Source organism: Vigna angularis, chromosome 5 (assembly GCF_016808095.1).
Source record: "Vigna angularis cultivar LongXiaoDou No.4 chromosome 5, ASM1680809v1, whole genome shotgun sequence".
Classification (NCBI taxonomy): domain Eukaryota; kingdom Viridiplantae; phylum Streptophyta; class Magnoliopsida; order Fabales; family Fabaceae; genus Vigna; species Vigna angularis.
In genome coordinates this window covers 6,514,102-6,586,190 of record NC_068974.1, presented here as the reverse complement: position 1 = coordinate 6,586,190, position 72,089 = coordinate 6,514,102, and the positions used below count along the sequence as shown (strand labels likewise).

Sequence of the window (72,089 nt, the reverse complement as noted above, 5' to 3'; positions counted from 1 at the left end):
TTGCAAATTTTATTTCTCAAACTTACTTCCTCATCTAATGCCTTCTCATATTTAATTCGCAATTCTTTAAATTCCTTTTTCAAATATTTATGAGCAACATTCAATTTTTCAGATTCATCAAGCAATTCAAGAAAAGCTTTTTGCAAATCAAATTCACTAGATTCAGAATTAGAACAACTTACTTGGCTTGCAGTATCATCAGTATTTACCATCAAACACAAGTTTGCTTCTTCATCAGAATCACTTGAACTACTTGAGTCATTATCAACCCAAGCAATGTGGACCTTCTTTTTCTTGTGAATTTTCTTTTCTTTTCTTTCTTTACTTCCTTTGTTGCTTGAACAATAAGCTTTCACATGGCCTCTTTCACCACATCCATAACATTTGAAGCTTGAAGATGAACCTTGATAGCCCTTCTTTTCCTTCAAGATTTTGCTTTCAGATGATTTATCGTTGGCCATCAAGCATAGATTTTTTTTCTCATTAGAATCACTTGAGCTTGAGGAGTTTGATGTAGAGCATGAGTTCGAACAAGTCAACTTAGCCACATTCAATACTTCATCATGAGTGACTCTTAAAAATTTCCACATTTCCTGAGCACTTTTATAAACAGATACTTTGAAAAAATCATCAATGGTTAGTGCAGATAAAATTATATTCCGAGCCTTAATATCAAATTGGGCTCTTCTATTTTCCTCAACAGTCTAGTCAAAATATGATTTTTCTACATCCACACCATCAACTGTATTTTTAGGAATATATGGACAATTTTGTATGGCTTCTCATATGCCTCTGTCAATTGACTCTAAAAATATTTGCATTCTTATTTTCCAAAACGCATAATTTTCCCCCGTAAACAAAGGAGGTCTATAAATAGAAGCACCCTCAGCATAAACTTGGTTATGACCGCCCATTTTCGAAAAATTTGAAAAACTATCAAAGCAAGCTCTGATACCAATTGTCGGAACAATTGGTACCGTTATAGAGTCGCGCAGCGGAATAAAATAAGATAGCGAAAAGCGTGTAACGATCACAACACAAGTTAAAATAGTCGGTTTTAAAATTTGATTTTCTTAGCGAACTTTTATCGAACAGTTGATGTGCTAAGAGTTTAGGGATCAAGAAAATCAACACAGAATTTTTATCCTGGTTCGAATCAAAAGATTCTACGTTCAGTCGTTAATCACTATAAATATTGATTAACCTTTTTCACTAAAAATATAGTTGTACTGATTACAAGATAAATGAAATGAGCAAAGAATAGAAAACACCTTCCTTCGACAAACGAACCAGAAGAGCTTCCTTCGACGCACGAACCGGAAGCAACAACTTTGTCAACTTGAAGAGGACTGCTCCGACCTTTGACACACAAAGCGCGAGTTTCTCCTATTCATAAGACCAGACAAGAGCACTCTATCACTTGGAGAACTTCCTCAGACAAACTGTATTCTCAAAATGGCATAGATCCTTTTCACTCACAGAGAGCTTCCCTTAGGCACAAAGCTCTAATACTCTTAATTGAAAAGTTTTTTCTAAGAGCTGTAAAGACCTCTATTTATAAGCCTAGTTTCGTGCAGGGTCAAAAACTGAAAAGACATCTCCTAACTGCCACGGATAATCGATTATCAAAAGTGATAATCGATTATTTGTGTCCGTTATGGGGTTTTCAAAAAAGTGATAATCGATTATCCTGAGCAATAATCGATTATTCTAGAGACTTGGACATAATTAAATGAAACAGTGATAATCGATTATTCTGTGTAATAATCGATTATTTGCGCAAGCAACTCTCTTCTAAACTGGCTCGTGATAATCGATTATTCCTCTTGATAATCGATTATTTGTGCAATGACTCACTAAATACGAAAACTTCTAAGAGTTTTTACATCATTACATTTTATCCTATACATTTGTTTCTACAAAATGCATTTAACAAAGATGCATTTAGAGTCTTCAATTCTTCAGCTTTTATCATCATCAAAATTTCACAGTAGCTTCAAGATACCAATGCTCCTCATTGGTAACAATTTAGACGTCAGATCCCGCCAATTCGACTTCTAAAGCCATATAGATGTCTGATGTGGGGGGAACAAACTTCTATATACTCATTTTTGAAATCTAAAACGTCAAGACTCCATTTAGACGTCAGATCCCGCCAATCCGACTTTTAAAGCCATATAAATGTCTGATGTGAGGGGAACATACTTCTATGTACTCATTTTTGAAATCTAAAAAGTTACTTTTTGACTCCACTTAGACGTTAGATCCCGCTAATCCGACTTCTAAAGCCATATAGACGTCTGATGTGGGGGGAACAAACTTCTATATACTCATTTTTGAAATCTAAAAAGTCACGTTTTGACTGCATTTAGACGTTAGATCTTGTCAATCCGACTTCTAAAGCCATATAGACGTCTGATGTGGGGGGAACGAACTTCTATATATTCTTTTTTGAAACCTAAAAAGTCACTTTTTGACTCCATTTAGACGTCAGATCCCGCCAATCCGACTTCTAAGGCCATTAGACGTCTGATGTGGGGGGAACATACTTCTATATACTTATTTTTGAAATCTTAAAAGTCACTTTTTGACTCCATTTAGACGTCAGATCCTGCCAATCCGACTTCTAAAGCCATATAGACGTCTGATGTGGAGGGAACATACTACTATATACTCATTTTTGAAATCTAAAAAGTCACTTTTTGACTTCATTTAAAGGTTAGATCCCCCAATCCGACTTCTAAAGCCATATAGATGTTTGATGTGGGGGAACAGACTTCTATAAGGTTGCATTAAAACACCACGAACGCGAGGCAACAGTTACGCGCACTTAATGTTCATCATCTTCCTCGCGTTTTCTCTCCACAGGCTACATTTTTCAGGTTCATTTTCTCACTTTTGCACTGTTTAAAATTAGTTTTACTCTGATTACACTACTCTTTGATGAATTATCTTTCATTTGAACCGATTAAAATGCGTTTTTGTTTAGTTTTGGTGCAGTCTTGCTCGTGTCCTTGGGCGGCGTTCTTAGGCGGAGATTTCTTGCGTTTTGCACTCCTCTAAGTCCCTCCACTACGTTTTTAAAACCATCCAATACAAAAAAAACGTACAATCCATTCTCTTCAACTAAAATATAAAGTTCTAAACTCGAATCACCATGAGCCAAGAGCAACCAAGCGGAGAAAGATCCAATCAAATATGGCGACGCTTTAGACATTTGATCTGTAGTGCCAGACGTCTTTATAGACGTCTGATCTGTAGTGTCAGACATGTATATAGACGTCTGATCTACAGTGTCAGACGTCTATATAGACGTCTGACAGTGCAAACCGACGTCCCATCAATGTCACCCGTAAAGACGTTAGGTTGGGATCAGACGTAAAAGGCCAAAATAACAAATGGCTAAAGCCTTTTCTGCACTAATGTGCTCTGTTATAATCAATTATAAAGGGTAAATAACTGATATAAAGAGAGAAAAAACATAATCTTTTATATAAGTGAAATAATTTGTTAAGGATGACAAATGGATAACTAATATGATTAAGTATTGAAATAATCGATTACATAAGTTTCATAATCGATTAAAACAAATAAATAGCCTAAATTATTACATAAATAGCGTAATTTATTAAGATTGTTAAATGAATCAATAAAAGGCTTAAGTGTTTAAATAATCAATTATACACACAGGATAATCTTTTAAAATAGAGAAAAAGCATAATTGATTATGCAATTAACATAATTGATTATATTGCAACACGATTTGAAAATCCTAAAGATATGAAACTTGAAACCTGTTTCCATATCCTTACAATTTTAAAATACTAACCTTTTCATTGAGCTTTGATTACATGTGGTTTCAAGAAACACTCTTGTAGGATCTACACCTCATTGGTTTATTACATCAAGATTCATGCAAGACTTTGTGCTAAAGTGGTTCTAATTCAATATGCATATAAGGAGTATGTGTTAAAGATTAGGTTCTTCATAAACAATCTATGTATTGTGTACCTGTGCGGGTTTGCCAAAGGTTAAGGGTTGTGATAGCTCTTTGTTTGTAAGAGATTGTGGTTGTTCATCTCTTACGTTGCTATACTAATTTGGAGTGGTGAGAGGAGTGCATTGAGAGGGTTGTCTTTGTATTCTTGTATACTCAATCATATATAGTGGATTCCCTTCAACTAAGGTTGTTGAATGAGGACTGGATGTAGGCTTGTGATAGCCCTGTCGGAACAATCAGTACCATTATAGAGTCGCGCAACGGAATAAATTAAGATAGTGGAAAGCGTGTTCAGTCAAACTCGTATAAAGATGGTTTGTTTTAGAAAATCAATTTTCTTAGAGAAAATTTATCAAACAGTTTATGAGCATAAAATGTAGAGTGTAGGGAGTAGAAAAATTCAACACGAAATTTTTATCCTGGTTCGATTCAAAAGAATCTACGTCCAATTGTTAATCACTATAAAAAGTGATTAACGTTTTCACTAAAATAAGTTTCACAAATTTACAATAGAGTGAATGAAACAGTAATATAAAACCTTCCTTCCACGAACGAACCGAAAGGATGCTTCCTTCGACCAACGAATTGGAAGCGATCAATCTAAACTTTCCTTCGACCAACGAATCAGAACAGTGTAGAAACAGTCTTCCTTCGACCAACGAACTAGAAGAAAAGCAGCGTTGCCAACTCGAAGAGAACAGCTCCGACCTTTGACCCACAAAGCGCGAGCTTCTTTTATTCAAAAGACCAGGCAATGCAATGAACTAACTTTTGGGAACTTCCTCATATCACACTGTATTCTCAAAAAGCTCAGAGTGAACCCTCTAAGGGTTTTGGAACAACCTTATATAGGCAACTGGTCTGAGTTTGAAGAGATAGATTAACACTGTCACTAATAATCAATTATTATTAGTGATAATCGATTATCTGAGTTTGTTATAGGGTTTTTCAAAAAGTGATAATCGATTATCCTGAGGAACAATCGATTATTCCAGAGACTTTGCCAGTTCTCAAGAGGACTAGTTGATAATCGATTATTTGAAGGAATAATCGATTATTCCAAAGCGAAATGCTTTTTTCAAGAGTGCTCAGATTAATCGATTATAGCTTCTCATAATCGATTAAATGCGTAACTTAACTAAAGATACGAAATTTTCTAAGTTTAACATATTCAAAGACTTTCCTAATACATTTATATTCTACAAAGTGCTTTTACAACAATTATAACAGTTTCTTCAAGTCTATCTTCTTGCAGCATCATCAAAATCATTTATCTTCAATTTACCAATGCTTCCTCATTGGTAACAATCTCCCCCTTTTTGATGATGATAGAAAATACTTGTTTAAAAGCAACTTTGGTTAGTCTACAAAGAATATAAGCTAAAAGACAACAAGAAAATTTAGCAGTAACTGCACTACTTCTCCCCCTTTTTTATCATAAGCAAAAAGATCAATGAAAATGCTCCCCCTGAATATGATCTCCCCCTCAATTAAACAATGGATGCACTAAAACAAGAGATCATTTTATTCAAGAAAACAACAAACATTACAAGTGCACATAAAGCAAGACATGAACATGATAAAACATCCTAGGAATTCAAAACAAACAAACATTAAAGCAAACTAACATAAAATCCTAAATCTAAAATTCAAGACTGGGTGGTCTTTCTGGAGGTTGAAGATTAAAGTGATTTTCAATGTTTCCAAGACGAGTATCAAGGTCATTGAACTGGTCGATCACAAATTCTTCATGATTTTGTTGCCACTCATATATCTGTTCAAAGTGAGTTTGTTGAGCAATACACATATCCTTCAGTTGTTTAGACAGGTTTGCAAAATGCTCCTCCATAGTTAGTGATGAAGAGGAAGGCAATTGAGAAGGTCCAGCATCATCACGAGCAGCAGCTTGGACTGGGTCAGCCATATCGGCGTCCATATCGTCATTGTCATCTTCTTGGTGATCATCATCCTTGTGAATGATCACGCGACCATGAGCAACAAATCCCATTTGGCAAAATGTTGTCTCACCAATTTCAGTTCCAATTGCTTGAATGGCGTGAGTGAGTTCGCCTTCCACACTTACACCTTTGTATTCTAAAATTCGAGAGATGAGAAATGCATATGGAAAATGATAAGAATTATATTTCTTGGCCTTTACCATGGTGTTAGAGATGAGTGTTGGCCAATCAATGTGGATGTGATTTAAAATCCCATATAAGAGTAGAAGATCTTGCTCCGAACATTGAGCATGGTTAGTGGCACGAGGACATAGAAGCCACACAATTAAGTAGTGGATCATCCTTTCTTCAACCTTTAATCCACCAACTAGCAATTGTCGACGGTTAATTTGTTGTTCAGGATGGCGCAAGAAGGATTGAAAGGCGAGGAGACGATTGAAGTCCGGAACGCCAAGATGGACTTTGACAGCATCATCCCAGATGGTTAGTTGAGCAACAGTCGTCCATACGTCATCATCCAAAATGATTGGAACTCCTTTCACTTTTGTGGATATGATGTCGTCACGATAACGCAAATTAAAGTAGAAGACACGGATGAGATCGGGGTAGATGCACCCCTTTTGCTCCATGAGATGAGTAAGTCCTTGAGCACGAAACAGATCTTGAAATTGAAAGCCATAAAATCGATAAAAATCAAGGCGTATGTACTTTACCGCCATGATTCGTCGTTCTTGCCAAAAATGGACATATTCACCATGCTTCTCCTCGTCTGAAATCCAACCTTCGACGGGAGCAGCATGAACATTTTGGGAATGAGAGAAAGAAGCACCAGCAGTCTTCCTTCAGTTTCTTTTTGAGTCAGCCATGAAAGAAGTGGACAAAAGGAAACTTGGGAGAGAAATGAAGAAAATAGGTTCATAATAGAGTTGAGCAGAGTTCTGGGTGCAAAAGAGTGACCATTAATCGATTATAGGGGGCTATTTATAAGAAAAATCAAGAAACTAGCCGTTTTGAAACTAGTCGCATGATAATCGATTATTGTAAGTGATAATCGATTATTTTCTCAAAAGTCACTTTCCAGAAATTTAATGATAATCGATTACTGATAAAGATAATTGATTATTGTTTCTTGAATACCTAGTTTTGGGTTTGAGTAAGGATAATCGATTATGCCATGAGATAATCGATTGTCTGCGAATAGAGACTTTCTCAAAAGCCAAGAATAATCGATTATGAGCTTAGGATAATCGATTAAAAGCGTTAAGTTTTCGAAAAATGCTAAAATTTCAGAAATCTTAATTGTGAGACATATCTAATACTCCTAACTCTCTTTTAAGCTCGTAGAATCTATCTTTAGGCAGTGCTTTTGTAAAGATATCAGCTAATTGATGTAAAGTTTCAATGTATTCAATTTGGCAATCTTCTTGTTGAACATGATCTCTCAAGAAATGATGTCTAATCTCAATATGCTTTGTTCTTGAGTGCATTATGGGGTTCTTGGTTAGGTTTATAGCACTAGTGTTATCACATTTCAGAGGAATGTGATCAAGGAAGATATCAAAGTCCTCCAATTACTATTTCATCCATAAAATTTGGGCACAACAATTGCCAGCAGCAATGTATTCAACTTCAGTGGTAGACAAGGCTACACAAGCTTGTTTCTTTGAGTGCGAAGACACTAAAGAACAACCCAGAAAATGACAAGTTCCACTAGTACTTTTCCTATCAATTTTACAGCCACCATAATCTGCATCAGAGTAACCTACTAAACTAGGTGAAGCATCAGGGATACCAAAGTCCAAAAGATGTGGTTCCTTTAAGGTATTTCAAAATCCTTTTGACAGCAATTAAATGAGATTCCTTAGGATTAGCTTGGTACCTAGCACATACACATACACTTTGCATAATGTCTGGTCTATTAGCAGTTAGATATAGTAAAGATCCTATCATTCCTCTAAACATGGTTTCATTTACTCCTTCACCAGATTCATCCTTATCTAAATAGCAGGAGGTGGTCATTGGTGTGTTGGCTTCTTTACAAGTATCCATACCAAACTTCTTAAGCACTTTTCTACAATATTTAGTTTGGGAGACAAAAGTTCCCCCATCTATTTACTTTATTTGTAGTCCTAAGAAGAAGTTAAGTTCACCCATCATAGACATCTCAAATTCACCTTGCATTATTTGTGCAAATCCCTTACACAATGAATCATTTGTACACCCAAAAATAATATCATCTACGTATACTTGAACAATCAAAGCAGGCTCTGATACCAATTGTCGGAACAATCAGTACTGTTATAGAGTCGTGCAGCGGAATAAATTAAGATAGCGGAATGCGTGTTCGGTCAAACTCGTATTAAGTTGGTCCGTTTTAGAAAAACAATTTTCTTAGAGAAAATTTATCAAACAGTTTATGAGCATAAAATGTCAAGAGTGTAGGGAGTAGAAAAATTCAACACAGAATTTTTATCCTGGTTCGATTCAAAAGAATCTACGTCCAGTTGTTAATCACTATAAAAAGTGATTAACGTTTTCACTAAAATCAGTTTCGCAGATTTACAATAGAGTGAATGAAATAGTAATATAAAACCTTCATTCGACGAACGAATCGGAAGGATGCTTCCTTCGACCAACGAACCAAAAGCGATCAATCTACACTTTCCTTCGACCAACGAACCAGAATAGTGCAGAAATAGTCTTCCTACCAACGAACTGGAAGAACAGCAGCGTTGCCAACTCGAAGAGAACCGCTCCGACCTTTGACCCACATAGCGCGAGCTTCTCCTATTCACGAGACCAGGCAATGCAATGAACTAGCTTTTTGGAACTTCCTCATATCACACTGTATTCTCAAAAAGCTCAGAGTTAACCCTCTAAGGGTTTTTGAAACAACCTTATATAGGCAACTAGTCTGAATTTGAAGAGATAGATTACAACTGCCACTGATAATCGATTATTGTTAGTGATAATCGATTATTTGAGTCCGTTACAGGGTTTTTCAAAAAGTGATAATCGATTATTCTGAGGAACAACCGATTATTCCAGAGACTTTGGCAGTTCTCAAGAGGACCAGTTGATAATCGATTATTTGAAGGAATAATTGATTATTCTAGAGCAAAATGCTTTTTTCAAGAGTGCTCAGAATAATCGATTATAGCTTCTCATAATCGATTAAATGTGTAACTTAACTAAAGATACGAGATTTTCTAAGTTTTACATATTCAAAGACTTTCCTAATATATTTATATTCTACAAAGTGCTTTTACAACAATTATAACAGTTTCTTCAAGTCTATCTTCTTCCAGCATCATCAAAATCATTTATCTTCAATTTACCAATGCTTCCTCATTGGTAACAAGTCGAACCAGTATAGATTGTTTGTGTTGATCTTTCTCTACTCTTTTTTCTATTTATTGATTCATTACTATTTTTTTATTGATTTCAAGAAAGTCAAGAACTCATAAAGATTTCGAAAAGATCATTAAAAATAGATAATCCAATTCACCCTCCTCTTGGCTTGAGATATAAGACCTTTCTTTTCTTACAAATATTGATAGGGAGAGCTTAACCTCTTTATATCTTAGTTTTTTATGATGAACAATTAAATGATTATTAATGGTTTCTTGCACAACAAATGGCATAACAAATGTTTTATCTTTATCATGTTTGTGCTAGATATGTAATACCATTAATGTTGAATAAATCAAGCTGAAAACATATTAATAATCTCATTTTTGATAAATAATCGATTACATAATCTGTTAGATTTTTCAAAATCACTTAGAACGCTAACAAGGGCAAAATGCTTTGTTATAGTCGATTATACAGGGTAAATAACCGATTAAAACTTTGAAAAAACATAATTTGTTATATAAGTGAAATAATCTGTTAAGGATGACAAATGGATAGCTAATATGATTAAGTATTGAAATAATCGATTACATAAGTTTGATAATCGATTAAAACAAATAAATAGCCTAAATTATTACATAAATAGCCTAATTTATTAAGATTATTAAATAAATCAATAAAAGGCTTAAGTGTTTAAATAATCAATTACACACATAGGATAATCTATTAAAACAGAGAAAAAACATAATTGATTATGCAATTAACATAATCGATTATACTGCGATAGGATTTGAAAATCTTATATATATGTGACTTGAAACCTGTTTCCACAAGATTGCAATTTTGAAATAATAACATTCTCATTGGGCTTTGATTACAGGTGGTTTCAAGAAACGTTCTTATTGGATCTACACTTCATTGGTTGATTACATTAAGATTCATTAAAGACTTTGTGCTAAAGTGGTTCTGATTGAATCTACACTTAAGGAGTTTGTGTTAAAGATCAGGTTCTTTATAAACAATTTGTGTATTGTGTACCTGTGCGGGATTTTCCAGGGGTTAAGGGTTTTGATTGCTCTTGGTTTGTAAGAGATTGAGGTTGTTCATCTCTAGTGTTGCTATACTGATTTTGAGTGGTGAGAGGAGTGCATTGAGAAGGTTTTCTCTGTATTCTTGTATACTTAACCAATTATAGTGGATTCCCTTCAATTAGAGTTGTTGAAGGAGGATTGTGTTAGCATAAAGATGAAGAGAAGAAGTTTCGATGATTTCCCAAAGTCAAGTCTCAAGTGTTCTTATTGTAAGTAGATCCCCATGAAGACTTGTTTTTATATTAAACTTTTGTAATTTAGTAGATTGATGTACATGGTGTAGTTTATTTTTGATTCTCTGTATTGTTTACCTTAGGTAGCGTTTAAATTCGTTTTGAATCAGAAAACCTCATTTTATATTCAAGATAATTGATTGTTAGTTATGATAATCGATTATCAATAATCGATTATGACTTGGCATAATCGATTATCAATAATCAATTATGGCTTGCCATAATCGATTATCACGAACAATTATAAGTATTTTTCAAGCAAGTTTTTGACCATTGTGTATTCATTGATGCATAATCAATTACCATAATTGGATAATCGATTATTACAAACTAAATAGCTGACAACGAATTTTTAGAGGTATCCTTAAATGAGATCTCTATAAATTTGATTCAGAAACACCAAATCATTTTCATCACAACATATCAATTCATAGTTCATATTCAATCAATCAAATTCACATTCTCAACTAACTAAGTCATACTAGACATCAAATCCAATTTAACCCAAATCAAAATTTCACCACAGTTTCATACCAATACACCACCAATTTTTAATAACTAATTTCTCATGCCAGTCTAAGAGCACAACACAATATCCTTTGGTTCTAAGCACCTCTAACCATAAAGAAGGTGATATATGCATAAAGAAGGCTAAGATAAGTGATCCAATGATACCCCAACAATCCTAGTTGAATAAATATGCATCTAGAGTTTCAAGACCAAACATACAATCTCGTAGTCCCTACCTGCAACCTTAAGCCCAAACAATTCTAAGAAAGAAAAAAAAAACTTATTATGTTCAACAAACTAATTGGGTAGAAAGATAGACATTCCTATCAAGAGTTTTATGATGTACTCTAATCTTCCAACAAATTAAGAATGAAGTCAATGATACAAAGAGAAGGTAGAAGAAGGGTTTAGAAAGAATAGTAAAGAAATTCTGAATTTCATAAAATGAACTTCTCTTACTAAAAAAAACCTGCTTATAATTTCAACTTTTTTAATTAAAATATTTACTCTACTCACCACTTGACCATTTAATAATATCTCACTATTCAAACTAATGAATATTTAATAAGATGTCATTATTTTAATCATACATTTATAAATAATTTGAAAGAGATTATTTCGTGATGATTTATAATTATGCTAAATTTACTAATGATATTAATTTTAAATTAATAGAAAATCCACTTTAACTTCTTTTTAAACAAAATTACTTTAATCTCTTAAAAACGAGACAACAAATTTAATTAAGAAAAAACAAATTACTAACATTTTAATTTTGTTATTTTAAAATTAAAATAATATCGTAAAATTTATAACTATTTCCTCAAAAGAAATAGTCCCGTAAGGTTGAAGAATTATTTATTAGAATTCAAAATGTTAACAACTGCGTACTTTCCTTTTGTGGATATAACCAATAGATTACATTCTCTTAATACACCAAATAATACATATTATTAAATAATTAAGTGGAAGCAAATAAGTTGACATATAATGTACAATATTAAATATAGTTTCAGTTTTTTCCCCAAAATTAAGAAAATCAATTACCTTAAAATAATAATATTTATTATTAACTTAATTTATTAAAATAATCTTAGTCTCTATGCTAAATTCTATAAATAATTATTAATTATTCTAAAACAATTATCTACTAGGAGACTAATTAAATTAGAAAATATTTCAGTATATCTAGAAATGTCAATCAATATAAATGATTTTAATACTAAAAATTATTAAATTTAGAATGCAGGAATGCTTTTTATAACTATTGAATTATGGTATTGTACATAATAAACAATAATTTATACCTCCATAAACTTTGACTTCGTTCAAGCATTCATATTCTTTATCCCAAGCATTACTAAAAGTTGAAACCCATTTTAGCCGTTAAAAGAACATAAGTTGTTTACAGCTATATCAAAATTTTTGGTGAAATATTTTTTTATATTTATGAATTTAGATTCTTTATTAACTTTTTAATATTGTTACTATATTTAACGTTAAAATATGTGAGTTTATATTGATTTTGATGTTTTAAAATATATTAAAAAATTTGAATATACAAACATTCGTATAATTTTAAAGATAAGACGAACAATTAAAAAATTAATAAAAAAATATGAACTTATGCATTTCTATATTTATTTACTGTATGTCCTATTACGCACTTTACATTGTTATTAAAAGAAACATTAAATAAATTTTATAATATTTATTTCGTATTCAATATAATAACAAAATAAATTCAATTAAAAAAACTCGAATTAAAAGAAGGTTGCATACTACATTCAAGAAATAACACAATTTATTAATGATTTTTACTATTATACCAAACTAAATCATCCCATTAAATGGATAATTTAGAGGTAAATTATTTTAAATATTCCTTTTTAATTATTCTATACTTATTAAATAATTTTTTTTTTCAATATTCAAGGAATTAAATATTTTTTAAACATTTAATGTATTTATCATTTCAATTAATATTTTTTTGCTATCAGTATTTAAAGTATTTAATAAATTATAAAGTAATTAAGAATATTTAATGTTAAGAATTAATAGTTTTATAGTTTCTTGGCATTAATTGAATTTATCTTTTCATTTAATATTTTATTTATAATGTATTAAAAATATTTACAGAAAAAACAAAATTAATTTTAATTACATAATTAATTTCACTCGTGTTGGTTTCAAAATATTTGTTATTTCAAAATATAAAACAAACGCTGTTTATTTTTTTCAGCGATATAAGGATTTGACTCTTTTTTTAATTAAATGTAGTTTCATATAAAAAATCTTATTTGTGATAGTAACATATCCAATTAGTATTTTTTTAAGAGAAATATATTATCGTTAAACATTAATAAACTACATGAGAAACTAGACATGTATTAAAATCTTGAAATAGTTTTTAAAATATAGTATTAATTTAATGCATCTACAAGAATATATAGGATACACTTTATATTATTATTTTATCTTTATAATTATATTTTAAATTATAAAAAAGACAAAAGAAAAAAATTAAACTATCAAAATGATAAAAGTATGCATGAAAAATGACGTCACAATATTAGATATTAGATATTGTAAATTTGTTGTAAAAATGTAGTTTTAATTTATTCGTGTGTCCGATATAATATTATAAGATATTTTATTTTTTATTGTATATTAACTACTAAATGCAGATTAAAAGTAATTTTTTAATATATATATATATATATATATATATATATATATATATATATATATATATATATATATATATATATATATATATATAAATAATGTTAAATATAGTCCTAAATTTGAACATAAAATTAGAATTTGTTATTATCCATCTAAAATTTGATACATTTTAATCTTCAAACTTTTAAAATGAATAGATACAATTCTTTTAGCTCAATAATGTTAATTTTTATTTGTGTTAAATGTTATTCTAAATTATTATTTATGTTATTTACCTTATTTGATATTTTTTCAGTTCAAATGTCAATTTAGAAAATCATTTAATTCTTAAAATATATTAATGTCATCAAGTTATAAAAAATATATTTATTAATTTTTAAAATTTAAAATTTAAAATAAATTTTAATTTCATATTAAACCTTAAATTAAAAGTATATTTAACCCTTATTTATTAATATTTACTAGTTAAAAGAAAACTGTCAAGACAATGAATTCACAATGTTTTTTAACTGATTCTTATTTATAAGATATTATGTTAAAAGAATGATTAAAATATCTACACCATTATATAAAGATTCACCAATTTTGCTACATGTTTCGTTTTCTAATTTTACTATTTGTAAGTATGTTTTAAATTAAAATAATTATTTTATCAATTTTATTCTTTAAGTGATATGTTTTAAAATTTAATTGTTTTTTTAGTTGATATGTTTTTAACTTAACTATTTCTAAAAGTAAAATAACTAGTCCTAATAAAAAGATATTTTTATAATAATAATAATTTATTTTTATTATTATTTTTTATTATCATAGAAAATATGAATATATTTTTCCTATAATTTCAAATTTTTAAAAGACAGAGCCGGAGTTGAAGAAATACAAAAGAAAAAACAATGAAATTGTTTAATCATCATTTTAAATAAAATAATGTTAAGTATTATCTTAGGTATCATGCAGAAACAAAAACGAAAAAATAAATTTATTTTATAAGAAACGTAAAATAATATTTAATACATATCTTCAAATAATAAAAATAATTAATATATTAAGTATTTCTTATTTAGTAATGTGTTTAAAATATTCATTGACAATAAGCTTCAAATAATTAAAATATCTACTAAAATATACTGCATGCTCTTATGACCATAAAAAATACATATTAAATATTCTTTAATTAGTATTTTCCTAGACATTTTCTTAATAAGTTTTGTCACCTTTCAGAATAAGAACAAGTAAAATAAGGTGCTGTTAAAGAGTAGATTAAAAAATTAGAGCAGTGATGGTTTAATTTCTCCTATTAAATAATTCACATTTAATAGTTTCAATTAATAAAAAAAATAAAACAGTCATAAACAATTCTTAAATATTTTGCTCTAACAAATATTTTGTATTGACTTTTTTGCTTTTATTAATGACACTCATTACTACCATCCATAAATAAGCCTTACTCCGCGATTGTCCATTTCCTTCTCTTCTTGCATGAGTTATTATGAAGGCTATTTGGTGGGTAGGAAGAACCATAAGTGGGACCCACACACTTGAGACAAGAAAGTTATAAAAGACAACGAAGGAATTGTGGTCCTTCCATGATATATATGAAACAAACAACCTAAGAAAACATTGTCTTCCCAAAGAGTCTCCTAGATAGTTTTAGAGTTCAAAATGATTTAGAGAGAAAGAAAAAAGAAAATTACAGATACAGCTATTTGTATCTGAACCCTCTGATTCAGGTGTGTCAACCTATGATTTTTCTTTGAGTTTAATATAATTGGATTTACATAAGCACATTTAATAAATAGTGTGTGATTTTTCTGGTCAACGCAGATCAAAGTACAGATTACTGAAATCTTTTGAATCAGATTTTAAACCATTCATGATGTTTGGAAAAATAATATTTAGTTGTCATAGATTTGCTTGGTTTTTGTTTTGAACATGCATTCCATTTTTCTTGTTTAGGCTATATATAAGATATGATGATGATATATGTCTGTGTCAAAAACCTCTAGATTTTAGAAAATTCCGAAATCTTTCAGAAACTTTGTGTCTTTACACCTAGTGACCCTACTTTTTCTCGTTTTTTCTTCTACATTTCATTACAGGCTTTGCAGAATTCCCCCAAAGTTGAACAATTCAAGGTTTGCATGAAATAACTGGGTTGGTAGTGACACTCTGACACATTGTTTTATTCTCTCATCTTGGTTTTATTTGCCTTGGAGTTGTTTGGCGAATTGTTGCAGTGAGTGGTGCATGAAATATAGCAGCAATGGGTGAAGAAGATGAAAGCTCTAAGAATAAGAACGTTGGTGGTGGTAGTGGTGCTGGTGGAAGTAGAAAAGGTGCTGGTAGACCTTGCAAAAGGCCAAAGCCAAAGAAGGTGCCTCAGAGAGGACTTGGTGTGGCACAGCTTGAAAAAATTAGACTTGAAGAAGAAGAAAAGGAGAAAAAAGCAGCAGCAGCAGCAGCAGCAGGTGCAAATGCAAATGGATCATCAAACAATTCAGCCTGTGATCTGCGTCTGCAATTTGCAAACTTTCCCCACTGCAACTATCCATCTTCTTCAAATTCAATGCCTTCAAGCACTGTTTCATTAGCAAACAGTGGTGGTGGTGGCGGCTCTGAGGCTTGTTGGCATGGTGGTGTTCCACCACAGGGGCGTGTGAGTGGGGCCCACCTGTGGGCCCACCATAATTTTGAACTTCAGAGCAAGAACTTAGGGATGGACCCTAAATTGACTCTTGCATCAAGTTTGCCATGTCAGTCCAACCCTCTTAGCCCCTCCTTCAATTGGTTGCAGAGAACCCAACAACAACACCCTTCATCATCAATGGTAAGATGTTTTAATGTTTGATCTCTCTCTTGAATTCTCAAAATGGTTTCCATGTTTTACACATTCTGTTCCTGTGGAATAAGACAGATATGGTTTGGATTTTGCAGGTGAGTGCCTCCTCAGGGACTTCATCAACAACTGTGCCTAAATCCTTGATAGAGATCCCTTCAAACCAAAGCTACAGTGGATGCTATGTTTCCAAGAGGCAGGAGGAGAGGGTATTCACACTTTTAACTCTCAATTGATTAACTTTAACTGTTTCCACCGCTGAACACATTTTTTCATTTAGTGGTTCATAGATCCTCTCTTTCAATTTTTGTATAGATATTTTGATGCATTCAATATTTGTGATTAGATAATTTTCCATGGATTTTGTTTATAAAATTTTGGAATAGATGATACAACAGAACTTTAATGTTGTGAGCTTGATGCAGATGACAGGGATTAAAAGACCAGGCTCCTTCTCTCTTCAAACCCCACCTGCAAACTCTTCCAATTTTAAACCTTTAACTTTTCCTTCCCCTGTTAAAGCAAGTGAAACAATTCCATGCCGTCGTGGAAGAGAATTCAACTTGGATTTTAGCAATTCAACTATAAGGTTGTTGGTTCAACTTTGATCTTTTGAGTTGATAAGTTCTTTGTAGTTACAAATTTTGCTTACTCACTCTTCATTTGCAGGGAAGTTCCTTCCCTTGCAGCATCCAACTCAGAGCTAAACTCAAAGAAAAAGAAGAAAGATAATGAGAGTATTAATGGAGATTTTCTTAGACTAGCTCCTCCTATCCCTTGCTCAAATTTTAAGTTAAACTCTACTTCAGCTTTCCAACCATTTCACCACCTGGTATATCCTGATTTTTGTCCGATTTGGAAAAACTCATATTAGCCATTTTCTAATTTTATTATTCGTTCTTAACTTCCATTTTTCTTTTATTAAAGGCAAACATGAAGAATCAAGTTCCTCCCCCCTCAGGGTACAATCAACAGCAGCAACATTGTTACAATTTCATCCCTCCTTCAGCAAATGCAGCACTAATTGGACAACAATCAGATAGGTTTCAGAATCATAATGTGGTGGCAAGAAGTGCTAATCTTGATCTCACTTTGAAGCTTTGAACATCTTCAACCCATTTCTTGTGGTCTCACTCTTAGGGTCGTGAGACTTGTTTGGTCATCTTGAATTTAATTGTGAGTTGGTATGTAGTGCTTCAAAGGGCCTAGAAAATCACTAGCCTTAGAGAAGCAGGAATGAAAAAGAAAACATAGGCGCTGATTAATTTCTTTGCTTAATGACTATGCTGTTATTAGGCTTAATTTTGGTGGCAATGCTGCCTTTGGAGCTTTTGTTATTTATGTTCCTTTGTTAACATTTTTTATGTTTCGATTTATGTATGACCAAGTTACATCATAAACTTAGTTAATCATTCTTAAAAATATGTTGGTTGTTAAGACTCCGACAAGTGTACCGAATCGTACCAAGTAATATAAAATGGTAAGACCAAGTATCGTATCCCAAAGGACTCACGGCCTAAACATTTATGTGATTTCTTGATTAAATAGGACTTGAAAATAAACACTTTTGGGTTTAGAATGCAAATACTGAAAAGTAAATATGCATGTAATTTGATCAATTGGACAAAAGTGCAAAGATGAACGGGTTTGATATTATGAGATGATTATGTTGTTGGGTTAGATTTCACCTAGTTTACTCTCATGTATATACGAATTCTACTTCTTCATTAATGTCAATGTCACTCTCTAAAGCACTTAAAACCCGATTCCTCGGTGAATAAAGTATATCCTTAACTTGTATTCCAAATAGTTAATTTTGAAGAACAGGAGCTTAAGACAACCAGAATTCATATCCCCCATTCCTGAGCAATACTACTTCTGGGAATAATTCTCCGGATCATGAATTGTAAAATACCTTCCAGTACTAATGCAAATCATACATCATGCTAAAGAAAGAGTTAAACAAAGTAGGCATTACGTAAAGAAGAATTATCCTAACAATTAATGAAAGAAGCATATATAATAAAGAATCAATTCAATACATGAGAGTTTACAAAGGTTACATCATCCCCAACAACAAATAGAGTTTAGTTCACCATTGACATAGTGAAACTAGATGAACAATGGAAAAAGAATGAAAGATAAAACCCTAGAAATTGAAGATAGGAGCTTCCACATCCAATTCCGCCTTCAAGGGAGTAAGGAGTGTGTTTTTGAGCCTATTTCGTCCAAAGATATGAACCATAGGCCATCCAAGTCCTTAAATAGAACATCAAAATAATAGAAAACGGGTCCAAGCCCACAAGAGTGGCACTCAGCCCCCCACTTATGGCGCTCAACGGTGTGCGGGTCACAAGTTACGCTCAGGGTTAGCTCAGAAGGCAAGCAAGCATGGTGCGTCTCGTTAGAGTTGCGCTCAGCGCCCCTAAAAAGGGTGCCTGGGCGTGAGCCAGAAGCATTCTGCGCTGAGGGCTCCAGAAAAGAGCAGCCAAGCGTGAGACAATGTACTTTGGCGCTGAGGGCCCCCAAAGTGGCGCTCAGCGGTGTTGCGATCTCCCTTCTTTGATGTTTTTCCATCTTTTCCCGAGTTTCAACTCCTTACTACTTTCAAATCTTCTTCCAAATTATCTCAATTCTTGTTAAAAACACTGAAATCTAGCACAAAGCCATCAAATTCACCTTCAACTCTCTTATTCATCAAAACAATGATTTCAAGCTATATTCTAAGTCAAAAAGGGTGTTTTTAGTATCAAAATTAAGTATCAAATAACGGTAAATTCAACCGTTATCATTGGTACATTTATATTTTGTTTGAAGACTTAACGAGTAATTTGGTTTTATATTCATATATTTGATTTGTTTTTATTTTTATATTTGTTTTTTATTTAATTGAACTTCAATATTCATTAAATAGAGTTAATGTAGTCTTTTATGTTAAATAGATGTTAAAATGTGACAATGTATCAATCTAGTAAAGGGTTTAATTAGTAATTCGATCTTTATGTTTAGATCTATGTTTCATTTTTGTCTCTACAACTTTTTCGACTTAGTTGAGTTCCTATATTGTTTAAATAGAGACAATGTTGTCCCTTCGTAAAATCAACGTTAACAAACATTAGGGCTCAATTGATTTCAAAATAAATATAAAAACTAAAATAAATGAAAGACCTAAATACAAAGATAAAATTATTAATTAATCTTTTATTTGAAATAAGGTTTTCATGAAAATAAAACTTGAATTTCTTTTGCAAAGTGAATTTGTAAAATGAAAAATACTCTAGAATTATGTTGCTCTACTATAATGAGATTGTTGAGATTGTTAATAGGAGAAACATAAGATTAGCCAAACCCACAATCTCTATGATATCTGTTTTTGATTATGACAACACATTAATAAAGACACATGTATATGTATTGTCTTATATGTGTTATATGCTTATGTGATTATTGTGAGATTTATACAACCATAACTGTGAACATATTGTGTTGATTGTTGCATACTATTGTGTTTGAAATGTGATTATATCTGTGTATGCATAATATGAGTTTTGAAATGAAAAACCACATGCACCAACCATATCTGCATGACTTAATCGATTACAATGATGAGTTAATCAATTAAGGTCATCAGATAACTTAAGCTTTAAACTGTGGCAAAACAACAAGTTTTAAATCGATTACGTTAGTGGTTAAATCAATTAAAACTCGTGTGTTTGCACAAATCTTTTTCAAGTGTGTTATAATGGATTTTGAGAAGAAAAGTTTTCAAAAATATGCTAAGTGTTAAAACTTAATTGATTACATGGATCTTGTATTCAATTAAGTTTGTTAAAGATTTGAAAACTGTTTCATTGCTTGACATAACTGTCACAATGGTCATATTTTTGAATATGTTGACCAAGCATTAATTGCAAATCGATTACATTAATTGAGCATTCAATTAATGACTTTGACTAGTGTTGATCTGTTATAACTGTGAAATGAAACCGATTAGATTAATAGCATAATTGATTAAAATGCGTCTGATTTGACTTACTCTATATATTGACGCATGATTTGAAATTCTGTAAGAGAATTGTGATTAACACTTTCATATGAGTTTCAGATTAGAGCTTTGAAGTTTTACAGAAGAGAGAGACGCTCCAAGAAACAAGAATTGTCGTGGTGTACAAGTCTTGAAGATTTCTTGAGGAGCAAGATTGATTGATTTGTAAAGTCTGATCGTTCTGCACAACAGAGGTGCATACTGCTGGATCAGGAGCTCTTGCAAATGCTTAGTGTTGTTGTTTTCCTGTGGTGTATATAGGAAGAAGAACGTGGTTCTTGACTTTGAGGGGGATCTCAAAGGGTTGACTGCAAGAGAGGATTGTTCTTGCTACTAGTCCGTTTGTATTTGCCTATATTAGATTAATGAGTTAGAGAAGTGATTTACATTTTGACATTGTGGTTGTTGTAAAGTCGTTGTTGTAAAAACTCATATCTCTATAGTGCATTGGCTTCCAGTCTCGGGTTGAGTGGAAAGACACTGGATGTAGGCTGTGGCCGAACCAATATAAAAATTAGAGTTAGAATTTTCTTCTCCCTATCTCTCTACATTTAATTGATTGCATATTATCTGTATTTGAATATACATACTGTTACATTGCATTAATTTTTACATGCGATTTGTGAGAAACGAAGCACATCTTTTCTAACAATTGACACCAGAGCTGGTTTTCAAAAGATATTTGAAAAACAAATTGATTAAACTTTTTTTCTAATTAATTATTCGATCCTTTGATGGCTTTTGTTTCTCAGACATTTGGTGAAGGTGCATCAACAAATAGACCACCTCTATTTGTTGGTGAAAGCTATGCTTTCTTGAAAATCAGAATGCAAATTTTTCTTGAATCAATAGATAAGGTTGTATGGGATGCAACACTCAGTGGTCCATTTGAACCCACTCACGTTATAAATGGAAAAACTGTTTTGAAATTTTTTTTTTGAGTGGACTCAAGAGGAAAACTGGAGAGCACAATATGATGTAAAAACTTGTAATATAATTTCTTCTGCTCTCACAATGGATGAGTTTTTCAGGGTCTCTCAATGTAAGGCAACAAAGGAAATGTGAGAGGTTCTTGAAGTGACACACGAGGGAATTGATGAAGTAAAGCGTGCCAGAAAGAACTCTTTGGTACAAGAGTACGAAATGTTCAGGATGAAGGCCGGAGAAACCATCTATGATGTGCAGAAAAGGTTCACACACATTATCAACCATTTGATGGATCTCGGCAAGGCATTTGAGAAAGAAGAAATCAATATCAAAATCTTGAAAAGCCTAAACAGAAGCTGGCAGCCTAAGGTAATTGCTATATCTGAGTCTAAAGATTTGACTAACATGAATATGGCAACCTTGTTTGGCAAGCTTAGGGAACATGAGCTAGAGCTTGGTAAATTGAGAGAAGAGGAGGAGATTGAGCAAAAGCAATCGATTCTCTCAAGGCTACAAGTAAAAGATGCTCCAAGAAAGCTGAATCAGATGCTGAGTCTGATGCAAAAATACCAGAAAAAGAGATCATGAACATGATGGTAAAAAAGTTTACTAAATTCATGAGAAATAGAAATGCTGCAGTTGACAATGCTGGTTACTCAAGAGGAGGAAAGAAGAACTCCAAGGACAACACTGTGACATGCTATGAATGCGTCAAAGATGGTCATATAAAGCCGGAATGTCCAGAATTGAAAAACAGGCAAAAGGCTGACACCAAGTATCCACAGGACAAGAGGAGGAGTAAGTAGAGAAAAGCTTATATCGCTTGGGAGAACAGTGATGATGATTAATCAAGTGATGATGACCACAATGTTGAGGAGGACTCTAATCTGTGTTTCATGGCAGGATCTATACATTCTGAAGACAATGATAGTGACTTTGAAAGTGAGCCAATTGAAGTAAAGTATGACTTGTTGTTGGATGCCTTTCAAGAGATACACGCGGAAGCCATGAAACTTCAATACAAGGTAAATCAATTAGGTTCAGAAAGAAAAGATTATGAATATCGTATTGATAACCTTGTAGAAGAAAATGAAATGCTTAAAAAGGAATTAGAAGCCACTTTACAATCTGTCAAAACTATTAAAACTGAAGTTAAGATTGTAGAGAAGAAATGTTAAAATTGCCTTGTACATTTAGAGAAAATCGATTACTTGATAAGCACTCTATCAAAATTTACTCTAGGAAGAGATTATATGTATGTTGTGTTAAGATCTCAGGGTAGAGCAATAAACAAACAAGGTATAGGTTATAAAGCTAAGAGCAATTGAGTTAACCATAAGAAATTCATTGATCTGAGTAAACCTATTACAAATGCTTGTTTTTATTGCAATATTATGGGACATACTGTCAGGAACTGTTACTATAGAAAGGTTGGAGTTCTAAGAGGGAAATACAAGTGGATTCCAAAGGAACAACCTACTATAACTAATCACAAAGGACCCAAGTTTGTTTGGGTACCTGCTTCAAAACCATTCAACTGTTTTGCACGAAAGTAAGGTACTACTGAAGCAGAGTAGCGCTCAAGGATGGACTACAGTGGAATATTTCACAAATTCTTAAGTATTCTATGTGGTATTTAAATCAGTTATTTTCATGCACTCATGCATTACAAGTCTCTGTATGTGAATGATTGTTGTGTGCATATTTGATGAGTGTCTATCTGATTGTTTTGGTTAAATGAAAAATTGTTAGCACGATTTTAATCAATTAGGTTATGTGTGAAATCGATTAAGATTTTGTGTGTTTCTCTGTTTTAAGTAAAACTATTAAACATGAAATCGATTATGAAAGTAATAAAATCGATTAATTTCCTTGAACTGGACTTTCTTTGGTTTGAAAATTTAAATCTGAGGAAATCGATTAGGTCTACTTTGGCGCGAAAATAAAAGTTTTAGATTCCCTCTAAATATGTTTCTCTGACCTATTAACTCTAAACCAAGAAATTTGTCACCCACACTTTCTCTGCAAACACTGTGATCTTTCCTTCTTGGGTCTTCTAAGATTCATCTTCTACATACTATATCTATGGCATCCTCATCGTCACAAAGGAAGAGAGTTAAAACTCTCAGAAGCAAAAACATGCGGCGAATGGGAAACATTAATGGATGGATCAATGATGATAGTGCATAGTTATATTTTTTGGATAGCTGGAAAATGCGGAAACTCATCTCACACAAATATCTAAAGCCGAGTTTCTTCAGAAATGAAGGATTTGTCTTTCCTGGTTGGCTAAGTAGACAAGGTTTGAAAAAGTTTGTAGAAATGGGGGACCCATGGTATCCAGAACTAGTGAGAGTTTTCTACTCGAACCTGAAGATCAGTGATGGAACTCTTTGTTCCACAATGAAAGGAGTTGATATCAAACTTACAGATGAGGTCTGGACAAATATTGGTTGCTTTCGGTTGGGTGGAGAGAAATGCCATCTGAGTATGGAAGGTTTTCATAAGTTCTCTGTATATCAAGATTGTTTGAGAAATCCATAATCTGTGAGGGATTATTCTCACTATAAGATAGGTGGAATGAAAAAGGATGATAGGCTATGTGTTTTTGTCATCTCTTGGATTCTGATGCCAAGAGGAAGTAATCATGCACAAGCAACAACTGAGGACTTGTGCCTTCTGAAAGTAATTAAGGAAAATGTTCAAGTTGATTGGCCTGCTGCAATATCTGAGAATATGCTCAAGGTCACTAGACTTGAGTCTGCGATGTTGCCTTACTGCGTGTTTATTTCTAGAGTGCTTATTCACTTTGGAGTGGAATGTGTAAATGAGTCCAACGAGTCTTATGGCAGAAGTAACATGATTGAGAAATCTGCCTTACATCATATGGGACTTCATCATGGTCTGAATGCATGGTTATTTAAGGATGAGTACGCAGATGAGGAGGAAGAAGCAACTAGGTCATCATCCATTCCTTATCGTCCCCGTTCTGAATTTGAAAAATTCATAGTGAGAGAGATGCGACCTCTGAAGAATCTTTGCCAGGAAACCAGACAAGATGTTTTGAAAATCATGGGGCATCTGAACTTGAATGATTCTGATGAGGGGGCTGTAGCTGAAGAAGGAAGTAAGAGAGTGAAGAAGAAGACAATGAAGAAAAGGAGAATGAAGATGACAGTGTTGTTGAGGAAAGTTCTAGTGACATGCATATCTACAACTTTAAGAAAATGAAAAATAAGAAAAAGTTGTAGGAATAGTTACTTATGTATATAGTTGTCTTGTTCTTATCTTGTTGTTTTTCTTTTGCTGATGGCATTGTATGCCATATCTTTTGGTCTTATCTGGTTGTAATCATTTCTTATCATGAATGAAATTATAATTCGGTTTAAATCAATCTGTGTGAATTAAATTTGTGATTGATGACTTGATGTGGTTGATAAATCGATTAATCATAGTGTATGAGCAATTTGAACATATTACTGTTACATTCTTATCATTGCATAATCATAATTTAACTGTTATGAAGATTATTATACTGCATAAATACTAAATTGCTTGATCTAGATAAGTCTGAAGGGTTATGCCGGAATACAGTTTGTTGACTGAGCTAAGATGGAAATTCAACGTTACTCTACAACAAAAATCAATTAAGATGAAGTTCTAATCGATTAAGATTCGTCATTGGGTTTGAAAGTTTCTAAAATTCTAATATTTGATACTTTAAACCATGACTTATTTTCTATTATATGTTTATTCATTTTATATCTCTTTGCTTAATCTGCTGTGAATATGATTTGAGATTATAAGTGTTTAAACTGTTGTGATGTTCAACATGTATCAATACTTCTCTGATATGGCTTTTGTAATATTTCTCTGATACATTGCTTGAATATGCTTGAGTGATACATGCTCTGATATATCTGTATTATGCATATGTGCTTTTGATATTTGAATATGCATAATGACAGGGGGAGCAATGTATGTTGTTTAATAGTTCACATGATACTGAAAGTGGGAGAAAATGATAAAAATCATGTTAAGATTATTGACAGGGGGAGCATCAAATTTATTCTGTTATACTGATTGATCCATCTCAAATTGATTTATTATCTATGTTTCAATTACAGTGTACTAAATGCCTTTTTTGCTAATGCCCAAAGGGGGAGAATATTTGATGTAATTGAATTGTGTTTTCAGAGATAATTGAATTGTCTTTAGTTGTGGACTGTACAACATGGTTTTATTAATCAAGGTTGTGCATCATAAAAAAAGGGAAAGATTTTTGAGATTGTTGATAGGGGAAGCACAGGATTAGCTGAACCCACAATCTCTGTGATATCTGTTTTTGATGATGACAACACATAGTTAATAAAAACACATGTATATGTACTGTGTTATATGTGTTATATGCTAATGTGATTACCGTGAGATTTATACAAGCATAACTGTGAACATATTGTGTTGATTGTTGCATACTACTGTGTTTAAAATGTGATTATATTTGTGTATGCATAATATGAGTTTCTAAATGAAAAACCACATGCAGCAAGCATATATGCATGACTTAATTGATTACAATGACGCATGCAGCAAGCATAAGACAACTTAAGCTTTAAACTGTGGCAAAACAACAAGTTTTAAATCAATTACGTTAGTGGTTAAATCGATTAAAACTCGTGTGTTTGTACAAATCTTTTTCAAGTGTGCTGTGATGGATTTTTAGAAGAAAAGTGTTCAAAAATATGCTAAGTATTAAAACTTAATCGATTAAATGGATCTTGTATTCAATTAAGTTTGTTAAAGATTTGAAAATTGTTTCATTGCTTGACATAACTCTCACAACGATCATATTTTTGAATATGTTGACCAAGCATTAATTGCAAATCGATTACATTAATTGAGCATTCAATTAATGACTTTGACTAGTGTTGATCTGTTATAACTGTGAAATGAAACCGATTAGATTAATAGCATAATTGATTAAAATGCGTCTGATTTGACTTACTCTATATATTGACGCATGATTTGAAATTCTGTAAGAGAATTGTGATTAACACTTTCATATGAGTTTCAGATTAGAGCTTTGAAGTTTTACAGAAGAGAGAGACGCTCCAAGAAACAAGAATTGTCGTGGTGTACAAGTCTTGAAGATTTCTTGAGGAGCAAGATTGATTGATTTGTAAAGTCTGATCATTCTGCACAAAAGAGGTGCATATTGTTGGATCAAAAGCTCTTGCAAACACTTAGTGTTGCGTTTTTTCTGTGGTGTATACAAGAAGAAGAACGTGGTTCTTGACTTTGAGGGGGATCTCAAAGGGTTGACTATAAGAGAGTATTGTTCTTGTTGTTATTCTGTTTGTATTTGCCTATATTAGATTAGTGAGTTAGAGAGGTGATTTACATTTTGACATTGTTGTCGCTGTATAGCCGTTGTTGTAAAAACTTAGATCTCTATAGTGCATTGGCTTCCAGTCTCGGGTTGAGCGGAAGGACACTTGATGTATGTTGTGGCCGAACCAGTATAAAAATCAGAGTTTGAATTTTCTTCCTTATCTTTATTCGAATCTGCATACTGTTACATTGCATACATTTTTACTTGCGATTCAAGAAAAGTTTAAAGACTTTCAGTTTTGCTAAAAAGATTTCAAAAGCGATCATTTTTATACATCACCAATTCACCCCTTCTCTTGGTGTGAGAAACAAAGCACATCTTTTCTGACAGAGATGATGAGGATTACACTTATAAGGTATTAGTTTGATGGACAATGTAGACACAAACCTACAATATGGTGTGGTATAACTTTCTGTTGAGACAAGGCTAGGATTGTAAACTTTGTCTCATTCAGGAAGCTAGAGATTGGGCCATATTAGGTCAAATATAAGGTGTCATGTCACCATATTCTCTTCTCTTATTCCTTCATCTCTACTCTATACATTCTAAGAGTGCTTATAAGAAGTGAGAGCTTGAGAAGCCTTGAGAAAGAGTAAACAACCAGTTGTTGCCTAACATCATTAGGTGAACCTATTTTGGTAAGGGAAGTTAACATTATTCTTTTTTAAGTTTATATGCATCATATAATGATGGTTTTGTGTTGTGAAGGTGAATTTGTGGTGCCTTATATTATATTCTATTTAAATGGATACTCATTGTAATGAATAAAATGATGAATGTTGATGATGTATGCTCACATGTATCCATTGCAAAGGGAAGGAATGTATTTTCGGTCGTGTAGAGCTTGGACATGGTTGGTCAAAACCTACTAGAGGAAATGGGTAAGTAGAACCGAAACAAGAAGCAATCAAAATCTCTTGGTTGATTTGGAGAGTCTAGACTAGGGCCTTGTCAAAGTTTATTCAATAATTCCTATGATTCGTGGGAGTTTACTATGAGGGTAACCTCAATGGAGCGGTATCGCTTTGTATGGATAAGTGTATTAGAATGTGAGTTGCATAGGCATGTGACTCACATAAATGAAAATACTTAGTGTGTGAGAGTTGATGGAGTCACTTGTGATTTTGGTGTGGTGGATCTCTCAAGAGTAGCCTATGTATAGCCAAACCACAAGAGGATTAACCTTATCACACTTGATGAAGTAAAGTGTCTAGTTCGAGTTCTAACTTTGCTTTACTTGGCTAGTAAAGCCCTAAGCCTTGTCTTGAATCTACCCTAGTGTGACAAGTGCATGGTCATGGTCTCATTTTGGAAAATAGATTCACGGCGCGTGCATTCTTACATGTTAATGTCTTGAGGTTGATGGACTAATATGTAGCATGAGCTTGTTTGTGTTATCTGTTATGTGTTTCTATACGTTAGCTTACCCTTCTTATTTTTTGTGATTTTTTGGTTTTGCCCTGTCATGATCATGTGATTACACAGGAACAAATGTCCAGACAAATGGTGATGCAAAACTGGAAAATGAATAAATGGCTTGAAGCTTAACCTAAAGCTCTTATTTTTCCTTTATTTTAAGTTTTTTTTTTAATGTATCCCTTGAGATGTTGAACTCATGTCACATGTTAAGTATTTTGGATATTTGAATGTAATAAAAAACTAGAAGGATCCTATTTAATATTTTTTTCAAACTAAGTTAATGTTGTCAAACATTCTCTTTTCTTGAAATAAAAATTGTTACATGACTCCTAGGGGATGCATCAGAAGATTCTTATAAAAGGTATTAAACGACCCATATAGAGAGAGTTAAACGAACCCTGTAGAAGGCATTAAGCGACCTCTTCATAATGATTTAAACGACAATTGTATAAACATTAAGATGTTTTTGAAGTTTGTTAAAAAATGAGTGCTTCGTTTCTCACACCGAGGGGGGTGGGGGTAATTGGTGTTACGTAAAAAGGATTACTTTCAAAAACTTTTTCGCAAAATAGGATGTCTTTAGAATTTTCTTGAATCGCAACTAAAATGGTATGTAATGCAACAGTTCACTTAATCGAATACAAAAATAGGTTAATCGACTGTAATAAAGAGTGTACGGATCAGAGAAATCAAACACTGGTTTTTATACTGGTTCGGCCAACTTGCCTACATCCAACGTCCTTTCAACCAGAGGAAGCAAATGCACTATAAAGATCTAGGTTTTTACACCAAGGTTTTTATAGTGACTTCACGTCAAAATGTAAAACACCTCTCTAACCCATTAATCTAATATAGGCAATACAACAAATAAGACACGCAACAAGAACACCCTCTTCTGTTGTCAATCCCTTTGAGACACTCTCAAAGTCAAGAACACATTTCTTCTTCCTGTAATCACCATAGGGAATACCAACCAATCTTCACGATTGCAAAGTTCCTGATCAAGCAAAATAAACCTCGTTGTGCAGAGAGATCAGACATTCAAACACATTAAACCTTGTTGCTCAAGAAACCTTCAAGACTCTAAATCACCACAATAGATCTTTGGTTCTTGGAGCTTTTCTTTTCTCTGTAAGATATCACATCATTTTTTGAAAGATATGAAAGTGTAAAATCGTTATGCCTTTTTTTTGGAATTCAAATTAGTCGTCTATATATAGTGTAAAGCAATTCAGACGTTTTTTTAATCGATTTTACTATTAATGTAGTCAAATACATTTGATAGTTGTAACAGAATGATAGCAGTCAAAAGCATTACTTGAATGCACATTTAATATAATCGATTCATAATAAATGCTTGGTCAACATATTTAAAAATATGACCGTTGTGACAGTTATGTCAAGCATTTAATCAGTTTTCAAATCAATAACAAACTTAGTCGAATACAAGTTTCATACAAGTTTCACGCAATTGATTAAATATTCTCCCCCTATCATTATGCATGTTTCAACTTCAAATCACAGATGCACAATGTAGTAATATCAAAGTATGTATCAGAGCATATTCAAGCATATTACAACAGTAATGTCAGAACATAATTGATACATTTTGAATCACCAAAACAGTTTAAAACACTTAATATCTCAAAACATATTCATAGCGGATAAACACAAAGATATAAGATGCATAAACATTTAACAGATAGTAAGTCAAGGTTAGAAGATATCAGGTAATAGAAGTTTGGAATCTTCAAACCCTATTACGAAGACCAACCGATTAGAGTTCTACCGTAATCGATTTCTTTGCTGTAGAGTATTGTAGATTTTCCATTCTAGCTCAATAAGAAAGATCTGTTCCTACATTAACCTTTTTAGGTTAAACTAGATCAAGCATTCTGATTGCATCTCTCCTTGGTTGATTGATCATTCTTAAGGATAGCATATGTTGAAGTACATGAGCATCACACTGATTTTTAATTGATTAAGGCATCTATACACTTTGACTAATATCTGTATGCTGAGTTGATTAAAGTGATTGCTTATCTGAAAGAAAATGTTTTGAAAAAGTTTGAGTCATTGTAATGATTATTCTGAAAAGTTGAGCTACAATCTGTTTTGTTTGAGGACAAGCAAAGTTCTAAGTTTGGGGTTGTGTTAACGGTTGAAAAATACCGTTATTTGTGATGTAATTTTGATACTAAATACACCCTTTTTCACTTGGAAACTTGCTTGGACTCATGTTTTTTCATTAAGTTGCGTGAATAAGAGAGTTGAGGTTGAATTTGATGATTTTATGACTAATTTCCCTTGTTTTGATAGGAAATGAGAGAATGCGGAAAGCAGAGATGAACTGCTAAGGAGTTAGAGCTCAGAAAGGCTTGGAAAAGGACCAAAAGGAGGAACCGCATGAAGCTTGGGCGCTCTATCCGGGTGCCCTCCTAGGCTGCCTGAGCGGCGGACCCCGAAGCTTGGGCGTCCAATTGAAGGCTCAAGCCCTAAATGAAGACCGTCCACCGCCCGGGCATCGTGCGTCGTAGATCCGGCCCAATTTTGCTCTGTTTCGACTCTTTCGAACCGAGCCCTATTTCTACTCTTTTCCAACTTTATTTAAAGGACCCAAGCGCTCTAGGTTTTGTATCCCTGGCTGAAGCAACACAACAACACACTCTTCTACTCTCTAAAGGCGGATCTGGAGGCGAGAGCTTCCTCTTCTACTTTTAGGGTTTCACTATCTCATGCTTTTCCATTATTCATCTAGTTTCTCCATGTCTATGGGGAACTAAACTCTATTTGTTGTTGGGGGATGATGTAACGTTGTGAAATATCATGTATTTGAATTGATTCTTAATTTATATGTTTTTTCATTAATTGTTAGGGAATTCATCTATTTCAATGCTTGCTCTATTTAACTCTTTTAGTAACATGATTTATGAATTGCATGAGTACCGGGAGGTTCCTTACAATTCAGGTTCTTGTTGAATTCTCCCAAGGGTAATATTTGTTAGGGATGAGGGTATGAGTACTTCGTCGTCTTAAGCTCTTGATCTTCAGACTTAATTTTCTAGGAACGCTAGGAATTGCACGAACTAGGAATTAAGGCAGGCTTATTACGCCGCGGGATCGGGTTGTAAGTAATTTATTGAGTGATGTTAATATTAATGTGAAAAGAAGAATTCTTATATACATTAGAGTAAACTTGGTGAGATCAAACCCTAACAACATATTAAACAACATTCGTTCATCTTTGTGTTATTCTACTATTTATCAATTTGCACTCATATTTAATTTTTTGTCTTTGCATCTTAAACCAATGATCTCATTTTATTTAAGTCTTAATTAATCAAGTTATCACACAATTGTTTAGTGCCGAGAGTCTTCAGGTATACAATACTTGGTCTTACCATTTTATATTACTTGTGCGATTTGGTACACTTTCCAATCCATCAACAATAAACACAAAGATATAAGATGCATAAACATTTAACAGATAGTACGTCAAGGTTAGAAGATATCAGGTAATAGAAGTTTGGAATCTTCAAACCCTGTTACGAAGACCAACCGATTAGAGTTCTATCGTAATCGATTTCTTTGCTGCAGATTATTGTAGATTTTCCATTCTAGCTCAATCAGTAAGAATTGTTCCTACATTAACCTTTTTTAGGCTAAACTAGATCAAGCAATTTAGTAACAATGCAATACAGTAATCAATATAGTTTATGTATGAACATGCAATCATGTGAATGTAACAATAAAATCTATCAAATTGCAATCATACACATTTGTGTTAATCGATTTCGTTAATCAGTTTCACACAATCAACCACAGATATGATAACAAAGATTGATTTAAAGCGAAATCTGATTTCATTCATTAATCAGAAGGATTCCAATCAGATGAAAGCAAAAAGATGTGGCAGATAATGCCAACCAAAACAACACAAAAAAATGACTCTAAACAACCCTATTCTAATTCAGACATTTCAATTGAATCCTCTTCCCTGGACTCATCATCCTCATCAGTTCATCCTTCTGTAGAAAAGCTCCAAGAAACAAAAATGATCGTGGTGATCAACTACTTGTGATTTCTTAAAGAGCAAGGTTGCTGTGTTTTTCAAAGGCTGATCAACTTGCACATTCAGGTGTCATTGAGAGATCAGATTCTACAATCTTTTGAAGATTGGTTTGAGGTTCCCTGTTGTGATTACAGGAAGAAGAGCGTGCGGCGTTCTTGACTTTAAGAGTGTCTCAAAGGGTTTAGACAGCAAAAGAGGGGATTCTTGTTGCTGGTCTTGTTGTGTAATGCCTATATTTTGATTAGAGGGTTAGAGCGATGTTTTATATTTTTGACGTGTGGTCGCTATAAAAGTCTTATTGTAAAATCCTTGATCATTATAGTGCATTGACTTCCTGTGGTTGGAAGGACACTTGATGTAGGCTTGGCCGAACTAGTATAAAAACATAGTGTTTGAATTCTCTCATCCCTACTCTTTTTATTCAATCGATTACGTTCTGCATTCATTCGATTAAATTTCCGCTGCATTGAAAATCTTTTACCTTGCGATTCAAGAAAAGTATCAAGGCATCATTTTTGTGAAAAAGATTTTAAAAGATTTTATTTTTTACATTTCACCAATTCACCCCCCTCGTGGTGTGAGAAATTGAGTCATTCTATTTTAACACCTACTTTCCCACCTTCATATGTCCCTACTCTTGCACCTGAGGAGGCTGATAAAGATTTTGATCTTGATACTTCCGAGATAAAACTTCCTAAGCATGAGAACCAGGTAGTTATAAGCAGGAATTTTGAGCCAGGTAGACCTTCTACGTCTTCCACCACTAGTTATGATTTGCTGCAGTCTCCTATTCAAACCAAGAAGATAGAAGAACCACATAAGGAGACTCTAGCAACCTTCAGGGAAGTGGAGGTAAACATACCTCAATATGATTATCTTTTTGATGAGCATGTTTCTAAATTTCACTCTCTGCATGATAAGAACCAGTTTTTGCTATCACATCAAAATACTTATTTTCCATGCATTGAACATGAATCTTAGTTTGTTGTTGATATTGTTTCTAAATTTGAATCTCATTCATGTTTTGGGAGTATATCTGATCTTCAGTCTGATACATTGGGATTGGGTGTTGTACCTCTGCATATAAATTCTTGGGAGCCACAATTAACTAACCTTTTTGTAGGAATCGGCTGAACCTACACATCAACAATAGACCAGAGCTTCAACAAATCAGATGGGGCAGATGGCCACACAGCTAAATCAAGCAGAATCCTAGAAATGAAAATGTTAGTGCCATCACCCTTATGTCTGGGAAGCAAATTTAGATACCCACAGTGTCACCTCCTACACCTACACCTAAGCCAGATAGAGAGGATGATCTTGCTACATCTTAGAGAAAACAAGAGGAGCAGGCCGGTACACGCAGGAAACTTCAGCCAGGTGGACCTTCTTCTTTCCTAGTACAAATTAATATGCAATTAAGTGTAGTATAAACTAGAAGATTGACTCCTAGGTCGTCTCTCAAGGACCAATCGTGGTTCAGGAATTAGGTCAAACACATAGTGGGGGGAGGGGTTGTGTGGACATTTTTACTAACTAAATTCACTAATTAAAACACTGATTAAATCATTAATTAAAGACAGGTTGGTTATTGGTTTCCCTGTAATGACTTCAATCCCTGATTATAGATAATTAATCACTCCTTCCCTAATCCAACACTAATCAACTAACTAAGCAAGATTAATTTGGTTTTCAAATTATGAATTAAGCAAATGCAATTGCACATGATTAATCAATTCTACACACTCAAATTAGGCAACTAAGCGTATACCTAATTTGAAAATCCCATAACAGATTAATATTGTGCAAGGTTAAAAGCACAATGACAACAAATTAACCTAATGGAGACAATGCAATTCCACCAATTACCAACACAACATATTTACCCTTTCCTGGAAACGAGTTCTAAACAATCAAAACAGAATTGAAACATCAATGCATAAACGGAAGTCCAATGCACGAAACGCAAACCTAATGGAGAAAACACAAATTCAATACACAAAAACGAACACCCAATGCAAAAAATGACACCCTAGAACCTAGACGAAAATAGAAAACGCAATTAGGATTGAAAAATTGTTGGAAAATGCAAATTAACCATAATAAACGAAACAAAAACGCAATTCAAATGGAAAAACCAAGTTGGGAATGAAGCTAGAGCTGCAATACGAAATTAAAAACAAAAAAGAGAACGGAAGAACAAGTTAAACTGTAGAAACAAATTCAATTAATCTTAAACAAGTTCATATCAAGATTAAGCTAAGAAAATAAGAGGAAAAATGAAAAACCTAGAAAGGAGCTCTCCAAGAAGAAAGAAAACATAAATGTGCAGAATGAGGAGAGTTAGAAAACCTAAAATCTGATTTGGGTATTAAAACCCCAAACTATAAAAATGCCCTTTTAATGGGCTTCTCCTAAATGTTGACCAAAAATGGGTCCAAGGTCATAAAGTTTGACCCAATTACAATATAAACGAATTTGAAACGAAATTAAACTATAATGTTGACGTGGCCAAGCTCTTCTTTGTCCAAAAATATACTTCCAAAAATTCCTCTGCAATTAATAATGACAATAATTAGCCTAAGATAATTCAAATTAATTAAAATAAGAATTATTGAGCAAATTAAGCACAAAAAGCAAAATTGGGGAAATAATGGACATTCTTGCACAATTCCCTAATTAAATGTAGTACAATAAGCTAAGTGAAGTCAAGAAAATATTGACTCATCAAATAAATTATATTTGAGTTGAAGAAAAGAGAAGAGAAGACAAAAGAGAAAAAGATCCTTTCGAGCTTAAGTGTCAAATCTCTTACTTTTGTAAGATCATAGATAGAAACACCTACGAGTGTTTAGACAGTACTGTATTGTATTCATACCCTCTCGTGGAGAGATTTAGGCTAAACTGCTTGTAAGCAATCTTTGATTGCATCTCTGAAGAGAATTAAAATACTTGCAACTAAATTATTTTGAGTTAAGGAATCTACGAGCGGTAGTCTAGTACCAAGAGTGGTTCAAATACTCAAGGAAATCTCAACGGGTTTCTGAGTACCAGGAGTGGTGCAAATACTCAAAGGAAATCTCGGCGGGGTGTTGAGTATCAGGAGTGGTGCTAATACTCAAAGGAAATCTCGATGAGGTGACTGAGTACCAAGAGTGGTGCTAATACTCATTTGTAATCGTGCGAAGATTATAGTAGAACCCTCTACGGAGGGGACTAGACGTAGCTTAGTTGGAACGAACCAGTATAAAATCTCTTATGTTATTCTCTCTTCCCTTTGCTAAATGATTCTCTTAGAAAACCTACAGGTGAGATTTTTATTTAAAAATATTAGAACTTCCAAGCTAAACGATCCTTTATTTTTAAAGGAAATTCTTACAAATGTTACAATAGAAATTTTTCTCATTAGCACGCTGATCTTTATAAAGCTTATATTTTAAGTCAAGTGTCTAAGCCATTAAAAGATTATCTCACTCGCTTGACATCGTGCTATATCAAAAGGGTTGTGAAAAACGTTTTCCATAAACATTATCCATAAACATTATTCTAACCTGTCCTTGCACCACATGGGACTCAAAAAAAGTGAAATAGGGTAGGCTTTCAATGATGAACATTTACCCATGGAAGGAGAAGATATTGACCCACTAAATGTGGACGCTTCAAATGTCGGACCTGCATTCCAACCCAAGACTGATTTTGAAAGGTTTATGGTGAAGCAAATGAAGATTCAATCAGCTAGGTTTGATAAACTTGAGAAATTTGTTGTTGAAATCCAGAATAAATTTGATTAACAAAACCTAGATAACGAGTTTGATGATGAAGACATCTTTAAAGGTGAATATGAAGAGGACTCAGATGATGAAGGCTATATAAAAATTTCCTATTAGGATAGCCATTGAATTCCCTTTAGCTCTTATTCTTAGAAATCTCCAATCTAAGCCATAAAGCTTTAGGCTTAAATAATTTATTTTTGCTCATCTTCTATTTATTAGAACCACTCTTAAATTGACTACTGTGGTATTCTGAATAATATTGTGCACTTGGTATTTTAATTATGTTGTTGATTGATCATATGATTGTGCTTTAAATTGCTTGAAAAATATTTTGATTGTTAGTGTTGATTCTCATATGTCAATAATGAATGATTGATTGAACTGGTCTATATTTGCTTGAATTCAATGAACTACTAAGTTGTTTCTGTTCTGGACTAGTAAATCGGATATTCAGCACTTGGTATTAGGATATTGAAAATGATTCAATGTTCTTTATTATTAAATGTCCATGATTAATGGAATAAATTGTTGTACATACTCTACACTTGAATACTAACATTGTGTGGTATAGAGAAAGAAGTTCTTGCAGGTTTCAATCTAAGTGAAACAGGTTCTACAACCAAAATGCCTTGTTTAGACCAATTATGCAAAGTTTAACATATTAAACAACGAGCATAATCGATTAACTGATCATTTCTGCATATTTTAATCTGTAAGCTACTAATGTAATCGGTTAGGTGACCAAATATTATTGTATGCACATCTAACTATATTTTTGTTCTACTGCATAAGTCCAAGTTGTCATTAAATACATGTTTTGAGTGCAATTTATATTATCTATTGAATCAAGTACAATTTCACATTGAATTCCATTATACATAGTGAAATATGCATCATATTGATTCAAATCAAGTATATAAAATTTGTTGCATAACTCTGCTGCCATAGATCATATTCTTGGTACATAGTAGATGAAATTTATGTTACAATACTCCATGCTTAAATCTGGGATTTATATTTGAAGTGAATATTGAAAAAGTGTACTTGATATCATTGCTATATCATATATGTGTAACTAAATTATGCTCTGATACCATAACAATTGTTTTGCTACATAATCAGAATGATATTTCATCAAGTGTGGTGCTTATTCTATATATATATATATATATATATATATATATATATATATATATATATATATATATATATATATATATTTACATATATATATAGCACATTTTAATTCATAAATGGACTTGATTATGTGACATATATATATATATATATATGTGTTGTTTACACTGAAAAATAATTCCCTACATATCTGTCGATATTTGGAAAATTACTTTGAGTTGATCTTGATCTTGACATTAATTATAAATTGCTCACACCATTATATAATGCATCTACTCTTTTTGATACGGGGAGCATCATATACTTCACTAGTTTATAAGTTGTTTTGATGTTCTGCACATGTGAATTCCATTATACTTGATTATTCTACTAGTTTTTGCTGATGCCCAAAGGGGGAGAGCTAATGGAAAAGAATACTTTATATTGGTTATCATCAAAAAGGGGGGAGATTGTTGATAAGGAGAGCCTAGCTTCTAAATATATTGGTTTTTGATGATGAATAGTTTGAAATGTTTTTAATCATTCTTGCACAACAAAATGGCATAACAAATGTTTTAAATCATGTACATGTTAGTGCTAAATATTTGAATTCATTCATGTGTAATGACATAGCCTAAAACATATTACAAATCTAGTTTCTAGTAATAATAATTAATTACATAAGTTGTATAATATGTTAGATTAAACCAGGACACTTAGAAAGATTAACTAAAGCAAATCACTCTATTATAATCGATTACATAAGTTACATAACCAATTAAAACAAAGAGATAGGCATAATCTGTTATATAAGTAACATAATCTATTAAGGAAGGTAAATGGATTACTAATGAAGCTAAGTGTCAATATAATCAATTATATAAGTTGGACAATTGATTAAAACAGAAAGCAAGGTTTAATCCATTATATAAGAATCCTAATATGTTAAGACTGTTAGAAGAAGAAGTTATAGGCATAAGTGTTGAATTGATTGATTATACATGAGTGATAATTTCTTAAACTACGTCATGATTTGAATTTTTTATATAAACCTGACTCGAGTCGTGTTTCATTAATGTTATACGTTTCATATACTAATAGATTTTTTGGGTTTTGATTACAGGTGCTCTCAAGAATCATTCTTGGAGAATTCAAACTTCATTGGTGGATTACACATCAAGATTGTTGGGATAAACTTAAATTTTAGGGTTTTATTAATAACTTTGTTTAAATCTTATTTTATTAGTTTTTGGGTATAGTAATATTTAGTTTGATTTGATAGAGATAAAATAGGGACACGTAGTTATGATTTTCGGTTTATCTAGGTACAATATTATTTTATGATAGATTAAGCAGATTTTATTTTTTAAGATAGTTGATATTTTATTTTTATTCCTCGTAATATTGTAAGTGTTATGGCTATTTAAAGCCCTTCAATTATAATGAATAATAAGACTCAATTTCAGGAAATTATTTGAGTGTGTGTATCGTGAGATTTTCCCAACAAAGATTTCTTTCAAGACCATTTAGACTACACACACTTTGATTCATCTGCACTTTGGGAGTGTGACTTGATCAGGTTCTTTTGCAATCAGTGATATTGGATACCAGTGCGAGGATAGTCAGGGTTAAGAGCTGGGTTTGCTATTGTGAGTTGTAAAGAGAATGAGTGATTCATCTCTTTGTTGTTTGAGAGTGAGAGATTCCTTTCTTGTATTTTCTATTTCTGATTTGAGTGGTGTGAGGAATGAAATTGAGATCATTTTATTCTTGTAAACTCAAATCATTATTAGTGGATTCCCTTCAACTAAGGTTATTTAAGGAGGACTGTATGTAGGCTTGTGATAGTCGAACCAATATAGATTGTTGTGTCTTGATCTTTCTTGCACTCTTCTTTACTTAGTTGATTCATTTACCTTTGATTATTGATTTTAAGACTCAAGAACTCAAGATTCGAAAAAGATTTTAAAAAGGGTCAAAACCAATTCAACCTCCTCCCCCCTCTTGGTTTGAGATATAAGGCCTCTCATTTCTAACAACATGCTATATCAGAAGGGTTGTGAAAAGTTTTCCATTAACACTATTCAACCCCCCCCCCCTTCCCTCTTTTAGTGTTTTTCAGGTACATCAATTAGTATCAGAGCTAATCTCGCAGGGTTAGTTCTTAGCAAGACTCGAGGAAATGATCTTGAAGAATGAAAGACTTCAAGTGCAACAAGGATGACTTCTATCATAGGTCAAATTCAGACTACATTCCAGAAAATGAAGCAGATGATCTCATTTATCTCTCAGAAGAATACAATGATGAAATAGGTTTCTTTGAGCTGGAATCAGTCATTGACGCTTACAAAAGTGTTTTAGCAAAATGTGCAACGTTGGCCAAAATATTTCACAATATGCAAATGCAAGCTAAAGGAATATCAAAAGGAAATGATAAGCTTAGCAAAGATGTTACATCGTCTAAGAAAAAGAGAAAAAGGCTTGAGAAAAGGGTCAAGAATTTAGAAAATGAATTGTCTATTTTGAGAAAGGAAAATGATAAGTCAGTACTAGAGCATAAGAATTTGGTCAAAGATACAACCATCATCAAAGACACCAATCATCTCAATCTTCTCAACTAAGAGAACAGTGCACTAGCAAAAGAGCTGCAAAAAATATATGATAATAATCGAGGTTTAGAAATGCTTATCGGAAAAGGCAAAGAATATACTCCGCAAAGAATATAATCAATGTCTAGTTCACCTTCACCTCCCCTTATAGAACAAGTAAGGCATCTAAAGGGTGGGAAAAATATTAAAACTGCTCAATCAGAAACTCTGGTGGGGAAACAAGAAAGAAGAGCAATGTTGGCAACAAAAGACACAAAATCCAGAAGAAGAATCAGACTCCAATGAGGGACCTGTTATAGAACAACTTAGGCAGCGTGCCACTTTCTCAAACAAAAGGAAGGAAGTGCAAATTCAACCCACCATGACCCTACCATCAACAAAAAGACAGAAGCTAGTGATTAAACGCCCCACAAAATATTTGACGAGTGCACCTACACTCAAATCTAGTCAAACAAAAGCTAAACTTCAAATTATTGCAGTTCAAGAATTCACACAAACCCCACACAAATTAACAATTGAGGAACCTACCATGCAAGGATCTTGAACTAGTGATCAAACAATAGTAGTGCCCGATGAGCAGCCCGTAAATGAAGTCAATCCTGAGCCAACTGTGTCTCATAAACCTCAGCCTCAATACAATGAAAATGAGCTCTTATCTACTCAAGCTCCTCATGACCAATCTAGACCTGAATCTTTCACAATACATGACTCAACCTCCAAACGAACCTTAAACATATCATCATTCTCCCCTCCCCCCTCCCCCTAAATTTTCGGCCTACATCATACCAACCTTTCAACTATCCATTCTTCAGCATCCCACATAATAACGACTATGAATTCCAACCATCACCCGACAGCCACAAAAACTTATCCATCTTTGAACCAGTTTGAAGACATACTATGGAAATACCTTAGGACATAACCCCTTATCAACCATCATATCACCATATACCCTCGCTAGAATATTTAAATCTTCCACCAAACTCCATAGTTGTTCTTCCAATAATACCCATCATAGTGTGAGAAAAAAGTTGTTCACTGTTTTGCTAGATCATCAAAAACTTAACTCTATTTGTTTATATTTAACGGAAGGGACTTGATTGCGGTAAATTTTACCAAGTGTGCACGAAATTGAAACTTTTTTAAAAGGTAGGACCAACTTGATGTTAACGGTTGAAAATACCGTTATTTGTGATGTAATTTTGATACTAAATACACCCTTTTTCACTTAGTAACTTGCTTGGAGTCATGCTTTTTCATTTAATTGTGTGAATAAGAGAGTTGAGGTTGAATTTCATGATTTTATGACTAATTTCCCTTGTTTTAATAGGTAATGAGAGAATGCGAAAAGCAGAGATGAAGTGCTAAGGAGTTAGAGCTCAGAAAGGCCTGAAAAAGCACCAAAAGGAGGAACCGCACGAAGCTTGGGCGCCCTGTTCAAGGCTTGAGGCTCGGAAAATCGACGTCCACCGCTCGGGCGCCCTCCTAGGCCGCTCGAGCGGCGGCCCCCGAAGCCTGGGCGACCAATTGAAGGCTCAAGCCCTACATGAGGACCGTCCACCGCCTGGGCGCCCTAAATGGGGCACCCGAGCGTCGTGCATCGCAGATCCAGCCCAGTTTTTGCCCTGTTTCGACTCTTTTGGACCGGGCCCTGTTTCTACTCTCTTCCAAATTTATTTAAAGGACCCAGGCGCTCTATGTTTTGTATCTTTAGCTGGAGCAACACAACAACACACTCTTTTACTCTCTAAAAGTAGATTTGGAGGCGGGAGCTTCCTCTTCTACTTTTAGGGTTTTACTATCTCATGCTTTTCCATTGTTCATCTAGTTTCTCCATGCCTATGGGGAACTAAACTCTATTTGGTGTTGGGGAATGATGTAATCTTGTGAACTCTCATGTATTTAAATTGATTCTTAATTTATATGTTTTATTCATTAATTGTTAGGGAATTCATCTGTTTCAATGTTTTATTCATTAATTGTTAAGCTCTTGATCTTCAGACTTAATTTTCTATGAACGCTAGGAATTGCACGAACTAGGAATTAAGGCAGGCTTAGTGCGCCGAGGGATCGGGTTCTAAGTAATTTAGTGAGTGGCGTTAACATTAATGCATAAAGAGGAATTCTTATATACATGAGAGGGAACTTGGTGAAATCTAACCCCAACAACATATTCATCTCATATTAAACAACATTTGTCCATCTTTGTGTTACTCTACTATTGATCAATTTGCATTCATATATAATTTTATGTCTTTGCATTTGAAACCAACAATCTCGTTTTATTTAAGTCTTAATTAATTGAGTTATCACACAATTGTTTATATTACCGTTTTATATTACTTGTGCAATTCGGTACACTTGTCGATCCATCAACAAGTTTTTGGTTTTGTTTCTGGAGCTCAAAAATATTGTTAACACTTGACACACTACAGCGAAACTAGGGACAAAGAAAGCAATTAAACCTTAATTAATCAAAGTAAATTCTTAATTAATTATAGTTGAAATTCTTACCATCAATCAAAGTACAGTTTCAATTAGTAGCAAAAACTTGTTTAATCATATGAAAGTTCCTAAATTCAATTAAATTACATTCTCAATTAAACCTAAAAACCCTTGAACTCATATCATCAATATGCATATAGATTCAAACACCTTAAGATGCAAAAATCATTACTTTTAACGTGATTGAGAGATGAAAGACATAGAAGAAAGACAACTCAAATCAATAATCAATAGAAACAAATACATTAATTCAACTTAAACTTAGAATCTGTAATGAAATTACAGTGGAATAGCCCTAAAAGCTTAGCCCTCCATTAATGGAGTTCAATATATGGTAAAATAAAAGTGAGAGGAGTGGTGGATGATTGCTTCCAATGGAGGAGTCTGAGAAAATGAATCAGAGATGCCTCCCCTGGATCTCTTTATATAGAACTTGATTAGGCTTGGATTTTGAATATTTTGTTGATAAAATCTTTTATCTTATATTTTCCAAATAAATAATAGATTTAGATAATCTTAAAATTATTTGGAAGATATTTTTTGTTGATATTCACATATTTAACTATCTTTAGAAATATCTAACAAATTTAATCTTGCCCAAAATTCTAATTTAACCCTCTTATTTTTTCAAAATTCCATAGAAGCCCAGAAATTTCCTCTAATTGTACTTTATCCCTTTCTTTCTTTCAAAAATTTCACATGAACCCCTTAGTTGACCAAAATTAATTTGTTTGACCAAGGAAGACTTGTTGACCAGATTTAACTAAAGGAGTGGATGCGACCAATGAGCGACTACCACATGGTAGACCCCTTTCCACCCAAAATTAGGGTTTTGCAATCCCATAATGGGGTTATCCTACTTGTGGCGCAAGAAAGCCTTCATGTTTCTACTCTCTAACTCATGGCAACCCATGGTGGAGCGATCGAGTTCGCAATGTTTGGCTTTTCTGTGCAGGTGTAGTAGAGAATGAAGAAACTTCACGAAAACGGCGCGGCTCATAGGTTGATGGTGGCGCGATTTTAATGATGCAATTTGCTCACAGTTATGCCACGATGGCTTCCGCAAAGAAGAGCTTCTGGGTGCGAAGAGGATGAACATGGTTGATGTTTTAAAAATAGGAGCCCTTATATCTCAATCCAAGAGGGGGTGAATTGGAATTCAACCTTTGTCAAAACCTTTTTAAAATCTTTAAAGAGTTATTGAATCTTGAAATCAATAAAAAAAGATAAATGAATCAATCCAATAAACAAAGATGAAAGAATGATCAAAACACACAAATATTGATACTAGTTCAGCTTCTCACAAGCCCACATCTAGTCTTTTCTCAACAACCTGAGACGTAATCCACTAAATCAAATTTGAGTTCGAGAATACAATAAAACTGATGAAAACCTATATAGGGAAATCCATTCAAAGGAGCATCAACTTAAGATAAGACTATCAAAGGGAAGTAGAAGAAGGACTTTTAAAAAGCTCTTTCTTGTTTTCTTTCTCTAAGTCTTAGAAGTATCCTCTTCTAATATGCTTATATTGTTGTTTTGTAGGGTCTAATAAAGTTATGAGATCATGGACCAACCAGTTAAGAGCCTTTTAGATCAAAGGAAGTAAAAGAGCACAGAAAGGGCAAAATTATGGTTACCTTCCGGATTGGTAAGCTTGTGTTACAGATTGAATTTGTGAAAAAAAATAGCTTCCGAAATAGGGTGGCGCCCAACCAAAACCATGTCAAGCCCAACCACTGCGAAAGGTGTTTTTCACATGTTTTATTTTTTATTTGATAAGTTGGAGCCTCTTGAACGAAATAATTTGAACTTTGGGAGGGAATTTCGATCAGAAACATGCTTCATCTTTACCTATAAATAAGAGAGTCATGTCTATGTAATTTTCTCAGTTTTGAGTATAATGAAATGTTGTAGAAATTGATTCCAACTCTTATACTCTTGGGTCAGACCTTGTATCAATATTTTCTCACTCTCTTGTAGATTCCTTCCTTGGTAGGAAGCCCTACTGAGCTTAAAGACTCCATACACTCACCTTTAATCCACCATTGCTTCATTCTTTATTTCGCTGCTTCTCTGCTTCGAGGAAATTTGTTCGCATTATGCTTGGACGTGCTTTCATCATGTGGTAGACAGAGCATGGTCGTCCACGCCTTCATTAAGAGCTAAGCCATTTTTACATTCCATTTCGTTCTTTACTATTTTGTTCTTGTTTCCAGTCCACTAGTTCTGTTTTTAGTTCTGTTTTTTGCTTAAATTCATGTTTCCATTTGTTATTTTAGTGTTTCCAGTGTGAGTATGTTTGTCTTTCAGGTGAATTTCTTTTGTTGAGTCATTTTCATCCTTATTTCCTAATTTCAATTTGTCATAAGTCATGTGCATGTCCTGATGTAGTGTTGCTTTTGTTTTGGTCAAGTTTAATCTATTTTAGCTTGGATTTTTGGTTTTAAGTGAGTTCTAATGCAAGTGTAACCATATATCAACCATATGAGGCAATGAGAACATGTTCTAGCCTTGGTGCTATAAGTTAAAGCACTAAAGCATTGAATATGGTTTTGCATTATACTTAAAATACCAAAACTGTTTTATGCTTTATGAATCTGTTTTCAATTGTGTAAAATGATTTTGGTTCTTTGTACAACATTTTTAAGTGTTGTTGAAGGTTACTAAAGGTGTAGAAAACCATAACAAGCAATGAAATGCAATATGCATTGCTTGATTGCTCAAAATCATTAGAATCTTACTGTTTCAATTTTATTTTAAGCTTATCACCGTGTTTATCATTCTAGTTGATTATTTCCAACTTAATCTAGTGTATTAATACTTCTTTGAGTCATTTTCAGTGTTGCTTAAGCTTTTGAATCAATCAAACTTCATTTTGGTGGTGTGATGGGGTATTTTTTCTGCATAATTGGCCATACCAAGGTCTGATTTCGGTTTCTGCTAATTCTATGTTGTTTGAAAGCTTTAATAAGTTTAAAATGATATTTAAAAGTTGCTACCGCAATTCATTTAGTCATATCTTGGCCTATATGCATAATTGCTTCTTACACCATCACATTTTGAGTCAAAATTGGAAGTTGAATAATGAATCTGTGTTGCAAGCTATTTTTAACTTACTTTAGAGTTTAGACACATCTAAAATCACAACACAAAGTTGTTTCAAAGATCAGTTTTGAGCTTAAACCACTTCTATGCAATTTAATTGTCAAACCACTCATTTCAGGTCATTTTCTCTGGTGCAAAGTACTTTTCTAGCCACTATTTACTAATTTGTTTCAATAAAATTCATTTATGAGTTGGTAAAAGTTGGTTCAGTGTTTGAAACTGAAAATAAATGATCAAAAGAAGTATCTTCAAGTGATAAAAAGCTTATAGAATCGTGCAATCCAGTTTAGAGGCCCTAAAACCCAAAAACTCAAAATCTGAAATTCATTGGGGCATTTCATCAAACACTTTCGCAAATTATCAAGAGGGGGGTGAATTGATGATGCGTAAAAATGTTTGCTTTCAAAATCTTTTTCGCAAAGAAGGATGTCTTTGAACTTTTCTTGAAATGCAAGTAAGTTTGTATGTAATGCAACAATAAGCTTAATTGAATGCAATGACAGATTAATCGATTATATGCAGAGATAGGGATCAGAGAAATCAAATGCTCCTTTTTATACTGGTTCGGCCAAGCCTACATCTAGTGTCCTTCCAATCAACCTGAGTTGGAAGCCAATGAACTATAGAGATCTAGGTTTTTACAACAAGGTTTTTATAGCGACCTCACGTCAAAATGTAAAACACCTCTCTAACCCACTAATCTAAATATAGGCAATACAACAACAACACACGCAGCAAGAACACCCTCTTCTGCTGTCAAACCCTTTGAGACACTCTCAAAGTCAAGAACACAACTCTTCTTCCTGTGTACACCATAGGGAACTCCAGCAATTCTAAGTGTTTGCCAATGCTTTCCTGATCACATACAAAACACCTTTGAGTGCAGAAACATCAAACGTTTCCAAAGCAGATCAACCTTGCTACACAAGAAACCTTCAAGACTTCGATCACCACGGTCGTTCTTGGTTCTTGGAGCTTTTTCTCTCTTCTGTAAGATCACACAGAGTACACTAAAAGATGTGAAAATGTAAAAAATTAATTCTCTTCTTCTTGTTTCTTCTTCCAAAAAATCAAATCATGCGTCAATATATAGTATGTCACAAAACAGACGCGTTTTAATCGATTAGACTATTAATGTAGTCGAATACATTTGACAGTTGTAACAGAATAATAGCAGTCAAATGCATTAATTGAATGCGCAATTAATATAATCGATTTGTCATAAATGTTTGGTCAACATATTTAAACATATGACCGTTGTGACAGTTATGTCAAGCATTTAAACAGTTTCCAAATCAATAACAAACTTAGTCGAATACAAGTTGCATGCAATCGATTAAGTAGAAACACTTAGCTCATTTTTGAAAACTTTTCTTCACAAAATTCATCACAGCACACTTGAAAAACATTTGTGTAAACCCACGAGTTTTAATCGATTTGAACAATAATGTAATCGACTTAAAACTGTTATTTTGCCACACTTTAAAGTTCAAGAATACTGCTTATGGTTTTTTCATTTCCAAAAACATATGTTATGCACACAAAGATAAAATCACATATCAATCACAATGGTATGCTATAATCAACACAATAAAGTTCACATATATGCTTTTACAGATTTAACAAAGTCAACATAAGCATATGACATGTATAACACAGTACACACCTGTGTTATTATTAATTATGTGTTGTCATCATCAAAAACACAGTTATCACTGTGTTCAGCTAAACCAGTGCTCCCCCTATCAACAATCTCAACAAGTTTGGGTCTGGACTGGTTTTAATCTGTGATTTCAATTTTCTTACTTTCTTAATCTGTTCTAGCACCTTTCTTAGGTTGATTTTGTGTGCCTACTGTTATTCAACACCTATTGGTACTTGATTTCCCACTTCTTGACCTCTAAAATGTCCAATTCAAATATGTTTAAGTGAGAACTCTCGTGTAGCGTTTCTGATTTTGTTTGGTGAATGTTTTGGTTGATTTTAATAGTGGTGTGAAGTATTCTTTGAGCCTTCAAGTTGATGAAACCTTTCCCTACCAAGGTAGCATGTCAGGAAGTGGAGATAGAGGTGATTTTGCAACACAAGTGTGTTGTCCAGTAAGTTGTTTTTGACAATTCTAGCAGAATTTTAACAACCAGACTAGTCTTCCTTCACATATGTTTTGAAGTTAGCAATCTCCAAAAGCTTAAGCTTGAAGTTTACACTAGTTTTAGGCATTAATTCAAGTGTAATTGGGTCTTCATATCACAGAACCTTTGTTGTTTTAGATTAGTTCTTGTTATTTGGTTAAGTGACATGGGAAAATGCCTTTTGTGCAATTCCAAGTTCACATTTGAACATTATAATATCTTAAATTTGTGCATTAGTGTGAAAGTGTGTCAAAGGGCTCCAAGTGTCAATTGCACTTTCACTTAGGGTTGTCTAGCATTTCCATTTTGCATCTTTATTGCTTTGCTTGATTGCTTGAATGAACTTTATGTTTTAAGTCTCCATGATATATAGGTTAACATATCATTTAGTACAAACCTTCTTTTGGTTTTAGGAGCATTTCATTTCACATTTGAGAAAGCTTTTGAAAGATTTCTACCTAGAAGCTTAGGTAAAGACAATCTAAGGAAACACTGCCTAGGAAGGATTTGGTTTTTAAGCTTGTCCATTTGTGACTCACCTCTCCTTCCTGGGGGCTGCTTGGAACAACTTTACCTTTAAAATTTTCTTTAGAAATCCTTCATTCCTAAAACAACAAAATTTTGAGAAAATCTCTTTCACTCATAACTTGTTCGAGTTTTTGAAAATTTTGTGAAAACACTTTCTAAATACTTCACAAGCATGAGTCAATCTAGTGTACAAGGTAGTGTGAGGCATGATCCTGAGAGCATACAATTAAGATATGAGCTCCAACAAAATAGAGCCAAGCTTCACCAAGAAAGGCAAGAAATTAGTGAGCTAAGAGATATGATTGCTTAAGTTAAAATAAATCAAAGAGGCAAACAAAAGGTCGAGTCTTCACATAGAAGAAAGAAATACCTTGAAGACACTACCTCAACTCCTAGTGAGAAAGAACTCTATAGTAGTCATCACAACGATGACCACTATCAAACACCTCCTAGGAGAACCCGAAGACCTAGGGATCATAGGGAACCCAAGATAGATCTTCCTCCCTTCCATGGCAAGGATGATATAGAAGATTATTTGGAATGGGAAATGAAAGTAGAGCAATTGTTTGAGTGCCACCATATAGATGAACAGAGAAGAGTAACCTAAGGATAAAGAATGAACCTTTAATTAGGTATTGGAATGAACTTAGGGCAACCTTAAGGAGAAGACGTGTGTCAGCCTACTATGATAGGGAGACGATGGATAAGCTCCATAGACTCCAACAAAGAAACATGAGTGTTGAATAGTATAAACAAAAGATGAAATTACTCATGTTGAGAGCTGGGATAAGAGAGGAATCAAGGATTACAATTGCTAGGTTCCAAAGTGGGCTAAATTATGACATAATAGATAAGGTAGAACTTTTGCCTTATAAAGATCTTGATGAGTTTGTCCAACTTTATGTGAGAGTGGAGCAACAACTTAAGAGAAAGGTCTCCACTAGGAAGGAATACCCTAACACCTCAACCCATAGGAAATATTATAAGAGGGAGGGGAGTTTATCAACACCAAGATTTGAAGGGTCTAGGGAGGGGGGAAAGAAAAAAAGAAAGAGAAAGAGAAAAAGAAAAGCTTCAAATTAGAAAAGCTTCAAAAGAAAATAGGAGTAAAGAGACCAAGTGTTTTAGGTGTGGTTACAAAGAACATTATGCTCCTGAGTGTCCTAACAAAAGGTGTACTTATATCCTAGAGCATCAAGATGAAGATGAAGGTTCTTTTAGTGATTCAAATACTTCCATATATGAGGAAGAACCATTTCCTTGTGAAGGAGAGTTATTACTAGTTAAAAGACTTCTTGGAACTCAACAAAAAGAACTAGACAATCACAAAGGGAGAATATATTTTGCACAAGATGTAAAGTTTTTGAAAACACTTGTTCATTAATTTTGGATAGTGAGTCCTCTTGTAATTGTTGTAATTCTAGAATGGTGGAAAAGTTGGCCTTAACCATTATTCCTCATTCCAAGCCTTACAAGCTTCAGTGGATAAAACAGGATGAAAAAAGAGTAGTCAAAGAAAAACTAAGCATACCTATCTCCATTGGAAACTATGAAGAAACGGTTTTATGTGATGTTGAGCCAATGGATGTTGGGCATGTTTTACTAGGTAGGCCATGACAATATGACCATAAACCCACTCATAATGGCTACACTAATAAAATAATGTGTCTCCACAAAGGAAATAAAATAATTTTGATTTCTCTTGCACCTCAATAAGTAAAAGAGGATGAAATAAAAATAAAAATAATTGAAAAATAAAGAAAAAGAGAAGGAGAAAGATTGACTAAACAACCTTCTAAAGAAGAAAATAGAAAGGAGAAGAAGGTATGCATGCTTTTAAATTCTTCATCCAAAGGTAAATATCTTGAATCTTCTTCTCAAAAACATCACTTTGTTTTATCACATAATGAACGGGAATGTTCAAAACAAAGTGAAAAAAAAAAAATAAAGGCCAAGGATAAATTCTTTTTCAAAGATAAAAGGCTTTCTTTCTGTATTCTTTTCTTTGGATACATCCTTTTAATAATATTCATCTTTGTTGTTTGTTCAAGATATATTTTTGATCTAGGAGGAAACAAATAAACCAAAGTTATGCTTCTTTATACCTTTCCGATTTGAGGACAAATCGTTTTTTAAGAGGAAGGGTGTGAGGGAAACCTATTTAGGGAAATCCATTCAAAGGAGCGTCAACTTAAGATAACACAATGAAATGGAAGTAGAGGAAGGACTTTTAAAAAGCTCTTTCTTGTTTTCTTTCTCTAAGTATTAGAAGGATCCTCTTCTAATATGCTTATATTGTTGTTTTGTAGGGTCTAATAAAGCTAGGAGATCATGGACCAACCAGTCAAGAGCCTCTTGGATCAAAGGAAGCAAAAGAGCAAAGAAAGGGCAAAATTCTGGTTAGCTTCCGGATTGGGAAGCTTATTTTCCAGATTGAATTTGTGAAGAAAAATATCTTCTGTAATAGGGGGCACCCAACCGAAACCCTATCAAGCCCAGTCATTGCGAGAGGTGTTTTTCACATGTGTTTTTTCTCTAACCTAGACCAAGGCATGGCTTGCGTGATCTAATTAGCTGGAGCCTCCTGCACGAAATAATTTGAATTTTGGGAAGGAATTTGGGTCAAAAACATGGCTCATCTTTACCTCTAAATAAGAGAGGCATGTCTATGTATCTCACTTTTGAGTATAATGAAATGCTACAGAAATTGATTCCAACTCTTATACTCTTGGGTCAGACCTTGTGTCAATATTTTCTCACTCTCCTCTAGCTTTCTTCCCTGGTAAGAAGGCCTACTGAGCATAGAGACTCCATACACTCATCATTCCTTTCATTCAAACCTTCATCAAACACCTTCAATGCACCAAACTTCCATTGCTTCATTCTTCATTCCGCTGCTTCTCTGCTTCGAGGAAAGTTGTTCCCGCATGATGTTTGGACGTGCTTCCATCATAAACAAGAGAGGAAACACTCACTCTCTACCAATACAAGTTATGAAACACTCAATCTCTAACCTGGCTAACCTAGCACAGATGTCACAACACTCAAATGAATGATAAATTGATTATAACACACTCCTATAATGCAGATGTATTAGTCCAAATGAAGTCCAATTGATCTTGAATGAATTCTTGATTGCTTGATCACCATTGAAGCTTGAAATCCTCCAAGAACACTTCTTGAGAAAACATGTACTCAAAACTTAGTGAGAATGTTAGTATATGTCAATTAAAACGTTGAAGAATCAAGTCTCAAGTCTGGTTTATATAGAAAAACAAAATCATGTTGCAATTTGATCGATTATGTTAATAGCATAATCTATTAAGTTTTTCCTTCTGTTTTAATCGATTAATGTACTTGTGTAATCGATTATTTTGACATTTATACTTATAATTGCTTCTTTCAACTAAGCTAACAGATTAGATTATTTGTATCATGGATTAGACCTCTGTTTCTGTTTTAATCGATTATAGAACTTATATAATCGATTATTTTGCCACTTAGCTTTGTTAGTCATCCATTTGACTTTCTTAACAGATTATGTTATTTGTATAATATATTATGCCTTTGTATTTGTTTTAATCGATTATGTAACTAATGTAATCGATTATAATAGAGTGTTTTGCCCCTATTTTACCTTCTAAGTGTTCTGGCTTAGTCTAACAAATTATATGACTTATGTAATCGATTATTATTACCAGAAACCTAAATTTTTAATTTGTTTAGGCCTATTTCACTAATCAAGAAATGATTAATACTTTTGGCACTAACATGTTAATGATTTAAACATTTGTTATGTCATTTTGTTGTGCAAGAAAGATTAAAACCATTTCTAATCATTTTAAACCATTCATCGTCAAAAACCAATATATGTAGAGACTAGGCTCCTCCTATCAATAGTTGATGCGTGATTTCTGGGTTTTTTTAAGTGCAGGTGAATGAAGATGATGAAGCGCGATGTTGATTGAGGAAGGTGTTGTGATGAACGTTATGGTTCTGCTTCGTGAAGAAGAAAATGAGGGAGGTGCGATTTAGGCGTTAAGGGTATTACTTTTTATGATTTTGTGGTTTGCAAGTTTGGGCCATGGATGATGTGTTGCGGTAAAGACGAAAATGATGATCATGATGGTATTTTTGGGTGGTTGTTGGACGTTGGCCCATGGTGGAGAATTGGGTTTTCTGTTCTTCTACAGGTGCGTTAATGGCAGAGGTGCAAGGGCGAAGGTTGAACGAAGAAGATGGTGGCTCGTGGAGATTTTCAGTGGTTGGAGTTGACTAGAGGTTCAGCGAGGTTATGGTGGTCGACTGTGTCTTGGTGGTTGCCATGGACTCCTTGGATTAGGGGTTTCTGTTGAGATGGAGGATGAAAGTGGAGATGACATGGCAGCCTCTGGTTGGAAACAATGGTGTGTTAAGGATCAATATGCGTGGAATGACCTGATTGGTTGATTTGGTGTGTGCAGGATTGTGGACACATGGCAGCCTCTGGTTAATCTGAGTTGTGAGTGTAGGAGGGTGTGTATAGAGAATTAGGGGTGTAGGAGAAAAGGTTTACTATTGGGCATGTTTCAGAAATGGGAGTGTATTAATGAAACACTAGGGGCGTATTCAGCTGTTTGTAATTTTCTTTTCAGAATTCTGATTTTAGGCCTTATTTTGCAACTTTGGACCAATAAATCTTTAATTTCAGCTACATAAATAAACATAAGAATATTCAAGAATAATTTATGCAACTAAAAATCACTTTTTACGCATCTTTAATTCCCAAACCTGATAAATCCAACCGTCGCAAATCTTATCCAAATCAACCATTTAAACACAATTATTCCACTAAAAATTTGAAATTAAACCTAAAATGTGGGCATAAATATGCATTCATCAAAGAGCCTCACACATCTGTATGAATAAGATAAAATAGAAAAGTGTTCATTTAGTTACTATAATAGGAAAAATGTGCATGTTTGTCTTTGGAAAACTCATACACCTCACAAGGAAGAGTATGCATATTTAGATATTTAAACAAGAAAAGAAAAAATAGTTTTATAACTCAAAATGAAAGATGTCCTACACAATAGTGAAACAAATGAATTTTTTCTTTGTTGGTGATGAAGAACGCAAATATAAGAGACTAACTCCTATAGAAAGATTCAACAGTGAAACATTATTACCTTAGATAGAAAGAGGAATATGGCGCTCGGTCGTAAAAAGAAGGTAGATAATAATGGTGAAAATGACATTGACCCCACCTCCTATTTATAGCCGAAACGGGTTCTTAAATGGACGAATCTCAGCTGTTGAAACAAACAAGGTCCGACGATCCACAGTTCGCGACTTTTTGTTTCAACGAGTACATGAATCCTGAAAAACCCTCAATTGACACGGTTAGGAAGTAATTGCCCATGTAGTTAACGTTGTAGACCAATCGATTGCATAGAAATCCTATCATCCCATTTAAAACGTGTGAAACCTTCTCCAACCAAAAAACCCCTTCGCATATCAAGATACCAAGATATGCTCAGGCTTGGGGCCTGTGTATAGTATGATCGTCTGGTCAGTAGAAGATCAAATAGTTATGTCAGCCTGGATCTCAAAAGAGTTGATTGACTAGTCGAGCGGTCAGGTTAAACGAGGATTAATGCTAAGGGTGATTATGTTAAACCTAAGCAAGATTATTACCAATTGGGCCATAATTAGGTTTATGTTAATTTGAAGTCCATTCCAAAATCTATAAGTAGGTGTTGTGGTAGGTTGGTTACATTTCGTGCGCATTTATTGCTAGTATCGTTGAACCTTACTTCTACAGGTAACTTTCTTGTTTGACCTAATGTTAGCAAGTACAGAGTAAAAGAAAAACTTTGACCTGAGCTTGAAGTTAGAAAAACAAATCAAGAAAAAGAATTAAGTTCAACCCCACAATCCAAAACACATAATATATTATTAACTCTATATTATGTTTTGCAAAGAATATTCTCTAATCTTACTACCAAGAAGGTTTAATAAGAAGAGTCAATATAAAAAAACCATTTGATGAGTATCTTAAAGTTTCTAAATGGAAGACATTTACATACAAGAAAACCTATTAAACCTAAGGCTAATAAGATTGAAAACGAGGAAACACTAAAAAAGAAAGAAAAATCTACTAATTTTTTACACATATATAAACTTAATATAAAAAAAATTCTAATTTTAGCATATTTTAGATATTCCCAACAAAATCTTATATACATTTGAAAAGATTTTGACACCTTCCGATGTATATCTAAAGATTCGCAACTGAGACTTTGATAATGTATTTCAATAATCAATATTCAACATTTAGATCAATATTAAACATTTGTATTCACATTTTTTGTTATTATTTTAAGGAGTTAAGTTTAACATTTATATCAATTTATATATTTAATAGATTTTTTTAAATACAATTATCTGTATTATTATTTTCTACATTTAATTTGGGTAATTTGTAGTTTTAATGGAAATAATGTTGGAAGAGTAATATAGATTACGAATTGACGGGAAAGACAAAGAAAAAGCATAATTATATTATAAAGTAGTTGAAAGATGTGTAGTTATTTTTAGTGGATGGATAATTACTGTCCACTATATTTTTTACAGTTGTTTTAAATCCGTAAGATGATAATGTAATTCAAAATTATATAATTTTTTAATATAATTAAAAATAAAAGATATATGTACACAAAAAAGAAATATCATTATGTATAGTTAGTATAGTTGTCTTGCTGAATTCAAATAACTTAAATGTGGAGTTATACATATTTTGTTGAGACTATCCTTTGTAAGAACTTATATCAAAATTAAAAAGAAAAAAGAAAAAAAACACTCAGATATGCCATAATAATGAGGTCTCATGATGGATATTAATAATTAATGAAACTAGTAGATACTTGGTAATTATATTATAAAAAGAAGGAAATATGTTATTGAATAGTGACAAGGCAAGCATATCTTTAACTTTTGTTACTTAGATATCATTTTAGATATCATTGTGAGTTCATTTTCAGAAAGTACACATTGGATATATGTGACTAGCTTCTGTTACCTTTCTGGAGACTCCTGATCTTCCAAGAGATTAAACATCTGCTTCACTGTGGTTGATTTGTCACTTTCCTATGAACTCTCTGGGGTTTGTCTTGAATGAAAAAAGTGTTATATATAAACTGCTTTTTTACCTTTCATCCTCTATAAACAACCTTTTCTTTTCTTCTCTTATTGGTATGTTCCCTTCTCTTTTCATTATTTAGTTCTGCATGTTCTTCTTGTTGTGGGGTTGGATACTTCTAATTTAGAACATACATGTTCTTTAGAAAAACAATATTATCAATTTGTATAACAGGATTAGGAATTATTATAGGAAATATAAAACCCTATTAGGGTTGCATGAGGATCAACAATCAATTGATGGAATGTTCTTTGCAGGTTTAGAAATTATGAGTCCAAAGAAATGGTTTAAGAGGATTGTTAAATTGAACAAACGGAAGGAAGATAAATTGGAACAAGCTAAGGTATTTGTTTTTTGTTTTTTGTGATCATAATATCATCAAAAAAATCATTCATAAATATTTAGTTTAATGTATTTTCAAGATAGCATTGTTGATATATACGTTGGTTTTGAATTCTCTCTGCCACACTATTGAGTAGGTGCAATTCATCCCTGAAAAATTAGATGAGTCCTCCGAGGAAAAGCAAGACGAAACTCTTGAAGAGTCAAATAGCATTCCTAATGAAGGTTTGGTGGTGCTAGAAAAGACAGTTCCCAGCAGGTTGATGGAAGATATTGCTGCTACTCGGATTCAAAATGCATTTCGTGCATTTCTGGTACCATCTTTTATACTAATTTAAAGAACAAAAAAAAAATATATATATATATATAGATTCTTAATAAAAGAAAAGCAAATAACTGAAAGCAAGTCAAAATTCACAATATCCTCTCTGAAATCTATCAACTCTCCCTTTGCTCCCACCAAATCATTATTTGGATTACCTTGATCTATCTTTTGAATTATCATGTAATCAGGTATATTTGCCTGCTAAAGTGATAATTAATCATTCTTAGTTTTTAATTTATCAAAGGCAGTATCATCCATTTCCTCATTAAACAGATCTCTATTCATTTTGTTTCAGGTATAAGTTTTCTCTATTCATTTTACTGCTAACCATTTTGGTACAGTGTGTATGATAAACATCCTCATGGTGACTACTGAGAAAAAAATCAAATCTGCACAATACTGTTCAAATCCTGTTGCATTAATCTTTTACAAAGATTATGAAAAAAAATCAATGATTGGAACCATCTTCCTAGCACAATACTGCTATCTTAAGCCTAAATTTTACTAAGCCCTCTTCTTTGTCTTTGTAGGCAAGAAGAACATTGCACCAGCTAAGAGATACTGCACTAAACTATATTGCACCATCGAAGGTAGAATTGAAACTTGAGGCTGCCAAAGAACAGGCAGTAACTGCACTAAACTATATACATACTTGGAGCAGAATACAGGAACAGATTAAAGCTCGAAGAGTCTATATGCTAACAGAAGCAAGGATTAAACAAAAGAAATTAGAAAACCAGCTAAAACTTGCAGCTAAGATTCATCAGCTTCAGGTATATTACTACTGTCACCTTGATAATGTTTCTTGCTTTCAACTTTTGTTGTCGAAATCATGTGATTCTGTTGATGAAGAAAATATGTTTTGTTGGTAAATGTATGGCAGGTGGGATGGTGTGGAGGTTCTGACACAATGGAAGAGATACTTTTGAGGATACATCAGAGAGAAGAAGCAGCAGTCAAACGAGAGCGAGCTATGGCATATGCCTTCTCTCATCAGGTACACAAATTTGAACATTTTATGGTTTTTTCAGTGGGAACATGGAACACTACAAAAATTACGTATTTTAAAACGGGTTTTGAAGGGGTTTTTTACCGAGGGTTTTGAAAACCTTGCATAATTTTCGACAGATTTTCTAAAACCGCAGTTATGTTTTGTCCCTCGAGGGACAAACAAATCAGGATTGTCTTCGTTTAATGACAAAAGGTACTTTTGATGTAGAGTTTATATAGGGTCAATCACCATATTTAAAAATTTAAACTATTATTTATTTTGGAGTTGTAATTCCTTTCATAATTTTGTTTCTAAAGAACTTTTTAGAGGATTGAAAGAATATGGTGAATTTAAATTATCTTTATTAATGTTTTTAATGACACTTTAGTGTAAAATCTAAGTTTGAATATATGATGCATTATTAGTACAAAAGGTTGTGTTACCAACCAATTATATATTCGGTGTGACTTTTAAGTATTTTACAATAAAAGTAAACTAACTTGATGTTGTTACTTAATTTATGACGGTATAAAGTCTTTTACACTATTTAATATAATCTACATGTATCAAATAAATAATATTAAGATTTTTTTTACCTCAAATCCATTAAGATAATAAGATTAATATCAAAGTTTAAAGCGAATAATGACTCAAATGAGATGATTAACTATAAAACTATTGTCATGATAGATTTAAAGTTGTAACACTTTTAATTTAAATTGAAATATATTATAATGTTTCTAATTTTACTCATCAATAATATAGGTATTAATTAGGTCAAATTATTATATGACTCAACTTAACTCAATCCAACATTAGATTGGATTAATGGAATCACTCTTGTATAAGTTGAGCAATAAGTTAACATGGATGTGTGGTTTCTTTTTGCACCTCTTTTTTTCTTCCTACTATATAGAAAGATAAAATGTATTTATGTATTGCTTAGATTTTTTTTCATGTTTTAGATTGTAGAATCTAAAATGAAATTCAAAATTAGATAATCTAGAATATAATTCTAAATTTGAAAATATATTTTAAATTATACTATTCAAAATATATGTTTTTTAAATGTATTTCATATTATAGAATTGGAAATATATTTTTTGGATTAAAAAATTGAAGAGGTGAAGATAAACATTCTAACATTTTATTATAATTTTAATGAGGAATAATTTAATATTTATAAGTATTATTGGAGTGTAAGAAGAGAAGTGGGAGGTGCAGGAGGATGACTTGAAAAACCTACTCTTATACTCACATTGTTGACAAATTGTATTTTTCTTTTCTGCCTCTAATTAATTTCAAAAAAATTAATTGAATCTTGAATGAAGTTTTGTTAAAATTGTGTTGACACTTAAAAATTATAAATAAAGAAAAAATAAATAAAATCTTGATCCACCCACATCCAACCCTATCCTATATTTATTTTAAGTGGGCTAGAAGATTATAGGATTGTCCAAATCTTACCAAACTCTACCACCCCTAGCCATCCAAATATGAAATTGACGTCATTTTTTAGTTTATAAATATTATATATACTTGCAAATTCTACACATTACAAAATAATTAATAACATTCCTAATTAAAAATTATCAATCATCACCTATCTAAACGCAATTCTTCATTTTTACTTTTATTATTACATTTACAGATTTCAATTTTCAAAATAAAAACCCCAAAATTACTCTTCCAAGATTATAAGAAGATTTTATTAAAAAGAAAAAAGAAAACTCCAAAATAAACATATAGATTTTTAAGTGGCTACTATTTGTTCCACTACACTACCGCTACACCCCTAGCATAGTCCGTTATTTAAACCTCTGCTATGCTAAATTTAATCAACTTTAAAGTTATCAACAAATATCTGCATAAGTATTTATAAGAGAAGAAAAAAAAAAGAATTTTTCCCATACCTATATCATTTTTATAGAAACTTTATTATAATTCTAATTTAGAATATTTTATTTTATTTTTTCTTTTATATCCTCATTTATATAAAAAATAAAATCTTATATCAAAATATATTTATACCTTTTCCAATTTTTACTTTTTCCTAAACATTGGTAAATACAGAAGGATCTTATAAAGCAACTTTTTTTCACTTAGGTGTGTTCTATCGTTTTTAAACAACTCTTATAAGTTTGCTCGTAAGATTCCAAGTTTTCTATTTTTTATTTAATTTTTGAAAATTTAAATCGTTATTTTAATTACCATAATTAAATATCGATTTAGTTTAGGTGTTCTAAAATGTATTATTCGTTTTAAAAATTTATTTTTTATTTTTAAAGGTTATTGTTTTATGCAACACTCATAATTTAATTTAAAGACTTTCATCACACCATATTAATATATTGTAACATGAGCATAATATTAGAAATTAAGTATAAGTTAAAAGTTTTACAATAAGTAAAAATCAGAAAATTAAGTAACATGTAAGAAGAAAAAAACATCTACGAACATTAAATCTCAATATTTTTGTGTTTAAGATAGTATTAAGTTTTTTTATATAGACAATTCATATTTTAGAAGTAGTAAATTTTTCTAGTCTACCTCAATAGAAAGACCAACAGTGATATCTGATTTTATTTTAGGTTTAATAGGTTCGGAAGTCCCTATATTTACGAGTTCGTTTCAATTGGGTCCTTCAATTTTGGAAGTGATCAATTGAGTCCCCACCACCGGCCTAATTTAATATTTTTAATAATTTCTAATTATATTTTCATTTATTAATATATTTAACAATTAAAAATGTTAAAAATTCATCTATATAGCTCAAACGGTGCCACCTGGATGCCACTATATTTAACGAAAATGCTATTATTGAATCAAATTGACAAAAATTAGAGACCCAATTGATCACTTCCAAAATTAGAGGACCCAATTGAAACGAACCCGCAAATATAGGACCTCCGAACCTATTAAACCTTTATTTTATCAACAAACATGTTCTTCATCCATTTTTTTTTCTCTTTATATTAAAGTCAAACATTTTTGTTTTCCTTTATGAAAAGTAAAAAATTTGACCCCACAAGCATATTTCAGTGGAGGCCCAATTGCAGGCCGTATTTGGGCCAGGCTATCTACGGCGTTGGCAAGGGAAGCTGGGGTTGGAGCTGGAAGGAGAGATGGGTAGCAGCTCGTCCATGGCAAATCCGGGTTCGTTTTCCTGACCCCATCACAACGAAAACCACTGACAGCAAAGTCCCATTGTCTAATTCTGAGTTGTCAAATACAAAGGAAACTCCGAAAGGGAAAGAAAACAACATTCCAGATCTGTCTAACAACAATCTAGCCAAATAACCCACGCTGTCTCTTCTGTCATCTCTGCTCATTAATCAATTTCATCACCTCCCATTTCTAAACCACCCTTATCACTGTATTTTTTTCTTTTTTTCCTTCATTTCACCCTTTTTCATATTACGTTATTTTATGATTAATGGATTTTGGATTTTGGAGTGTTAATATAACATTGATAATGTCTAATATGAGTTTTAAAACCTTGAATTAGGTCAAAATAACATTTTCGGACCATTCTGTAAAACTTGTTTAAAGGTAACAGATTTGAATGTTGGCCAAAACAAACTCTACGGTCATGGTAGTACTACTGATACACGACTTAGATCAGATAAAGTTTATCTTTTTCTTAGAAGATAAAACACCCAATAGTCATATTTCAGTAGCTGTGGTTTCTCTGATTTGGAGTGGCGTAATTAAGTCTCTTGTGCATTAATTTAATATGATCGGATGATGATTTCCAGTGGTTTAATTTAAGAAAAACATGGCGGTGAATCTCTGTGGTGTCATATTCATTAAATACTTGCCACTTTCCACATATAGTAACATGAGTTGTATGATGTACGATGAGTTGATGACCCACTACAATGTTGTTTTTGATGTAATCAACCGACTAGCAGCCGCATTAAGAAGGGAAAAACAATTGCACGAGAGGCAAAAGTTGTGTTTTTTTATTATGATATTTTAGATTACCCCTTGAAGAAGGTGGTTAAAAACATTAGGAAAGATCTTTTGAGGTTGTGAGATTTGCTTGGTTGGAAGGTAGGGGACCACAGACAGGTGTAGAAGTATGACACTTTAGTGGTACCCATGAGAGTGAACTCTTTCATAATTGAGCTTGGTTGTGCTCATCAATCACCCTCTCCTTTTCATGGCTCCCCTGCAGATGTTGTTTTTTACTTTTCCCACTTGTTCTTACCTATTGGAATTTAACTACTCAAATCATGAGTCATGATGGACTTCTGCCATTACCTCATGTTACTGTTGTAAGGCTGAAAACCCAAAAGAAAACACCTGATATTTTTCTAGAAGGAAAGATGTGTGGTTCAAAATTGGATGGTAGAAAACCTTGCTACTAGAATTTAAAGCTTCTTTTTTTTCATTTCACTACTCTCTGCATTAACTAAGCTGGTAGGTGAGTGGGTCATCAAAGATGACTTGCGGATGTTTTCCTTTATCACGTTAACTTTTATATTCCTAATCAAGCTTTCAGTCGCTGTCATAGCATACTAAACTAGCTGAAGAACCACAATTATGACATGTGAAAGGAAAAGCAGCAAACCATGCTGAATTTAGGATATTTGCCTTTTTACCAAGCTCGGAATCAAAATCAGCTTCAAGCAACCCTTTCTCCTTTGTCAACAGTTTATCTACTGTTCATCGATAATGACTTCTCAGTCAAATGCTCCCAAATTCGAAGCAAGAAAGAGAAAGGTGTAATGGAGCTGTAGATTTCTTTCCAATTGTTTTTGAAGATGAGGAAGCTAGTGTCTAGTGACGGGTGGATGGTTGCACGAGAAAGTAGTAAAAAAAGGAACAAAACAACAATCATTCTAATGCAAAGAGAACCCTCTTTCGTTTCCTTCATATAACAACTTAGGAATCAATGAAACAGTAATCATGTTCCTACATTTCTTTTTCACTGCACTTTCTACAACCATCAGATTACAAGAAATAAGTGATACGATAGACAAATAGAAAGAAAAAAATAAATCTTAAAAAGTGTTGTGAGAAAATATGATTACTTCCAATAAAAGACCATCCTTTTTCTCTCATTTCAAACAACAGAACAACATTCACACTTACCATGCCAACAAATCCAAGCAAGATTCCTGTGTCGGCTTATTTTGTTTTACCCTGTTTTGTCATGGAGAGAACCCATTATTCTGCATCTGGGTCTGCACTAACTAGGAAATATACAACAACTAAGAGCAAGCTAGTTCTTTTATTCAGTGAGAATGTTTTTCAAATCACTACAACAAAGTAGAAACGAAAGAAATACAGAGATGACGAAGTCACAAACAAAGGGAAAACATAGCAATAGCAATCATCAAATACAGATGAAACCAAAGAAACACAGCACTGCATGTCCTAGTTATTGAGCACGAAAAACACATAAAACATCAAAATACCGAGGGATGCGAAGACCTGAATATCTGTCTCAAATTTTCTTCATTCCCACGGCATAGGCCATTGACATCAACACATCTAGAGATCCAAACCCAACTCTCTTGAATTCCCTTTGCAGCTTGAAAATTCATTCAACCTAATATTCCAAAAGCATGTTCTCTTTATCAACTAGTCATCTTCAGTGCAACCCACAAGCCCTAAAATAACATCAACAAAAAATACTGAGTAAGAGAAACGAAAAAGGAGGAATACTATTGAGATTTTAAGAATTGGGTCGTGAGAAAGAACCTCAGGAAGAACAAAGTTGGGATCTTTTGTGTTTTTGAAATCAATGACGAGAATCGGAGGAAGCAGAGGACGGCTTGTCGGATACGCCGTCGTGCTCCTCTTCACCCTGAATTCGTGCTGGAATGCGAAAGCCAGAGAATCCACCGCCGTTGGAGAAGCCTCCGGCGACGGAGCCCTGGTGGATCAGCGGCGAGAAGTAGTGATGGTTGTGATGGTGGTGATCGACCGAAGGGTCTATCCAAGCACGAACCGAAGGGGTGTTACTGGACTGAAGGGGTCCCCTCTGAGAAAAAAATTGGCCAAACGCCGGCGCCGGAGTGTTGAACACAAACCCACCGCCATGGCCACTGTTGCCACCAAAGAGCAACCTGTGCTCCTCCGAGTGGTGGTTCTGGTGCTCCGACCAGGCGGAACCGCCGTCGAAGCCGAGGGCCGTTCCGGCGAATAGCACCGGCTCGTTGTGGCTCTGAGGCTGGTGCTGAAGCATGATAGGGTCCTGAAAGGACTGCAACGACAAACGCAGATCTTGCTGCCTCAAATCCGGTGGCGCCGGAGGGTAACTCTGAAACGACGTCGTGGTAGCTTCGACGGGAAAGAAAGTCTTGATTGTCTCAGCAATGTTATCAGTATCCAAAGACGGTGGCAGAAAACCAGGACCACTGTTGTACTTGCTGGTGCCAATGTTAGCATTTTCACTCTCCAACTGTTGGTGAGAGAATTGGTCCGGAACTCTGGTAGCGGCGACGACAACGTTGCTCTCGCCACGGTTGCCGAACGCTGTCGGGTCTTGTTCTACAGCGAGAGACTTGTTCTCGCGGAGGGCGATTTCCTCCTGCTGAGGCGGTTGCATTGACGTGGCCGTGGGGTTCCATGGAGGGAGCTCCGCGAGCTCGTCGATGGCGGTCTTGGCTTTTTTTATTAGCCAGTCCACCGCCTTGCTGGGGCGGTCATAGCCGAGGCGGTCCTGGACATCGTAGAATTGGATGGCCGTGTGAGCTGCCAGGCGCACACGGCGGTCTCTGGGGCCTTTGGCAGTGCAGACCTTGCTGTGACGGTCCTTCCGCCCGGTGGAGCGGACAATGTGGCCGCCTTGAACCTCCACGATCTCGCCCCCGCCGCCGCCGGCTCTCATGGCCGATCTAGACGGAGTTGGTGCTTGGTGATGGAGATGGTGGTTCTGTGATTCCCCCATCTTTCTCGCATGTTCGGTTGAAGTAAGCGACGAAGGCGGTGGTGGAAGAGGAGGGAGGGAAGACCGTCTCTTCGGAAGTTGAAGTGGGTTTAAGAGCTCCGTGTCTAAACCTGTGTAAGATGGTTCTTCATCTTGTCGTTGTTGACGGTGTAGAAATCGGAGAGGATGAGGTTGCTGGTCTTGTTGGTTTCCTCCTTCTTCTTCCTCGGTTGTTACATGGCCTGTGTTGAACACCAGATTTTGATGATGAGTCTGATGCTGAAGCTGAAGATGATGAAGATGATGACGACGACGATGATGATGATGGAAATTCCTGTGAGGATCCAGAGTCAGACCCTTGCCGGTGTTGATGCTGGTGTTGGGATTTTCCTCTTCCAGCTTTCTACGAAGCTTTGCACTTATTCCTAATGGGTTGATGATGATTCTTTGCACTCCCAGCTTTGTTGGTCGTGCAACTGCCACAACTCTGAAACTGGCTTCTGTGTCTTCCAAAAAAAGTTCATGCCATTGAATTTTCCCACTTCCATCACCACAAAACTAAACCAAACCAAACTAAACTTAACCAAACCAACAATGTTATACCAAGACCCTTTTCAGCCTAACCCATTTCTCTCTCTCTTTTCTTTTTTCTCTCTCTCTCTCTCTCCACACAGCACTTTTGCCTTTTTGCTAATTGAGCTCCTTTTTACGCTTATGTAATGTAGTAACGAGAGTGGAAGCAGAATAGGGTTGGGTTGGTTAATACCCTATTGGTCTTGGGCAAACGAGCTTAGGGAAGCACCCAAGCGGTGTCGTGTTGCAAAATTTTGAACAGATTTTCCTCCATATCTCAGCACATAGGGAGACAAGAGATAAGAGTTATAGGGAAGAGGAATTGATTCTGGCCCTATGGGAGGCCTTGTTGATGGCAGTGGTAAAGGTGACAGTGTTTGGTCGGAATGGAGCTGTTAAATATCCGTGACTGCATCCCTGCCCCTCTTTCAGACCTTGTTCTTATACTACACTACACACCATTTCATATTACACACCTCTCCCTCTTCCACCCTCTTCCCGCTTTCACCATTTCACTCTTCACTCTTCACCTTCTCTACATCAACATTACTTCTAAATTACATTTACTCTTTTTTTTATTTATTTACCGTCATCCAAATCACATGTTCAAAATTAATATAAATCATATTTTATAAATATGGTAAAATTTTATCGTTTAATAATTCAGGAGATTAAGTCCATGTTTAATCAACAATAATATAACTTTTCTACGGATGTTCTTGTAGAAGCTTATATCTTCTGAAAAATAAGATTAATGGAAACTTCTTGTCTTAATTACTAAAGAAAATAATTAAGACGAGAGTATGATATTTAAGCAAGTATTAAGATTAAGGTTAACATTAAAGTTAAAAAGATGGAAAAAAACAAAGTTGTGATTTGAAATTGAGAATTTTACTTGCAAGTTAGAAGTTAGAACCGTTGGTTTTATTAAATATATATTATGGTATGTTTGTCTAGATGCTCTTTGAGGGATAGATCCCTTACATGCCTCCACCACACCTTTCGAAAGGGACACCCTCGCACAGCTTTTCTGGTATCCCTTTCTCCCTTCTCTCTACCTTTATTGTTTCGCTTAAAACCAACATAACCATAACATGGATCCATAGATTTACTTCACCAAAACTACCACTCTCTTATCATTTCTTTTCTTTTGCATTATAGGATCAAACATCACAAAGTAAATTAATTAACAACAAAATATCTTTTTATTACTAATCATTTATTTTTAATTAAATACTTACGTTATAGTTCATTATATTGCAAGCATATATGTAACATGAACATTTTATGTTTTAAAACGTTTTATGTATAAATAGTATATTTCGTATAATTAATCACGTAGTTTGTAACGTATTTCTTCATAAATATAGATGAAAATACAGGCTGTTTTTTTCTTATAAATATTTTTTTTTCATATATATCAATCAAAACAAATGATTTGGGAGAGAGCATCTTTCCATATTGTTTTTTTGGTTCTCTTCTTTCTTTTCTAGAACAACACTGCGTGCCAACGTTTTTGTATGTTGTCCTTTTCCTCATATAGTTAAATAATTTCACAGTTTTCAAAAATTATTTCAACTCGGCGATCATAAATATTTTTCGATATGTATTTACCATTAATTATTTAGAATTTAATTATACATGTTTTACCAATCGCATATTGATATTTATCATTTAAATATTATTATTTTGTAAATTTATTTTTCATCTATGTTTAATTTTTAAACTTTTCAAACATTATACGGGCTAAATATATTATTATTCAATTTGTAAATAATGGTTCATAATAAAAACTTAAATTTCATAAAAGATTAGTCCTTTTAAGTGTTATTATAAGGCTTTATTGAATAACTAATTAGAAGGATGAGTTTTTACCATACATACTTAAAGAATAATAACAACGAAAAAATCATTTAAAGAATAGATTGTGTAACTCAGATTTTGAAGTTTAACAAATAAAATTAAATAAAATATTGCTATATGAAAAACAGTTTAAATAATATTTTCTACACAAAACTGTTTAAACGATTTAGAAAATCATAAATAGAGTCTAAAAGATAATATCTCTCGTTGAATCATTTAATAGACTATATGAACAAAACAAGCTAGTTTCTTATAAAAACAAAAATCTATCTATTATATAACACTAAGGGTTAAAAGAAATTTTCATTCAAATACAATGTTATATCAAGCAAAACATTCTAGAGAAAACATCGTTTGATAAGTGACCGCTAAACACTTTAGCCTTTGAGAAAACATCTTATGTTTATACCATCTGATGAATATACATTTATCTTACCAAATGATGCATTTATGAATGAAATGACAAATGATAAAATTTCATGAACATGCTATACTCCTCAATGCTTATCAACATTCAAAACATTTAATGCTTGTACGAAAAAGTAATTTGATGCTTGTATAATTTGTTCTTGGTATTCGTGCATATCAATAAATCAAAAAGATATTATCAGAATCATGACACCCAATAAAAAGACGTTATGAAAGAAGAAGAAAATTTTGGGAATGTTTCCCTTGAAGTTGTATGCTCAATCACATCGTGCAAGCTCAGATTCACTTAAGGCGATGAGAAAAAGCTCTTAACCTTACAAAGTAGACTCAAGTCAAACTTCATGGTAGAATTCCAAGTGTGAGCCTAAGTCCCACATTAGATAGAAATGAGAAAATAGAGTTCTATATAAGGTTGAAGATTCATTAACCCATTACCTTAAGATTTTAGGTAGAGAGTGGTGTTAGTCCTTATGTGGTAGGGCTGAGGTCTCATTGATGTTGTATCTCCCTAGTGAACCTCCTCCTTGATAATCTTAACACTTCACATCTAATGGCCACCTCTCCTAACGTCAACTTCCTGTCTAACGGTTTTAAGAGATGTTATTGATAACTCCCTAGTTTTCTTTCTTTTTCTTTGTTAAAATCTTTTTCTTAGTCTTATTTAGTTTTAATTCTTTAGAAATAAGTTAGATTAATGTAAAAAAGGTAGAAATAGGTTTTTAATAGGATTAATTTCCTCTTTTTAGGTAAATAAAATTGGTTTTTAAAGAATTAGGTTCTTTCTCTTTTTAGAAAAAATTCAGAAAATAAAATAAAAATATCTTTTTGCTATAATAGGTTTTCTTTTCTCTTAATTGTGTTTTGACCCTTCATGCATTCTTCTTTTTGTAGTAGTTCCCTTGGTCAAAGGAGTATCTAGTCAACCATTGAGAAGCAGCGTGAAACGACTACGTTTTGGACCATGAACGTTTAATGATGCACTATGTTTTGAGGTTTTGTGGTTGTTGCTACCTTTGGAGGGGGTGTAAGGCTCGAGAGAGGTTTCATTCTCAAATGAAAGAAACCCTCTAGGGTTCGCGAGAGAGGAAGAGAAGATGTTTCACTACTTGTTTTTGTTAATTTCTATTTTAATTTCTGATGTTGTATTCTCGACTTCTAGAGGGCCAAGTTGTTTAATTTATGTCCCCTTAGTTTTAATTTAAGTGAGTTTTAATGCTTTCACATTTTTTTGTTTTTCATTTTCACACGTTTCAAAACCTTTAAAACTTGTTTTTTTACATTTAATCAATGAACTCACATGATAATGTTCCTTAACCTTACCTAGGTTAACCTTTATACTACATTAGTTAAGGGAAAACTTAGTTTCCTATGATAGAGACTTTTGTGACACTAAAAGTTCCTCTGTCAAGTTGCTTGACCTGGAGGAGCTTGGTCTAGAGGAGCTCAGTTTAGAGGAGCTCAACCTGAAGAATTTGGCCTGTAGAGCTCGACTGAGAGAGCTTAGCCTAGAAGAGCTCGCTTGAGGGAGCTCGACCTAGGTAAGTTGCCCCTAGAAAAGCTTGACCTTGAGAGCTTGACCTAGACGAACTCAGTTGGAAAAACTCGACCAGACAGACATACAACACATTTACTTTAAAAATAACAAGATTTAATACCTATTTTGATCCCTAGGTTGGTCAATGTGTTCAATGTACTCCTACTTTTCTTTTCAGATGTTCACAGTTGTCCCATATTTTGTAAAAACATTTGAAGTTGGTCCTTTTTGCTTACGGTGTTCAAAACGCTAACGGTGTAATTGCCCCCTGGTCAATGTTAAATGACCTGTGCAGTTTTGCAATACGTGAAAACAATCAGTTCAATTGACGTGACAATGTTAAAAGTTAAAGTTAAATTTAAGTTGAGGAGGGTTAGAGTTTTGAGTTTCTTATGCTTCTCACAACGAAGAACCGGGCTGTCTCGAGGTGTAGAAGAAGAAGATGGTGGAGTGATGGTGCGATTTGAGTTTTTGCATATTCGGGGTTTTCTAATTTGGGATTTTAGGGTGGTGGTGTTGTAGCTTAGTTGTTCGCGAGAAGATGATGATCACGATTAAGGTTTCACATTCTCAATTTGGGGTTTTGTGGTAGTTTCTTGCAGGTTGAATTGTGGCCATGAAGGTTTGAATGAAGGTTTCTCTCGTTCTTGCAGATCCTGGTGACAAAGGAATTCGTGATGGTGGTTCTGGAACGAGGTAACTAGTGGTTGTGATTTGGGTATGGAAGCTTTCATGGTGGTCGGTGTGGTGGTGGTCTGAATGAAGAAGAAGATTAGAATCTATTAAGAATAACATAAAATAAAATAAAAAATATAAAAAGTGAAATAAAAACTTTTAACATTGTCACGTCATGTGTCACACAATCAACTGGACAACTTATTTACTTTTGGTCAAGAGAAATTACACCGTAAGCGTTTTTAACATCGTAAGCAAAAAGAACCAACTTGAACCGTTTTTACAAAATATAAGACAATTGTGAATATCTGAAAAAAGGTATAACTACTTTGAACACTTTGACCAAACCAAGAAACCAAAATAAATATCAAACATAATATGAATTACATCAGTATAACCTTTATAATATCTCATTACATAATAATTTCACTATTATTTTTATATACTAAATAGAAACAATTATTAACAAATAAAAAAAAATCATGGAATTACTCTACTTGTTTGATACTAAATCGGTACCAACCCATTAATTCTTTCATGAATAATATTTATTTGTAATATTAATTACAGAAAGATAAATAAAACTTAGTGATATAAAACATGTGTGATTAAGATGGTTTACTATTTTTCTTTTCCATAATAATGACTTAAATACTACCCCAAATTTCAGTTATAACCCTAATACGTTGGATCCCAATATTTCAGAGCTAATTTTAAAACTAAAAAATAAAATATGTTTTATCCGTACTAATTGAACTTTATTTCCCAACTATAACCTTTCAGCTAACACAAATTGACACATCTTAACAAAGAACATCAAGGAAGACTGTGACCTTCCTTATTTTTATTGTAAATATGAATTAAATAAATAATTAATGAATAAAAAAATAAAAACCATTGAACATTGATAATTAATTATTCAATAGGAGTTATTTTGACACAATAATAAACAGAAAATTGTATTTTTATAATAATTTGATACATAGGAAATAATTAAGCGTGTTTTTAGTTTTTAAATCATTTTAAAAATTAAATTATAAAATATGTTTTCAAATAAAATTTGTTTAACAAATACGTAAAATTACATTTGTCAAATAAAAAACTTCTACAAGAACTTTTTGCATAGTATTTTCTAAAACTTTTCGTAAGAAAATGTCTGACTACTTTTCAAATAATTACTAAGTAAGAGAAATATTCTTTAAACAACGATGTCAATTATATCTTAATAAAAGTTTTTAAGAAAGAAAAAAAAAAGACAATACTGGTTTACTAAAAAATTCTTCTATATAGTAGATTTAGGTAAAATTGAGTAGTACAATAATATTCATAAATAAAATCTATGATAAATAGTTAATACTGTGAGTATTTATTTTCCACAAGTGACAGATAACAAGATTGTTCAAATATTGATAAATTCAAAGAGTGAATGATACAAAGATTTACCACAACCCTCAAAAAACTTGAGTACACAAAAGGCTCAGAGCTAAAATCTCTATATATTGAAATTACATTTGATCTTCTAGGTTTTTATATAAACTTTGAAAGATGACTGTTGTGTAAGATTTATATATAAAATCTTCAGGTGGTTAGGTGATAAAAAAAATTTGCACAAAAATATCTTTAATATTTGATGATAGTTAGTAGTCTAAATTGCAAGGTTGCTTTTCTGTCTTCTATATTGAGTTGTAAATATCTAAATAACATAGACATATTTTATGGATAAATTACTTGTATTTCATTTGATTTCTTATTAACCACAATCTTGATTTATTTTAAGATCAATTAATTTTAAGAGAAATTTTTCAACATTGTTGCACTCTTATTTACATATTTATAAAAATTTATGTATTGTAATTTGTTTGAAATGTAAGTTGTTTACAATGTTGAAGATGCATTTGAACTAATTGATTCTTAGTAAATATATGTTAGTCTTGCATATAGTAGAATATTAACTCCTAGTTACTCTTAAGTTAACCATTAATTATTTAAACATCATATAGATATCTAGCATAGTATATGATAGGAATTCTTAAAGAACTCTTATAAGACTTTAAGATATGCAATTACAACTTTACTAAACAAAACATAAGTTAGAAGGTTTATAACCAATTTAAAAATTAATTTAAATACTTTTATATTTATTAATATAAAAATTTTTCAATGGGACAATAATCTAGTGTGTTTAAATAATTATTTGATTGACACCCAATTTAACATTATTAACAACCCACATAGCATTGGGGGATTGAGGATGCATTTGAATAAATTCATGTCTTCTTTCAAACATTAACAAATGTCATTTATCGTACAGAAAAGATAGTCTACAAATGCTTGATATTTTTCCACACTATACTTTTTATAGAAAGAATATGGACACATACAAATATAGTATAATTAATAATATAATAAATATAAGAAAATAAGTAAAAGTCGTCTTAATTTTAGTTTTTTATTTATTGCAAATTTGAAGTTATAACAATATATTTAGAATGATTTAATTGGTTAATCTTCTCTCCTAACTATTAAAGTGAACACCCTTTATTTCACCATTTAATTTGGCGGCTGAAACTTGAGAATTGACTTTTTGCTTTTAGTTTACCAATGTTGTGCACATAGACATAAAGGACCACACAATTAAATACATCAACTTAATGGAACATTTATATTAATTGAAAAGTGGAAAAAAGAAACACACACTTTAGGTTTCATTGGTGATTGAATCCCAGCAATCTACCTTATTCAAGTTGTGATCTTATCCCTCTAACACATGGACCACTTCATTTTCTGTCTTCGAACACAAATAAATACTTACAAGTTCTTCTGTTTCCTTTTAATAAATGTCAATTTTTAATAAAAATAAAAATACATATTACTCTTATTATTGTTACCATCCTTCATATCTAATCTTAAATTAATTTAGTTTCATATATTCATTCTAATATACAAATAAAAAAAATATTATAGTTATTTTATTAAGATACAAAATGTATTATTTACC

The 72,089-nt window shown here is 33.0% G+C and overlaps 3 protein-coding genes across 5 annotated transcripts; 2 read left to right on the top strand and 1 right to left on the bottom strand.

The window, feature by feature from the left end:
- Nucleotides 1-15,444: 15,444 nt before the first annotated feature.
- LOC108340005 (uncharacterized) lies at nt 15,445-18,063 on the top strand. Its single transcript, XM_052877947.1, has 6 exons — nt 15,445-15,564; nt 15,934-16,661; nt 16,769-16,879; nt 17,096-17,259; nt 17,340-17,502; nt 17,598-18,063. Exons 2-6 carry the CDS (start codon nt 16,098-16,100, stop codon nt 17,772-17,774), a joined length of 1,179 nt encoding a protein of 392 aa, XP_052733907.1. The 5' UTR covers nt 15,445-15,564; nt 15,934-16,097; the 3' UTR covers nt 17,775-18,063.
- A 37,284-nt stretch (nt 18,064-55,347) lies between these two features.
- Nucleotides 55,348-68,052, top strand: LOC108340070 (protein IQ-DOMAIN 10). 3 transcript variants are annotated; one of them, XM_052877511.1, is made up of 7 exons: nt 55,348-55,529; nt 55,734-55,819; nt 55,956-56,132; nt 56,674-56,916; nt 57,027-57,140; nt 60,177-60,290; nt 67,777-68,052. In XM_052877511.1, exons 1-7 carry the CDS (start codon nt 55,427-55,429, stop codon nt 67,810-67,812), a joined length of 873 nt encoding a protein of 290 aa, XP_052733471.1. In that variant the 5' UTR covers nt 55,348-55,426; the 3' UTR covers nt 67,813-68,052. The 3 variants fall into 3 exon arrangements, with proteins under 3 accessions (XP_052733471.1, XP_052733472.1, XP_017432787.2); XM_052877512.1 differs by lacking the exon at nt 67,777-68,052 and adding an exon at nt 65,548-65,605; XM_017577298.2 differs by lacking the exon at nt 67,777-68,052 and having other exon boundaries at nt 60,177-60,499.
- Nucleotides 62,355-65,231, bottom strand: LOC108340651 (transcription factor TCP4). Its single transcript, XM_017578157.2, has 2 exons — nt 62,847-65,231; nt 62,355-62,755 (listed from the first exon to the last, which is right to left on the bottom strand). Exon 1 carries the CDS (start codon nt 64,036-64,038, stop codon nt 62,887-62,889), a length of 1,152 nt encoding a protein of 383 aa, XP_017433646.1. The 5' UTR covers nt 64,039-65,231; the 3' UTR covers nt 62,355-62,755; nt 62,847-62,886.
- Nucleotides 68,053-72,089: the final 4,037 nt, after the last annotated feature.

Coding starts and splice junctions, on each gene's coding strand:
- LOC108340005 (XM_052877947.1), top strand. CDS start 16,098: ATGGGTGAAGAAGATGAAAGCTCTAAGAATAAGAACGTTGGTGGTGGT. Junction 16,662..16,768: donor AACACCCTTCATCATCAATG/GTAAGATGTTTT, acceptor TGGATTTTGCAG/GTGAGTGCCTCCTCAGGGAC. Junction 17,260..17,339: donor TTTAGCAATTCAACTATAAG/GTTGTTGGTTCA, acceptor CTTCATTTGCAG/GGAAGTTCCTTCCCTTGCAG.
- LOC108340070 (XM_017577298.2), top strand. CDS start 55,427: ATGAACTCTCTGGGGTTTGTCTTGAATGAAAAAAGTGTTATATATAAA. Junction 56,133..56,673: donor ATGCATTTCGTGCATTTCTG/GTACCATCTTTT, acceptor TTGTCTTTGTAG/GCAAGAAGAACATTGCACCA. Junction 57,141..60,176: donor CATATGCCTTCTCTCATCAG/GTACACAAATTT, acceptor AGCATATTTCAG/TGGAGGCCCAATTGCAGGCC.
- LOC108340651 (XM_017578157.2), bottom strand. CDS start 64,038: ATGGGGGAATCACAGAACCACCATCTCCATCACCAAGCACCAACTCCG.